Source organism: Parasteatoda tepidariorum, chromosome 8, assembly GCF_982258835.1.
Source record: "Parasteatoda tepidariorum strain Cologne lab strain chromosome 8, Ptep-v5.0, whole genome shotgun sequence".
Taxonomy (NCBI): Eukaryota; Metazoa; Arthropoda; class Arachnida; order Araneae; family Theridiidae; genus Parasteatoda; species Parasteatoda tepidariorum.
This window is the reverse complement of record NC_141762.1, coordinates 37,056,802-37,128,890: the sequence shown is the minus strand read 5'-3', so window position 1 is coordinate 37,128,890 and position 72,089 is coordinate 37,056,802. Positions and strand designations below refer to the sequence as shown.

Below are 72,089 nucleotides of genomic sequence, written 5' to 3'. Positions count from 1 at the left end.
CATTATTTTCTCTTTGAGTAAAGACAGTTTCAAATTTATAAAATTAATAAATTCTTTAAACCCTTTTATTTGAATATGGGATTATTTAACAAAATATGAGTATTGAACCAAATTATTGAACCTATTCCTCATTCAATAATTAATTCAGTAGCATGGAAAATATTTCTATGAATCTTGTTACGACCTAAACTTGAAGTTAGTAAACTATAAATTTATTTTTTAATCATAAAAATCTACTACATGCGCAATTCATATTGTCTTATTTTATATTGGATTTTAATACATTATACACTAATTTACTAATTTTTTAAAATTAAAGAATTTATAAATGAAGAATTAAATGATATTACTATAACTCTTTTTGCTTCCTATGAATAATTAACTGTTTTACGAACTACAAACAAATATTGAAACAATAGTTCTTAAAGCAATATAATTTTAAACAAATATTGAATTAAAATATAGTTATTAAAAATGTCTTAAAATTAAATAACTATAGAAAATTAAAAACAAGAAACAAATACATTGAGGTTTCATTTTTATGAAATTTTTTTTTTCCAAAGTGTAAGTTCTAGGTGTTAAAATGTTACAGTATATTCAAGAAAGTTTTTTTAAGCATTGTTAAGTCTTCAGTCTTTTAACAGTGAAGAAGTTCGTTTTTATGAAAATCACTTTTTGAAGATTAGAATTGTCTGAATGGCATCGGAAACACTTTGAAAAACTGATCGTTCTTTATCAAAAACTATGCTTCTGGGCAGAGTAAGATGAATGAAATCAGTGGTAAATGTCAAGTTTAAAAATTCAGTCAAACTTTTGGAAAATGTTGCAACTTTTCATTCTTTAAGATGTTTTCTTTAAAAAAGTTGTTAGTCGATTTTTCATCAATCAAATAAGAAGTCTATTTTTTAAACAAATTCAAATTTAATGCGTTTATATTTTTGAGATTCTGTATTTATTTTCATATTTTATATTTTAAAATTTGATTGAAATGATGAATGTTTTTAAAATTTTAAAAAAAATTTTGATTTTCAGTTTGAAATAAAATAAGTCATTTTATTATAGTTTTTAATAAAATAACGAGATATTATTTTAAGAAAGGTTTGCTTTATTAAAGAAACGATAAAAGAAATCGCATATTTTTAAAAATTACTATACGAGCTTAAGAGAAAATCATAGGGGGGTAGTGTGGTTTATGAAATTTGTTTATCTTTTATTCTTTCTTTTTTTTCTTCAAAAAAAGGACAAAAAATCAGAAGAAAGGTAATGCTGTGTCTCTTTCATTATATCAGCCGGGGTTCGATCCCGACGATGGCTGATCGATACGAATTCCGCATCCAGTTTTCACCGACCACAGTGCTGACGTGAAATATCCTCAGTGGTTGACGGATCATGGGTGAGAGTCCCTTGCCGTTAGGCTTACCGTGGGAGGTTCTCGTGATCTTCCTCTTCATGTAACACCAATGCGGATTAGTTCCATCAAAAAGTCCACTACGAAGGCAAATTTATCCCAATACTTGATCCAAGAGTTTCCTTGTCTTCTGGATTGAGTTCAAAATTACAAGGCTACGGAGGTGAACATTAGGAGTCGTAAACCCAACAATTGGGTCGGCTGTTCAGCAACGGTTATAAAATAGAATAAAATGTTAAAATTTGTAACACGTCGTCTCACAATTTTTGATAGATCTATTATTGTTAGATAAAACTATCCATCCTAACATTTTTCCATTTTTTTTTGGCATTTTAAACTATATTGACTGTTTTAGTTAATTGATAATTTTCTCTTGATTTTATCCACTTTTGAATTTCTTTTGTTTAACTATGTACCAATTTATCAAAATATATTTCTAGTATGACCTTATAATTCCATTTATTAATATTAAAGTGCTAATGTGTATAATCTTCATGGGCATGCTTGCTTTATTTCAGTTTTCAAGTGAAGTCTGTTAGCTTTTACAGCGATTGTATTCTTTTATTCCCACTGACATACACAGACGATAAACAAAATATTAATAACAAGAAAAAGTCGTTTGGTTTCCTAGCAGCCATCCAGAGTTGGAGTTATTATATTTACAAGACGATGGGCAGACGATTTAAAACAATTATTTAAACTAACTGTCCATTGATGTCGCAACATCAATGCGACAAAGTCCATATATATGCACAAACTTTAACATTAAAGAACAAAAATAGTTATAGTTGACGTTGTAGTAAAAATTATAGTGTATTTGTTTGGTTCCGGGTCATGCTGCATCTTGGGTAACGAAACAACAGATCTTGAGGCTAAGTCAACGAATAATAAATATATCAAGCAACACTCTTACCTACATCAATATCAAAAATGCTATTGATGATAAACAGTATTTACATTAGCAAAATAATTGGGGAAATGAAATAAGCAATAAATTGCACGATATTAAAACTTCCATAGAGCCTTAGAAAAGTTGGTTGAAGGCATGAAGTAATATTAAATTGCTTGCGAATCAGGCTCGAATAACACTTGCACATCTTTTATTAAAGGAACCTGCACACGAATGTTCTTCAATGTAGGGAATTGTCCACTATTAAGCGTATTTTTACCATTTGTGTAACAAATTACAGCCCAGTGAACGCCATTTTGATTTCTTTAATCCAATATTGATTTTATTAATATGGGATGATCTTCACAATAGCATTTTCAAATACTTCAGGGACATTGGTTATTACAAATTAATTTTAGCTTTAATTCATATCAGAATACTTTCTTTTAAACCAAGTTGTAGGTGCGGTATGGTCACAAGTGGCTCTTGCGCCACGAACTTATTATTACGAACTTATTCTTAACGAACTAATTATTTCACACTTGGTTATATCGATACCGCCATTTTGACAAGCAGAGTTTACCAAAAATGTTAAGAATTCTAGCTTTTTATGTACAGGGCTATAGAGTAAGTAATGGTAGACTTCTATGGAAATTTCGAGAATCATTTTCCACCTACATTTTGTCTAAACCTTCCATTCTAATGCCCTCTTCCTGAAAAACTTCTTAAAATGGAAAGAGAGAAATATGTTCGTAGAAAATGAATGTTCCGAATGGATTCCTCTTCTACCAAATTTGGTCATTTTGAGTTTCCTTTATTGAAATTCGGCGCAAAAGATTTAAAAGTTCTTTCGAAAAGGTCACATTGAATGATATTGTATATATCTTGGATGTAGGCTTATTTTGGATGATACCTTTCGAAATTGTAAATAAGATTTGATATTTTTTATATATATTAATTATGTGTCCTACTGATAGTTTAGAATCTGTTGAATTTATTTTCCTTAAAATATACTTGTATAGAAAATTTATTTTTAAAATGATAAGCTTAGCTACTATTAAATTTGATTTCTGAAATTGCTTATCGTATTAAAATTTTTTATCCGATTATATACACTTTTGAATGTATCACGTTTTATCTATTTTATGTATTTCTAAAATGTGTATTATGCAAATTTAAGGCACTTTATATTTTGATTTGCTTTAAAACAAATCATTTGGCTTCATGCTTGCATTTTGTCAATAAACTTTACATTCACCTCAAAAAATAGTACCTCAGTTTAGCTTACCACAATAAAATACCTTAATTCCAAATCAGATGCAAAGGTAAATTACTTATCAGAAAATTACGCTTGCAAAATGCATGAAAAACATTAAAATAGGTATATAATTTCAAAGAAATGTATTTAAAATAGGTAAAAATTATTAATATGGTAAAAATATAATTACGGAGTTATAAACAATTAAGCAAGAAAACAATAATATACAATTCAAAATATCAAATTATTTTCAAATTTGCATATAAAAATGCGAAGTTATCAGGTGAGTTTCATCCAAGCAAAAATAGTTTTTGGCAGAGTTAAGCTAGGATTTCGATTGAATGGAATGACATACATGCACACACACACAAAAAAAAAAACGAATAAGCTTTACTGTGCCAATTGTAAAATGCACCTATTTTATATACGTACATACTGAAAGTATATAAATATACATAAAAATATAAATTGAAGAAATTAACAAAATTAGGGAAGATTACTGGGGTACCTTGGTATCTTACTTTAGGAAAATTACTGAAGAGAATTAAGATTCGAAAGTTTTCGCTTAAAATATACTCCAGTAGCTTAATACTTTTTGTTGTTGTTGTTGTCGTGCCTATGCATACAGTGCTAGTGCAAAGATGAGAGTCCTCCAAAAGTCTTGATAACAAGATTTGCAAGTTTTGGAGCCCGATGGCCGTGGATAATTTCTATGGGGGGAGCTCCAAGTTGAGAGAGGGAGCCGATAATGGCCTGGCATTTTAATACCTTTTAAACTGCATTAAAGCATCGTAGCATATTATTATTCGTACTTTGCTGTATTAAATCCTATATACAATTCATGCCACTGTTCGACTTGCTAAAGTGCTGAAATTTCAATTAGACTTTTAAGTTGAGTTTTTTAAGTTTCCTGGACAGTACTTATGGAATTTCTTGGTACTTGCTGCAAACCACGCTTTCTGATTGGCTAGGAAGCTGAAATTTTTGCGCTTTTTGAGGTTGGCAATACTTTGATTTAATGACTTACTACTTAAAAAAAAATTTATTCCCTAATAGTTTATTTAATTCCTTGCCATCGGGCTAACCATGCGAGGTTTTCCTCTCTATGTAAAGTAAGTGTGGGTTAGTTCCATCAAAAAGTCCTCCACAAAGGCTAGTTTGTCCCAAGGCTTTCCAGGAGTTTTCTTGTCTTCTGAGTTGGATTCAAAATTACAAAGCTGTAGAGTTAAACATTGATAGACGCTAACTTAGAATTCGGCCGGCTGCTTAACGCCAGTTATAAAAGAGCATTATTTGCACAACTTTTCATCACTTTTCCTTGAGCATAAAATTTGCGTAATAATTATATACTTTACAGAAATAGTGTAGGGTTTTATATTTTGAAAAAAAAGTAAATTCCCTGTATTAGATAACAAACTTTGTGAAATTTTTAAACCGAAGTTTGCAGCTCTTATTATTAAAACTGTTAAATATTATCTTTTTAAATTCTGATCTTAAGATTACATTTAAAATTAAGTTTTTTAAAATAATGTTTCTTTCTTTATAGTTTAAATAAAAATGCATACTTCTCTCCCCACTTAACTTTTTTTTATATGAAAAAAAAGTTAGAGTATTACTTTTTTATTTTATTTCTTTTTGTGTGACAAGTTAATCTGGTTGAAATAGGAAATGTGAGATACTTTTCTTCTTTCTATTTATTACTTGGAGCAGCTTCGAAATAAAAAAAAAACTGCGTTTGGTAGAATTTTTAATTAAATATTTTTGAAAAGATTCTCTTACTTTATTATATACCTAATCACAAATTACAGTTAAATGTGAGATTGGTATAAGACCTCATTTAGAGAGTTTTTTTCTCTTTTTTTTGTAATTTAAATTATACTTTTAAATAATACTTTTAAACTGAGAAAGTAGTAAGATTCCATTTCTAGTTTTAATTAACCATTCTACAATTCAACTTTTAACGGAAGTTGATCAATCATTACTTACAATTTACTAGGATTAATTTTTTATTCTTATTAATAACTAGTCAGCCAGCTGGTCTGTCTTTTTAATTAAGTATATTTTCAATTATTTCGAGATATATAATCATACAGTAAAAAATAGAAACAATGTGTAAGAATTAGCTTATTGCTCAAGTGATAGTGGATTTAATTTTTGCCTCTCACATGGTCGCACGGCAAAATCTTGGGCTTTTTGAGGAATTTTTCAGACATTACTAAAATGGGTAACGTAGTAAATTTGTTATTAAAATATAACAGCACACATAAACATTTTAAACAAAACAAATATGTTAATTAGCTCATTGGAGCCTTTTATGATTAATAAAAGAAATTAGCAACTTTGTTGAAAAAACTGCTAATGATCCAAAAATTGCATTGATCTAATTCTTAAATGAGTGTTAGTAATTAAAACGTTCTATTGTGAGCCAATATTCGAAAGGATTTATTTACTCGTTAAAACAAAACGAACTATAACCATTATAAATTTCTTGAAGTTAAAAGAATAAATAGATCTGAAACATAGCAAAATGTAAGCAAAAATACCTTTAAAATTTATTTAGCTTAATGATGCTGTTTAAGAACTTAAATATAGCATAACCAAGTAAATGAGTACTTACATTAAAAATTAAAAAGAAAGTTTTTACATTTATTTGACGAGTTTAAGCGGTAATAAAAACGGAATTTAGCTTGCCAACCAGTTTTATTTACTTTTCTAATCCTAGACCAAGGATTTCTGCTATTAAGAATTATTTTTCTTAGTCTTAAGACCCAACAGTTGAGACTTAACTGATCTAATTCTTAAATGCTTGTACTCGATTATATAATTTATGTACCTTTAGAACATACACCCTCTATTGGTTCCCAGCCTTTTCCTATTATAAATTTGGATTGTTTTTATAAATTTTGGTATTATTAAAAGCTTAATAATATAGTTAAAGAACTAAAAATTTTGTTCAAAAAATATGTCAAAAATAATTTGCTATTGTCAACAAAAGTTTTAGCATTCTAGTTAAATAAGTTTAATCGTCTTGAAATGATTATATAAATGATTCTCACAAATGCAGATTTTTCACTGTCAGCCTCATTAACCTAAAGATTCTAATAACTTGAAGGGAGATCCATTGAAGAAAAGTAGTCAGCACCTTTCAAACAATCTAAGACGTCATTAACTCTGGTCAAATGAGTAGACGTCTTTTTTTCGTTACCTTGTTTAATTTGAGATAATCAGCACAAAAGCATAAACTTTCATCTTTTTTCTTTACTAACACTACTGGTGAAGATCATGAACAAGAGCAGAGTCTTGAATGATGTTCTTCGAAAGCATCATGTCTACCTACTCTTGAATGTTCCGTCTCTCAGATGAGGCTACTCGTACAGTCATTGACTGATTGGGGCACTGTCACCTGTATTTATGCTATGTTTCACATATTTGCTTTTCTGGCGTGTTTGTTAGACAAGCACGTTCTTGCACTTAATTAATACATTTGTTAAACTTTCTCTTTGTTTTTGAGTCAAGTCTGGTGCCGACATGCAATCCAAACATTTACCCACTTGGAGTTAACGTAGAACATTGATACTACATCTTTACCTGACAGAATCATGAACCTACGTTCTTTAAATAGTAAAATTGGATGGAAGTGCTCCAATTTCTTTATTATGTGTAAAATATCAATACACATAGATAAATATTAAAAGTTTGGATAATTGTTCTATAAAATGAATTAATTTCATCAACACAAGAAGAGATTAAAGAGATAAACAATTACTTATTTTTCCTGCATTCAAATTTTCGAAAATGTTTGATATCAGCCAATAGTTTTAATTACTTTTCTTAAAGCAGAGTGACACAGAAGAAAAATATCTCCATATTTCAAGAAGAATGGGAATGTCTTTGAAATAATGTTGCTATAATTCAAATAGACGGGGTTAAATTATTCGGAAGTTCTTTAAACGTCTTTGATAATTGGGCATTTCATTGACTATGGAGTTCATAGATCTTTAAGTTTTATTCGAATGCAAACTTTTGTCTCGGTTAGTTAATTGGTAAACGTTCTCTAAAGAAAACTAAAAGTGAAATTTTTAAAGAAAATGTATATATTTGCAGCAGAATTTAAATAAAAAAATGGATGCTTAAAATAAACAAAAATATCTTCGTTACGGGTGAAACTCCGAGTAAGCTTTTGTCAAGCTGAGAAAATTACTGCATTAGATTAAATGCAACGAACCGTTTGAAATGAAGAGGAATCACAACAGAAAATAAAAGAAATCATGGAATGACTTCAGTTTCTGCCAAGAGCTGAAATTTCCGGTCTTGGATCATAACCGAGAGCACTAACTCTTGTGCCATCCCATCATATAGATCAAACTTCTAAAAATATACAAAAATTTATAACATTAATTTTTCACAGTGCCGGGATAGCCTGGTCGGTAGGGCGCATGTGCCCATGTCTGAGAGTTCGTAGAATTGAATCCCGTTAGCCGAAGACTCCCCGTTTCTTTACGTTAAATCTGTCTCGACGTTAAATCTGTCGAGTCGCAAAAGTCCTCTATGTTCCCATTACAAATCAATATCTCTGGGGGTCTGGGGGTACTGGATTGGAGATCGATCGTTCTCTGATTCAGGTCAAAATTACGATCTGTGGATGAATGAATGGATGTATGAATGAGTCCGCCCTATAATCGGATGTGACGTATGGTGTAGCGGAAGTCAAATTCTTGGCCATAGATGGCGCCACTGGAAAAACAAGAACAATCGCACCCCGTCTGCCTAAACAGGCATACGTCAACAACAACTATACGCAGATATGTTTTACATTTAATTTCCTATTTTATTCTAAACTTAAACAAAAGGAATTGCACAAAGTTCAATCGAGAACTTCGTGTGATCAGAAATGTTTTCTTTAGTGCGTGTCATTCAAATCAAAAATTTTGATTTTTACACTAAAGAAAAATATTGCCTTCTTAATTTTTACATATTTTAATTTTATGCAACTTGTTATTCTTGTAAATTTACTGTAGCTTGTTACATGCTATTCGCTGTAAAAATGTTTTAGGAAACATAAATGTGCTCTTAAATAATATCAATAATATTAATATCATTTATATAGTAAAATATTTTTTAAGTATAATAAAATCTTATTCAATCTACCAAAAATAATTTTTCAATGATATTTGTAAAAAATTTAAAAAGTCATCTATTATAAAAGGCATACAATTTAAACTGTACCAGAGTAGTTTTTATTTGTTTGGTTTACAAACAATACTTGGTAAACTTAAAATAGTGGTTTTAATGTTCAAGAGCTTTAGGAAGTTTAAAATTGTTAATTTACTTAATGAAGTTAAATTTGAATAAAAATTACTAAATACATTTTAAAACTCAATGCTTTTATTTATTATCCAAGAATATTAGTTAAAAATACTTTTAAAATGCATGCTCGAAATTTATGCTTAATAATAACCTACTTATTTAAATATAGTTTGTTTTAAATTTCATTCCTATAATTTTCGTCGCTTGTTTGAAATATTATTCCTATGTTTCTGTATAACATTTTTTAACGTTAATGACTTTTCGGGTATGTGCAAGCTTCCGAATTCGCTAAAATATGAAATTAGTAGAATAATAATTATTGGCAGAATTATAATTATATCAAACTAGTACAATTAGTACAACAGTTAAGACCAGTTTTTATTTTCTTTAAAGACTGTTACACTTGGCTTAAAACTAATATGGGAAATAAATCTTTTTAAAAATGCAAGAACTGATTCAGTATTGATTTACATATAAATAAATAACTATATAATAATCTAAGGAATAAATTACAGAGAAACGGTATCAATATATTGAGTAAGTGCTACAATGACATGTAACGGATGAAGTTAAAAAAAGATCCTACCAGCGTGCTCAAAATCTCTTCAGTTTGAGTAGGTGCAATGATTGTTTTCATGCGGTCAGTTATTTTTAAAACAATTTGAGTTTATTCGCCTATTCTCGGGTCTGACTGTTCGGCTAATATCCATGGGCTAAGCTAAAAAGTATATTATGTAACTGGCTGAATACATGTTTTCCAAACGGGGTGAAAAAATAAACATGGATTAATTAATACTGAACAACACTAAAAAATCGTCCACAAAACTGGAAAACAAATACCGCCACAAATAACAAAGCTAAAATATTTATTTATTAATTTTTTCCCTCCTCAGTGACTTTACGCTATTAGATTAAGTAAATATGTACTTAGTAGTTCATCCCATCAAAATAAAGATTACCTGCATTCATCATAATCTAGAATAATGCTGCTTCTGTAGGCAACTTTCACAATGAAGCTACTTTCGCCAATACTTGTATCTTTGATGATCGGTTAAAAAATTGAACAGGAAAATGTACAGTATTGGTGCAAGTGTAATAGGTTCCAAGTTAAATCATAAAATACTTTGTAGCTATATAAGAGTATATTTGGTATTGATTAAAATTGCACCAATTACCATGATGCTAGTAGTGCCCATTGCCAAAACTAACTGTGCATTATTGGCGTCAATAATATTGAGGCGACAATTTTCGATTCCCCATAACGAAGAAGTAAATTTCCTGATATAAATTTGCTTTATAATACTGAGCTACATTTTTTAGTTCAATTAGCGTCTATCTCCAAAATTAAGCATTGATGCCAATAACAATATGGGGACATTTTTACGGTCTTTCGAGACTAGATGTTCAATATGCCTAATACCGGTAAATTCTGCGTCAAGAATGTATCGCAGGTATTTCAGGCGTTTTTCCTAAGTGAGTGGCTGTTTATCAAAATACAACTCTGGTTTATAGTTCTAAAGATATTTTTTTCGTGTAAAAAATTAATGGATTTTATTGGATTAAAGGTCAGTTTACAAACCCAGAGAGAGCTGTATTGCTTTTTGAATAATAAACATGTAGTCTAATTGATAGATGTTGCAGAAAATCCGCATTCCAGACTAAGGAATTTCCTTTGATTTTGAGAAGATTATGTAATTTATTGATACTATCCAGACTTTGTCTAAGGCTTTAGACAATTCTAATAAAGCGTTACGGCGTGCAGTGTTTTTATTCGTTAGGTACGGTAAATTCATTGATTAACGTGAGCGTAGTAACATAGGCGGGCTACGTCTTCAAATCAGTATTTCTTACCTAATCTGTAACCACGTGTTTATTTTTTATTATTATTAAAACATATTTAAACATAATTCTATAGCTTTTGAAACATATTTCTAAAAAACTAAAGAATTTAAAATCAGCGGGAAAAAATAAGTTATGTACTGAAAAATAATTTTAATGAAGAAAAAGTACTAAATCGTTTATGAGAAAGTAAAAAATAGCCATACTATTATTGACGTGAATGATGTTTGATTAATTTAGATAAAAGCTACTAAGTGGAATAAAAAATAATCTGCCTACTAAAGAAAAAAAATAGTGAAGAAATGATACTAATTCATTTAGAAGAAGATTAGTATATCACCATACTATCATCATTTTCAGCATCACCATTTGTCAACAGTAGCAAAATATTGTTGAAAAATTCCATCCTTGAGTGAATCCTCTTGTTTATGTGTAGCTTCGTTCTTTCTGTCATAATTTTCTTGTTAAGGTTACTGTTCACTATTCCTGATATTGTGTAAAGTATATTGCGCTCAGCTTACTTACATTAACTACTGCATTTAAAAAATGACCTTTATTCAAAAAATATCACCTTAGTTTTTTTTATTGAAGTCTCTTTATGTAAGATTGAATTTTTTCGAATTGAAATTTTACGAAATACTTATGTAACCACACGTATCTAATAAATTTTATTTAATTAAAAAATAATAAATCAGAAAAAACCATTTATTACTTAGTTTTAAAAATACATAATTTTTATAATGCTTAATTTTAGTTATATTTCAAAATAAAGTTCATTCAACAGTCTAGACGTAATAATGGAAGAAGAATTATAATAATAATTTACTTTTTGATTTCTTAAAATTATATCGTACATTTTTATAAGTAAATGATATCTATGTTCAAGTAGCTTTATCATAAACACATTAATTTTGATATAGTGATTATGTGCAAAACATCTTAAATATAAATATTAAATCTTACACATTTTTATTGTTTGTTGCAATTTTTTTTTTACTATCAATAATATCCAAATTTCTATAATATGAAAAGATATTTACACAATATGTAAAGTAAAAAAAAGGTAATTGTTTTCCCTCAAAGATATATTATGAAAGCAAAATTGTTAAAAACGTCAAAAATTACATATTGAACTATATAAAAATAGTGGCTGGGTGGGACAGTTGGTTTGACGTCTCCCTTCTGAGCCCAAGTCTGCGGGTTCGATCCCCGGCCCAGACTCCGGATTTTCGGGATGCGAAAAATCTTCAGCTGCCATGTCGTATGATTATGCGGCCTGTAAAACATCCCTGGAGTGCCTTATTGGCTCTTGGCATTTCCGGCAAATTAAATTCCTAGTGCACTTTAGCATCCAAATAGAGTCTCGGTGCTGCCATCTAGTGTGGCAGAAACTAGACGTCCAAATTAACATGACCAACGGTATCTCACCCATTGTGGTGGTCCTGAAAGAGTGGATACCACCTCTGGAGAACGCACTTGGTCTGCTCATCGGCAAGACCGATTGTGCAACTCATTGGAAATTAAAAAAAAAAAAAAACTATCTAAAAACCATTTCCGTAGAGTTCCTAATCATCAAAAAATGAATTTACATGATTTATTTATTTTACCATGAAACTTCAAAGCAAAGAAGAATACAATTATTTGACAATCAGAACAATGACACATTTTTTTAAAAGTTTTGTAAACGTAATTTTTTTGTACAAAGTAAGACACAAAACTTTTTTAGCGAAATTCCCTTTTTTACATAAATATTTTTTAACTTATGTAAAAATATACAGCTTGTAAAATATAAATTCAGAGTTTTGTAAAATCTAAAGTAAAAATAAAAACTAACATTAATACAACAAATTTTTCCCAATGCAAAAGCAAGACTGCACAGCCGAAAATGTTTAAGATGCATTAGGGAGCAAAAAAATATTAGGAATGAATTCCGAAATCCTCATTTAATTGCATTCTTGTTTTTTTTTTTTTTTTTTTTCAAAATTAGGCCAGACGGTGATTGCGAATTAATACTGATGAGGAACTTGTCGACGAGAATAATATAAAACAAATCATCGTTGTCCATTGACTCACCGAGGAAGCATTTTTTAACCACTGCACAGTGTACACAGATTTATACACAGGTTTATACACAGATTAATACACAGATTTATTGTAGAGTCTGGCAGATATGATGCCTGTTTGGACCGTCTGTCTTTACAGAAAACATGCAACTCCGGTTTTTTGAATAATCAGTAAACACAATAACTGATTTATAAATGTCCTAATCCCCATTTTTCTTTCTGTTGCTTTTTTCCCTCTCAATTTTTTCTTCATTCATTCGCTCGTTATATTAAAAATGGATCACAGAAAATCGCAATATTAAATGAACCGTTAAATATTCTTTACAATAGTTTTTATTTCAAAACTAAGAATGCTGTTTTTATTTAATTTTTATTTTAAAAAGCATTCAATTAAAATGTATGTTATTTATCTTATGCGACAATAAAATTTAAAAATATTTGTTTTGTGCGAAAAGAAATTATATATATAAAAAGAAAGTAAATGAAAGAATGAAATGAAAATTCTCAAATTCTTTTCAATGTTAAAAAATAAAGTGTAAGCTAGGTCTAAAGTTAAAAATTTTTCATTCAAATAAAACAAAGTTTAAATCAGTTTTTCAGTTTTGTAAGATTAAATAAAATGCCTTTGTAACAAAAGTGTTTTTTATGAGACAACAAGGATTATATATTAATGAATATTTTTAAAAAACATTTATTTTTCAGTCAGTTAAAAAATCACATGAAATGCAACAGATGTTGATTTGTTCATAAAAAATTCAAAGATTAATTTACGCAGTGTTGAATAATTATCAGTTTTTTAATATGAGAGGGAATTCTAATTACATTGATTTTTTTTTCCTATTTTATATGCAAGTTCTGACAAAATCTTTTATACAAATGCCGACATAGACAACAAAATATCCAAATGGACCAGATTTTATTAGATTGCTAGCTGTTGTGATAGATTTTAAAATTTTAAAGTCTGTTGTACAAATGTGCTAGACACGGTTGTAGCTCTCGCGGCACCAACAGTGTTCAGCAAATTGAGCTAATACAAATTTTTTCATTTTATGCTCTTTTTCGATACTGTTCTCAGTCTTTGATGTCTTTTTGGTTATTCAGCTTTAAAGAATCAACACATTTGTCAATCCTTTCCAATTAATTTTTTTAATTGCTCATATTACTTAAATTTTTTTCTAATTAATTTATGTCGTAAGGACTAGAATTTTCAGGGTATCGTGAAGTAAGGTTTCTTTACTTTCTTGCATAATTACTGTTTTTTCTCGTTTGTTTAATTACCTAGTCTCTCTAATTACAATAATTTTGGTAAAAGGGCTTCAAAAGTTCGCTGTAATTCAATAATATGTGCCCAAGCATAGTTGTATAATAAAATACAATAGGGCTGTGGAGAAATGTCATAGCCTATGGAAAGATTTCATATTCGACTATAACACACCATAGTTTTATTGCAAAAATTTGCTAAAAAAATACCCTTATGCGGTTTTACCTATGGCTAAAGTTTACTATATACACTTTTGACACATATGTATGGCAAAAATTTGTCATACGTAGATGGAAAATATCCGTCATATGCATATGGTAAAAATACGTTTTGAGTAAAAGTGTATAGTAAAATTTCAGCACGGGCGAAATCCCATAGGAATGTTCTATTGTAAATTTTATGACCAACATATGGCAAAAATGTGATCAGAGCAGTCACGGACTTTCACCTATTAAGTTAATGCATACAATTTTGTCGACAGCACAGGCTGCATGATAATTTAATCAATAACACTGATATGCCTGTTTTAGAGGAAACCAAATTTTTTCGAGTAACTTTTGATACGATGACACTTGTCTCTGATGTTAAAAAATTTCGGAAGAGCGATGAAAAACCGTTCTATGAAATACGCATTGAGGTGCAAGTCTATCAGAAATTTTATACAGTCGTGTACTGATTGCATTGCTTTTGATTCTCACTTAAAAAGGTTGAATGCAATGCGTCATACTGCCATACGCATATGTAGCGGAGCATTTCGTACTTCTCCAGTGGAAATGCCTTTCGATATGCGACGACACAAGCAGCTTTCTTTTACGTATTACTTATTCATCCATATAACATCCTCTTCTGCTTGAAATTCTTCTAATAAATTTGCAGTAGTTATATGATATTCGATCATAACATGTTCACCCTTTTAAAGCTCTCATTCACTCCCTAATTCAATATCTGCGATTCGCCGACACAGTCGGTCGTTTTATTGCTTATATCACCCTGAACCATTTAACAATCTCATTTTCAAACTCCATTTGATGCACACAGTAAAACTCACGCGGTACTTATTTTATTTCAACACATTTTAATTGCTCATCGTCACCTGTATTCTCATTATATTGTGATTTTTTCAGACGGCTCAACATTTCCCAAGTAAGTAGGCTGTGGTATAACGATTGCCAATGCAAAGTATCGTTACAAAATTTCTGATATTTGTTCCGTCTTCACAGTTGAAGCCGCTGCTCTTTTTTGACTCTCATGGCCTAAACAAAAATATTCCATATATAATATTCAGACATTATGAGAGTTAAACCAGCTGAGGCCTACGTGTGGGACATACTCGGCTGACTCATCTACATTTGCTGTTCGAAGAATCTCCTCCTCTGTGCGATACTTGAGACGTTTTATTTTCAATTCATCATATTTTAATCACTTGAAAATGTTTTAATCAACATCGCCTTACCTTTTTCGCAAGCACATACTTCTTACCACTTTAGTAAATTTACCATGAAGTTTTATTGATTTTAATGTATTCAACTTTACGACATTGTTTTAGAATTTTCACTCTCTTATCTGATTTTATACACGTGCTTTAATTTACCTTTTAATCTGTTTTTACAACAGTGTGTTTGGCGCAGCATGTCCTTTTTAGGACCTTGTGCCACTAAACCTTACATTCCATTCAATTTACACCAGCTGAGAAATTTAGAAATTTAAAAAATTAAAATTATCTTATTTTATGTTTTCTTTAGTATATGATATTTTATCTCAATAAGAATAGATTCCATTTTGTTGGATTCCAAGCCATGTAGGAACCAATAGGAAATGATATATTCCATACAGCTGGATTATCTGCTACTGCTCCATAGCTATGTCTATACCTTTTTTATACTTAAAGGTACATATTCGGCACTTTATAAAATTTCTATGGCAACAAGAGTAGGATAACCAAATTAGTAACGAATTGTAAGCTATTAAATATAGTTTGAATTACTTGAGCATGGTAGAGCAGACATGTCTTGTCACAAACAGCAGTGTTGATGAAGTTATCTCGACTTCGAAATGGTCATACTCGATTGATTCACTTTCATATGCTCATTGGTGAACCTCCTCCAATGCAACACTTGTAACATTTTACTCACAATTCGTCACATTATAATCGTTTGCCTATGTTTCAACCAATATCATCTAACCTCTTTTGGTAGCTCTATTTTATGTATAAAAGATTTGTTGAATGAAGCCCATCATCCTATCATCTCTATATTTCTTCGAGCTATTGATATTCAATATTGTATCTAATTGTTCTTGCCTAATTTTATTCACTTTGTTTCTTATTATTATTTACCGACCAATTTAACCTATTTCATGTAATATTGACATATATATGCTTTTATCTGATTTATTCACTTTATCATGATTCACTACGTACCTTTTCAACATTCTTATGTATTTTAATAACATAAATTTTATGCATTTTAACTTTTTAATTTGTTTTTTAAAACAGTTTGTTTCGTGCAGAATGTTCTCTTTTGAGGACCTTATGCTATTGAACTCTACATTTAATACAATTCAATTGTTTCACTACGTACATATGAGAACGACCAAGTTGCTAAAAATGAATATAGTTAATATATAAAATTACATAAATAAAAATTTTTAAATATATTCTACTTTTTCATATTTTTATGTTTCTAAGAATAGGGAAAAAGATTACTGAACATACTTTCTAAAGAGTTCATTTATTAACTAAACTTTTTTTGGTTTTCTTACTGTGCTAAGTATGAAGAATACCCATAGTTTGTAAAATGTGTAAGTTTCAAATAGAAAAAATAAAAAAAGAGAAAGAGAAAGGTAAATAGCATGAGAAAGAAAAATATTTTATACTAACATGCTTTAAAACCCCTTTTTTAAATAAAAATTAATGTTGAATTTGTATTTCATTATGCTTCAGGAATTTTTACAGATAATTTTTCCCCATTTACGTTTAAAACAAGAAACTAAATTGAAAAGATATTTTTAAACATTGAATCTAGAACAAATTTTCTTAATATATTAATAGCAAAATTTACCAATATGTTTTAAAATATGAAAGTGTAAGTTATAACAGAAATAGATTATCAAATAAAGTACTTGTATACTAAATACGATTAACGTTTCACACACTTTTTATTTAATAAATTAATAAATTTAATAAATTAATTTTATGTTTAATTATATTTAATTAAATTTTAATTCATTCCTTTATTTAATACATTTCATATGGAATTTATTTCATTGAAACTGCATTTATGCTTCATAAAGTGTTATATGAAATTTACCTTTCCATTTAGGTTTAAAAAATTTAGACACAAATCAAAAGATTTCGATATATCTTAACTATTTATTTCATTCTACGTAAAAAATACCGTATTACGTAATATAGCTTTATCATATTTGCGAAAAAAAATTATTCTTAATGTCTTTTAAATTTAAAAAGGAACTTTTTCAGTTTTCGGTTATAATTGGAATCGTTTAAAGATGGATTATTTCATCATCAAATCGCTCTTCCTTTTCTAAAAACAAAAAACTGTTTTTGTGGAATAATTTTCTTAGATAAAAAAAAAGGATCATGAAGTTAAAAAAAAATATCGGATATAATGTCAAAACAAAGTTCTGTCTTTTTCTTTAGATTTATTCGGAGATTTTCTTGAAAATCCATTCTGCCTTCAAATGCCCCAAAGTAATCACTGACAATCGAAAGAAAACCCAACACCATGGTATTAAGAAAACAAAGGTTTTCTCTTTATTTTCTTTCACTTGTTACTGTCGCTATCACTTTCGTACCTTTTTTTTTTATTTTTATACTAGATATACTTTGTCACTTGAATTTTTATTAAAAAAGTAATACTTAAGGTGAGTTCTACTAAAAGTGATTTTAGAAAAAAATGCATTTTTTTTTTAAGTTACTTTCGTCAATGTTAGTACAAATTAATTTTCCTTTCAAGTAAATAATGTTGACTTAAATAAAATTACTTAATTATTTAATTAATTTAATTTAAGTCAACCTTATTTATATATATATTTATATATATATTTTTATATATTTTATCTATCTATCTATATATATATATATATATATATATATATATATATATATATATATATATATATATATATATATATATATATATATATATATATATATATATATATATATATATATATATATATATATATATATATATATATATATATATATATATATATATATATATATATATATATATATATATATATATATATATATATATATATATATATATATATATATATATATATATATATATATATATATGGTGTCTATAAAAGAACTCCGGGGTTTTGAGGCAAAATATTTTAATGAAATAAAAAACATACATACATGTTTTATACATGACTGAAAAGCTTACATTTTCAAGTTTTTTTTTACACTTAGTAAAGTTCTATATGATCCCCGCCCCGTTAGTGGCACGACAGACGTCTAAACGGTATTCTACCTCCTCCCATGTCCTGGCGAGCATGTGTGGGGGGACGGTTGCCACACAATTGACTATTCGTTCCCTGAGATGTTGAATATCACGAATTTTCTCTGCACTTTGTACGGTAACTAAAGACTTCGTTTCTATGAGCCAAATAGCACATTGAGCCTTTTGTTGCGGAGTAGCCATCATTTCAAATTTCGCGACGTCATTTCAAGGTCAACACCCTGCAGCGTCGCCAACAGTTGATACAAACATTCCCAATTGGTATGAGTAAAACTTTTTGAGCTACTCTTTTCAGAGAAATCGACTAAATTTTGCTATCTTTAATAGTTAGTGAGATATGAATTTTTAAAACCCCGGAGTTCTTTTATAGACACCCTGTATATATATATATGTTCAAAATGAAGAAGAAAACAAAGAAAAATAATAGACAAATGAAAGAAAAGGGGGGAAATAATAAGTGAAAGAATAACAAACAACAGTTTAAAAAAAAAAAGAAAAAAAAAGTTGAAATTTTACTTAAAAAACCGGGAAAAAACCGGAAAAAAAAGATATAATCTTTTTTTCAGCCCACACGATTATATCCGAAAAACAGAGTGATTTCTGATATTGTATCAATAAAGCCGAAGCTAAATATATTAATACAATAGTGTGAGGAGCACTCAAAAATCTCATTATATCTTTTTTTTCCCGGTTTTTTCCCGGTTTTTTAAATAAAATTTCACCTTTTTTTTTTTTTAAACTGTTGTTTGTTATTCTCTTACTTATTATTTCCTCCCTTTTTTTTCATTTGTCTATTATTTTTCTTTGTTTTCTTCTTCATTTTGAACATATCTAATGAGTTCTGTTTACTTGCAGCTTAAGCGCATTAAATGGGACTTATTGTTTTTCTTAACTTTCTTCGTGTTTTCTTGTATTTATTTATTATATATATATATATATATATATATATATATATATATATATATATATATATATATATATATATATATATATAAATGTGTGTGTGTACTTAAACATAAGGACTCGGTGATAACAATATATATGTAGACATAATGTATTAAGATGTATGTAATCAAACCATGTAATGATCCTTATTATTTCATATTATTAAATTTATGAAATAATTTATGAGTTCAAGGGCGCCGGCAGGGGGGTGCAAGGAGGTGCACTTGCACCCCCTGGCTTTTTTTAAACAATTAAAGAGATACAGAAAAACAATTTTGTTATAAATTTTTTTTTATTAAAAATATTTTTATTCAAAAACTAATAATTAAGTAATTATTGTTGCATAACAATTGAAAAATTGCTTAATCAAACAATAATTGTAATCGTCTTGTCAGCTGTCCAAATCCGTTTATAACTTTTTTAATGAATTCTGAGTCATCTTTGATTCTTTTCTTAATGCACATTGAGGATGCACAAATTACTTAATTTCTGGTGAGACATTGTAGACCGATTCCATGTTTTGATGCGTCGCATTGTACTAAAAGTGCGTTCAATAGTGCAAGTAGTAGCTGGAAGAGTTAGGCCAATTTTGATTCCTGAGAAATGTATCGTGAAAAAAATCAACACATGAAAGTATATGTAATAACAAAACAAAATGTAATAACAGAATATCTGGGGTTTTTTTCTTGGAGGGGGGGTTAGTTTGTTAGAGGGTTGCACCCCCTTTTGCATTATTCTGCCGGCTCCCTTGTATGAGTTACTGCTGAGAAAGTAAATTCACAATTGATTTTATTAGATTCTTGAGTATTGGACTAAGAACAGGCGTAAATATGAAAATGCACATTCTTTTCAGCAGCAATACTTGCACAACTCATAATTCAACTTGAAGGTAATCTTCGCTTAAGCAAACTTAAGCATTTCTATGCTGTTTCCTTAGCAATGAAAATTTTAAACCCACTTATTTCGAAACATATTTTTTTTTAGTTTTGCCACTATTGTAACCCATGAGCGATTTAATTTAAAAAAAGTTTATATTTTATAAATAACTAACTTTAAATTTGTGTGATTCGCTTTGTCTAGATAAAAAGTTTTGAAAGAAATGCTCAACTCATTCACAGTTTATTTCAAAAACGTATTATTTTTGTTGAATTCAGTTGAATATAATTTTACAGCTACTAATATTTGAAGGCCAACAAGTACTTTAGTGAATGATTGAATTCAATATCAAATGAAAAATTTGTTTCATACAGTTCCGAAATAATGACAAAAAAGTTTTGGAAGTTTTAAATGCATCAAAAATAATTCACTACACAACTATCACTAGGGTCATTAGTCATATATAAAAAAGTATTTCATCTTAATCATTGATTTCTTACATTTTTGAAAATGTAAGTTATAAACTGATGTTTTAGTTATATTAAAAACAAAATATAGTAATATAAAGATAATGATAGTAAATGGTTTTCATACTCGTATTTAGCATCCCAAATTTTTTAGGGATCATGTTAAATCCAAAAAGGCAAAACTATGAGTGATGCATATTTAATAAAAAAACGGTGAAAAAAAAGAAAAATATAACTAACCCATTTTTGTCTAGTCACAAAACAAAACAGCCGTACGTCTAGCCGTGTAACAAAATGGTACTACACATATTTTTTTATATTTTATTTTATAACAGGAATAAAACAGCTGACTCGATTCTAGGTTAACGACTACCAATGTACAACTCCGTAGTCTTGTAATTTTGAACCCAATCCAAAAGACAAGAGAGGCTCCTGGATCAAGTATAGGGAAAAAATATGCTTTGTCGAAAACGAATGGACATTTGAAACTTTCTTATGAATTATTCTTATTAATATGCTTATTTGTATTTTATTAGTATGATAATAGTATTATTTATAGCGTCTGTGATTTTGCGAGTTGTCCTCCTGTTCCTTTAATGTGTAGTTTTAGATTTGAGCTCGCCCGTTAATGTTCAATTAAAGTAGTTTTAAATTTTTAGCCATTTTAGTCATTTAATTTTGGATATCTTTATAGTTTGTCTTTTAGAAGGCAGTTCATACCAGGTGAACCCAGAAGGAGAAGCAAGGTAAGCCTTTTTGCTTAGATTCGATTTGCGCAAAAATTTAAAATTAGCAGCTTTCGTGGAAGACTCTCTTATAGGAACTAACCCACAATTAGCGTTACACGAAGAGTAAAACCGCAAAAACCACGTTTAGCTGTATATTCTAACCCATGATCCGTCTACCACTTAGGATATTTTGCGTCAGCACTGTGGCCGGTGTGAGGCGGGAGCAAAATTCGTATCAACTAGTCACCCCTGGGATTCGAACCTGAATCACTTGATTTTAAATGACTCGATCCCATGCGCCACCGAGAGACTCACATATTGTTTTTTATAATCATCGTTAAACAGCCGACCCCATTTTCGAGTTCATGACAATCAATGTTCAACTCTGTAGCCTTGTAGCTATGAATTCAATCCAAAAGACAAGAGAATTCCTGGATCAAGTATTGAGAGAAAGTTTGCCTTCATGGCGATCTTTTGAGGGAGGCATTTGCGTTACATGAAGATTAAAACCATAAAAACCTCATACGGATAGCCGGATGGCGAGGAGACTCTAACTCATGAACCATTTGCCACTGAGGTTATATTGCTGCACCACTTTGGTCGGTGCGAGCAGGGTGCGGATATTTTTTGCACTAAACTGATATTTATCTGTGTCACCTATCACTTTTAGCTTTAAAAATTAACTATATATGTTATATTAATAATTTATGTTTATTATATACGTTTTAAAGTTAATTATATTAAAAGGCTTATGATATATTTATATAAAAGTCACGTCGGTTAAAACGAATATATCATTAGCCTGCCAAAATAGATAGAACTATCTTATTTCTTCAAAATAAATCATAGCAATTAAGCACTGGTACTCTTTAAAAAAATTTGCATATCCTTATATAATGACGATAGGCACGAATGGGTTAAGACATTTTTCTAATCATAGAATCATCGGTATTTATCTAAAAAAAAGGCACAAAGAGATCACATTTAGCCAAGCAGTTTTACAGTTGCTAAATGATTTGATTGTTACATTCTTTAAACGGCCACTTTATTATTACCACCCTCTCACTTTGTTTTTCAATATTTTCCTCTTAAAAGGGCTCCCAGAAGTTAGCAAAAATAATTTAAGAGTCAATAAAACTAAAGTTATAAATTTAACTAACTCATAAAATAAGTTTCTTGTATTAATAAATTTATCGTAAAACATTCCTGATCACCTCATACATTCGCTAATTTAGATACATAATAATTTTTAGATATACTGGATAAAAATAAATATTTTCTTAAATAATTAATTTATCACCAGTTGACAATCATTCTAACACTTTTATACTTATTACAAATTGTATATACTGTACTTTACTGTATTTATGATTTTAGCCACTCAAACTGATATCGCTTCACCTATTTCATACAATTTTATAATATTGACAGCTGATTTTATTCACATTTGAATGTCATGTACTATTTAATTTTTATGTGTCTTATGAAAATAAAAATATTAGATGTATTTTATATTTGTATCTAAATTTTTATTACAGTTTAGTGCAGTATGCACTTATTTGGACTTTATGCTATTAGACACTATAAAATTTATAATTTACCTCCAATTGAATATTTTTGGCCTTGCTTTAATACATAATACAGCCTTTATTGTTCTTAACATAAGTGTTGGATTCAGACCTGCCAACTCTCTACTCTTTGGTGAAAATTTCTTCTTGCAGTAGGTAAGTCTATGTTTTAATGGATTTTTTTTTACTTTGCAAATTTAATTTAAAATTATTTTCCACACCACTGCACGCAAATGATTTAAAAGTTTATGTGATATGACGCTTTCTTCCAGTAACTCTCGTGGTGCGTGGTGAAGCTCTTAAAATGTTAGAAAAATTATCAAAAATTCTATAAGCTTTAATTTTTAATTGTATACATCTCCTTAAAAGTTTTTGCAAAAAATGCGCTCAGTAATTTCAAAACTATTTTGCAATCAGTTCTCTTGATTGGATAATTTCTTGTCGCCTGGCTTCAATGCTTGAAGAATAGTCCCATTCATTAAAGTGAAACTGCTTGCTTACATATCTAAATGTTGGAAAGTATTTAATGAAAATCAATTTGCGTTTCAAAACTTGTTGTTGTAGATCCAACATTTATATTTGATCCCAAACCATAAAATCCTATATAAAATTCTAGGTTTCACAAGGCATTTTCAGTTATATTCAATAAATGAGTAATGAATATAACAAATGAGTCAGTATTCTTAGTAGTAGGCGAATCATGAGTTAGTATCTCCTTGCCATCGGGCTTACAACGGGAGGTTGTCTTGATGTAAAGCAGAGGCGGGTTAAATCCATCAAAAAGTCCTCTACGAAGGTTTGCCAATGTTTGATCAAGGAATTCCCTTGTCTTCTAGATTTAGTTTAATTTTACGAGGCTACTAGATTGGACATTGGCAGGCGTAAACTCAGAATTAGATCAGCTGTTCAACGATGGATGTAAAATAAAATGAGTTAAAGGATTCAGATCTGGTGACAGTGGAGCCTAATGCAACAACGTAAAACCTCAATCATTTTCTCCAACCCATTCTTCACCATACTAGTAGCATGGCAGGATCTGATCTGCAGTTTATCTCTAGCGTTCAAAATCTGTTTAATAACACCAATTACTTAATGCTAAATTCTTGAGTTTCTCTCATACATATGAATTGCTCATGAACTCATTATACTCAAGAATTTACCATTCTTATTTCATTCTAGTCCCACAGCATCATTACTATGACTCAATAGCTTATTTGAACAAAACTGACAAAGGGTCATACTATAATCGCCTGATAGTAAAACCGAAATACTTATATGTCAACTTTATATAGACCGATCACAAAATCGAACTATGTTAAAATCTATGTCTGCTAATAAAAACAAAAAGGAAACAAACTAAGAAAGAGAAAAGGTCATAGAAACCTCATAAAGGAAATTAAAAGAAAAAGTTACATCTTCGAAAGATTATTAAAGTACATTTGTTTTAAATATTAAGAACTGGTAACTAAAATATAAAAAAAATTGCTTAAAACTACATTACCTATATATAAGTTTTTCACACACTTCCAAATTGAAAGTAAACTTATATAAGTTTTCCAGAGATGTTAAGTTTTGTACAAATATTGAATATCAATGGAATAAATTTCGTCAAAAATGTACAGAAGAAAAGTTCCGTGATGAATGGTTTATCTCAAAACAGAAAGATGAATTACTTTCTTATACTCGCTTTTTGAATCAATGTTCTTCGAGAGAAGAATGTGAGAAAGAATTTTTTTTTGACAAGAATTATTTTGTTTGTCCAGCGTTGGGAACTTCTTTCTCAAGTTGTCAAAGTTACTTTGCGATATTTTTTAACTTTCTTTGCGTCGGAAAGCTTTAAAGTATTATAGAGTTTATTTAATTTGGAAAATCGATCTGAAAGAGTATCAAAGGATGTTAAAATGTTAATGAATTTTTTTAAAAAACTGAATTTTATACTTCTTATATTTTTAATAATATTTTTTAGAAAGTAATATGAGGGAGAAAATTGACTAGAAAGTACTATACTAAACTTGGATCATGTCACATTTTATCATTTTTATTTTAACATTAAAAAAAAATAATATTGATTTTCCAAGTGTAAAATAGGAAGCTAAATAAGCAGCTCATATAACAGTAAAAAACAATGCATAATGTTCAAATTTTGTAAAGTGAGTAAAATTCAATTTAAAAGCTTTATAATTTTATTATTTTTATTATTTTTAGTAATTAAACAGTTTTATAATTAATCAAAAAAGTTAGGTTTTTTGATACACTGTAAAATATGCTGCTTTAAATTATGCAAACTACTACCAAATGTCTCAAAACCAAGTGTTCTCTACTACTGAGTGTACCAAAAATTTAAAAAAATACCATAAAGAAAGCAGAAAGAGACAGGCATGCCCAGTTTATAACCGTGTTCTGTGTAGGAAGCAAGTTTTCTCCCCATTTTTTAAAATGCGTTCAAAAATTTGTTAATAGATGTCGTTGTGCAGTGATAAAAACTATAAGAATATTTTCTAAGTAACTGTTAGCAGCTCCTGACATAGTCTGTAGACAAAATCATTAGCGAGCAATCTTTCAGTTATTTCAGGCGGAATATTTTAATAAATATTGCCTAAATTTTTTCTGTCATCCACGCCATCTATAGAGGGTATTAGTAACAAAATTTGAAACTATGTGAGAACACATTATCTTATTTGTAGAGTATCAAGTAGTACATTTCTGTTACATTCGTTTTTCATTTTTTATTTATTCGATCTTTTAAAACTTTTAAATCAATCTTTATTCGATCTTTTATATTTAAAATTAAACTCATAAAAAAATACTAAAAGTAACTTCGAATACCATGGCGCGTCTTTCAATAAACGTAGATATCAACTCGGCTATTTATTGCATTATCAAACGAAAATAAAACTACACATAGACTTTGTCGTTCGTAAATTAGTATCGTAGTATATTTATTGAATCTAGCCGCTTGGTTTGGTGCAGCTTTGAAGTTAAATCCAATATAAAATTCAATTCGTACTATATTTAGGATAGCAAGAGAATAGATAGCGTGATAACGGATCCTTTGGCAGAAAAAGACTTTTTTTTATTTTTAAATTTATTTTCTTGATTAGCTTCAGCAAGACGAAATTGAACTACGTGACAACGAGCTTTTGGGAGATTTTATTTGTATAAGAAAACTTGTAACAGCTCCACCGAATGGCCTATGGAGATTGCTATTGAATGAGCTAAATAATTTATTATAATGTACTAGAGAAAAAAAATAGAAATTTCAAGAATGTGAAACATTTTTTTTAATAAAAATATTTATAAATAAACACAATTTTATAGAGATTCTATCTTTTATCTGGCAATAAATGATTGTTGAACAGGTAAGCCAGTTCTTTTTCGCTCTTTGTAATTTCTGGTAGATTTTTCAGAGATTTTGGTTGATATTAAGCTACAATTACTGTAGGAATCGTTATAATTTGTACTGATACGTAGACATATTGATATATAAAATAGAAACCTAGTAGAGTGAACAAAAACAATGAACCACCTTAAATAACTTTTGATTTAACGATCGGATCTTTACTTTCTAGAACTCAATCTTAATGTTTCGAGAGGGTGACCTTAAATATGCTAATTAACTAGTGTAAACGATATTTTACGTTCTCAAATCAGACTCAAAAACGTATTTTTTAGTTTTAATTAATTTCTAATTAAAATTATAAATGGTTTATTCACAATGACGATGTTAGCATCAAACTTTGAATTATTCATTCATGCATGAATGAAGTTAAAATCTCAAGAACATCAAAAAGAGAAATAGAACATCACATTATAATAAAGAAATAAATAAACTGATGTGCTATACGTAATGAAGTTTATTAGAGTTTCTGTAACCGAAAAACCATTTTCTTACTTTCGAAAAAGTTTGAAAAGTTCATTTAAATTGAGATTCGATACTAGAACAGCATTATTGATTAACTGATCAATCTAACTCATTATCCTGAATCAGTGAAGCTCAATGTCGTAATTTTACAATATTGATGTATTTAAAGCATCGACCTTGAGTTATTTTAAGGCTAAAGTTTATGTGGGTAAAACGATGAGGGTATAAAGAAGCGATCTATTTTCTCAATACTGTATTTTTTTTGTAAATTTCTCATAAAGCTATCAAAAGGGTATATTTTAGACACCTCTGCTATAAAAATTCATCTTCCTGTACAGAAAAAATATGGTTCCACACGTTGCAACTTTTTTCTTTTTTTTTCTTATTCGTTTACGTTTATATGCTAGATTTAGTTTCTCATTATTATGTATTTGGTGTGATTCACCGCTCTCAAATTTTACTAAATAATGTACAAGTAAATTCCATTAAAACTTTTATTTATTTTCTGTCAAAGCTATCTGGATAAATATTAAGATTGATTCTTCTTTCAATTGAAAAAGCAGAGAACAGTAACATGTCCGTTATCTTTTTACGATGAGCTCTGTTGAATAAAAACTGATTATGAAATGAAGCCGGATTGTGAAAAGTGCTCTTTATTCGTCAAAATGTTTCAGCGGTTTTAAACGTTGAATAACGGACCAAATTCTGAGTTTACAACTATCGATGTTCAACTTAAAAGCTTTATAATTTTCGAATCCATCCCAGAAAACAGGGGAACTCCTAGATCAAGCATTTGGACAAACTACCCTTTGTGGAGAGCCTTTTGGTGAAAGTAATCCGCATTTGCGTTACATGAAAGAGGAAAACCATGAAAACCTTCCGCTGTTAGCCAGTCAACAAGGGGATTCATATCCATTATCTGAAATCTACCGCTGAGAATAATTTCAACACCGTGGTTGGTGCAGGCTGAAAGTAGAATTCGTATTAACCAGCCAATGCTGGGATTCGAACCTGCGTCACCTCTTTGAAGCGCGAGTGCTCTGTCTCCTGCGCTACCTCTGCAATGCTATTGAAATTTTTATGTAGTTAGATGTTGTTTTTTTAAAATTTTTAATCCATTTCATATTTACCATGCATTTAAAAATATCTTCATAAGGCGAAATAATGAAATAAATTATTTAAGTTTTGTATTTTTAATAAGGTCCTTTTGGGAATTAATTACAAACTTCAGGTAAAAAGATGCAAACATAGATCACATTCATAAAAAAGTTAGCAGTTTGCTAATCTAAAAAATCTAATTATTATTTTTAATTAAATTATGATTTTAATATGGGTAGAAAGCTGACGTTTATTGAAACTTCTTGGATAAAAAAATCTAAATTGAGACAAAAGTAAAGTTTTCTTTTTCATTTACTCAAAAGAAAAGAAAAACAAATTGAGGAAAATGGTAGTTTTAAAACATTTAAATAAATAATTCAAAGCGTTCATGTTTATTGATAAAAAAAATCCAGATGCAATTCAAATGTGCCCTGTCACGCAAATAATGATAAAAAAAATTTTTTTTTTGTAAAAGTATTCTTCTAAGAAGAATTTTTAAAAAATGAGACGCATATTCATATTTTTAAGTCTTTTTTTTTACTCAAATCAGCAGAGAATGATATATTGCACAAAAGAAAAGGAAAACAAAATAATTTGTTTAGAATTCCCCATCTGTTTATTTTATTTTATAAAAGTGATGATTTGAAAGGGAGAAATTGATACAAATTAAACATAATTAGTTATATTGAATTGCACTCAATGAAAAATTTTCCACTTCAAGTACTTAAGGAATTCATAGTTTTGGTTTTATTTTTTCTCTCATAATTTATTTATGTTAATTAAAAAAACTAGAATGCAATGTAGCTTTTGAGAGATATCAAACAAGGTGTTTTTTAATCACTAAAAAAAATCTCTTTTCATGAGTAATGAGCATTTAAATACATATTAAAAATTCCTTTGTAATAAAGCTAAAAGTACTTTTAATGCATTATACTGTTAAAAATGTATTTCACAATTATGTATTGCAATTTATATATTCATGCTTTAAATACTATGCACTCATATAGTATTTAAATATTTATTGAAAACGTAGTATTTTTAAAATTCGATTTCTCAGAAACTATTCGTCCGATTACGATCAAATTTTGTTCTTCGTCATTTAAATTTACGTTCTTTAAAATTATGTAAAATTTGTGCAATTTACAATTTAAATTATGTCGACTATTATTGACTAAAATAATTAATACAATATTTACTTGAAGTTCTAATTTTAATAAGTAATTCTAGGTTTTATTAAACTTCATTATATGATATTACAGTTAAATCTAAATGGAAAATTATGATTCTTCGTAAGAATTGGATCAAATTTGCACCCTATTATGATTCAAAGTATCGATATTATTATTCGTTTTTGAATTGATTTTTTCAGAAAACATTTTTTCAAGCAAATTTTTTTTTATTGCTAAGTATTTTGTTAGTTAGCTCCTAAATTATTTTAACCGCAATTTTATAAAAAATGATTTTTCAAAATTAAATCAATTTAAAGAAATATTTAATAAAGTTTGATTGCAATATGTTTGAAGGTTGCTCTTTGAGCATATGATATTACTGTAAAATTCTTTAAAAGAAAATCTTAGCTCTTATAAAATTTTAAGTCTAAGTAAAATAATGAACCTAATATTTAACTAAATTATTTTATTGAATGCGCTACAGGGCAAATACTCCTATCCATTTCTAGTGCTTATTTTACGCTATGAATTACCTTCTTACTGTAAAGTAGTTATTATTACTATTATTTATTGTCTTGATAAACGAAATTATTTAAAAGAATAGTAATAGTTATAAAAAATTAATGAGAAAGACGAGAAATGCAAATTATTTATAAAGTCATAAAATAAAAGAAAACTTAAGAAAATGCGCGATTGTTAAAAAAAAAACTCAGTTTCGTTCACTTATTGCCAAGTGCTTGTTCTCAATATTTTGGTTGTAAGTTTTCCTCTTATTTCCATTTCTTTCATTTGCCCAGTTCACATTTCTATCTTCTCAATTTAAGATGCAATAAGATTTAACAAATTTGATTAATTAGGACTTAACATACTCATAAATAATTTTACAAATTTTAATGAATTTAGCTTCTTTCCTGCGCAAATTTTTCGTTGTAGACAGTAAATGAAATGTGAAAATAAAAATTTACCGGTGTCGCAAGCTACGCTAAGAGAGTTGAAAATCATGAAAAATGCATGCGTTTACCGCTGATACTTTCGTATCGTCAGACATTAGAGCATACATGGCATATTTTAGTACATCCGGAAATAGTATTTATGCCATTGCAGACTGTGCAATGACTTCCAGTAAGTACCACTTCAAACATTTTTTGTTATAATTTATTAAATAAATATCTTTTGTAATTATCAAGACTAGGAGGCTTCGCCCCCTGCTCGCTGGCGCTCACCATCCCCCGGAACTGCTTTCACAGTTCATTTCGGATTGCTTCGCAATCCAATGCTCGCTTTGCTCGCTCATTGGATACGTTCTAAACGTCTAGTTTTTGTATACTTTTTTGAATACTGAAGTTCCGAAAACTTTTCACTGTAGAAAATTCTAAACCTGTACATTTCAATATTAATTTGAAATTGAAAACAGTTCACATATTTTTCTTAATAAACTTATTCCAAATTTCAGTTGTTGAGAAAAGTAACTGTTGTAGGTTTTGCTTTAAAGTCTTTCCCACCAGAGGGCTAAAGCCATGTGTTGTAAAACAATGTGAAATAGTAGTCAGCCACTGAAGGCCGGATGTAAAGCATCGGCTTTGATGAACATAATTTTGTATTTTTAATTCTCTGAAGGGCGCCACCTTAATAATATGGAATTTGTAAAATAAATGTATATATTTTTGATTGTTGATGAAGCCCATCATTTTGTGTTTTCATCAGTGTTCAGAAGTAGAACAACTATAAGTTTTTTATTTTATCACAAAAAAATAAAATGTATAAAAAGCAAAGAGAAGAGTTAGAAAATGACTATAGTCATAGAAGAAGTTGAAATTATAATATAGTATTTGTCAGTTAAAATAAAACATTTTGTTTAAGTTATTGCTAGCAATTCAAATTTCTCTGAGGCAATTCTAAAGTAGTATTGTTAAGGTAGTATTGTTAAGTTGAAACACAATATTTTTAGTTTTGATGTCAACAATACAATTCAATTTTTCAAAAAAACGATTGTTTCCATTGTTAAGTTCAATGGCAACAATTCAAATTTTTCTGAGGCAACTCTTAACCTCTAAATATTAATTTTTTTATGAACGCGTTTCTAAATGTCAGTATTCAACCACAAAACAACTTAAAGTCCTCAAATTTAGCATGAAGTTGTAAAATGTAATGAAAGAGGGTCATAGCAATAATGAAAGTAGAAGTAAAGATAGTACTGAAAAATTAAAACAATATTTTTAATCAATGAGCCAAGTTCTTCAAGAAGCAGTTGTAGAAGTAGGTTGTTTATTTAAAACTTTTTATAGAATTTCTTTAAGAACACAATTGTTAATTTGGGCATTTGGCGATACAACACTTTTAGAATTGAAGGATTTGTTACGTCAAGCGCTTAGGTATCATAATTTTGATCTAGATGCGCTTCTATGTCATTTTGATTTATGTTGCAAAGTTAACTTTCGAAAAATTCTATGGCTGGCAACAGCATTTTTATTTTTTAAGTTGTTTATTTTTATTTCTTTTAGAATTAGTTATTTTTTTAGCGAAATGTTTTTTAACCTAACAGAATTCTTTGCCGACTGTTTTATCTATGAATGAAGAAAATAAAGTAAATATTTAACTGTTGTGAAAAGAATCTTATTTAGTTGTACAAAGTACTTCAGCCAAAATTTGGGAGCCACGTAAGAGAATTATATATATTAGATCAGAAACACATCATTAAAAGTCAGAATGCTTTGGTGTTTTCAAAATAAAGCAAACGTTGCCACCGGCGGAAAAGAAATACAGCCAAAATTTGGGAGCCACGTAAGAGAATTATATATAATAGATTGTAGCGTCTTATTAGATTGTAGCAAGATTGTAGTTATCTAGCGTGATGGCATCGAAAGCTGTTTTTTGCGATTTTTCCTTTTTCAACAAAGTTTGCGATCCCATGTTCTGTAGAAAGTTTCTTCTTCAGGTCTTTTATCCTCCCTCTGAATTTGCTGGTCGAGTTTTGGAGCACCACGTATATTAAGGGTGGTCATTACGCACCATTCTATATAAAAAATATCTTTCTCTTGATAAAATTGGGTTGATTGATTGATTTGAATGTAGGGTTTAATGGCACCAAGATGCTGCGCCAAACAATATGGCATAACAGTTTAAAAGCCAAGGTCAAACTTTTATTGTACAGTTATTACGGATAAAATGTTAAATGTTAAGTTTATAAAGTAAAAGATACAAATAAAACACATAAAAAGGTATGAATACAGTATAAAATACAGTGAGTATGATAAAATTGGGAAATTAAGTTTGAATAAAAAATATTTTTAAAGTTTTTAGTATTATAAATGTAACAGGGTATTTCAAAACAGTTTTTTTTTTAATAATAAGAGGCTTAAAACTTCAATATTTTCCACGTAAGAACAGAATATTTTGGTTTCAAATTATATTTTAGCTTTAAGTTAGAACTTTCTGTTAACATGTTATTCGAAACGAAATGGACAGTTACCTGATGGATTTTAAGAAAAAAATCCCATTTAAACTTGATAGAAAAAAGCTTAACCTTAAAAGCAAAGAATGTGTGACTCAATGAGAAAAAAGTAAATGAGAAGTAATTTTGCGTATTACGCACCTTGTACTGATAGAAAATGGTTCTTATCGCATGTTTTTTCCTTATTATTCTTTAAAAATTTTCTTATGAAGATTTATGTCGGGCAACACGACGCAATTTCTTTCTCACTCCTTTTTACTTCTATACTTTTGATTGATACCTTCTCGTGTGAGAGTTTAATAAATAATAAATCTTGTGAAGAAAAGATGAATATTTTACGAAAATGAATAATAGTGAATATTTAAAACAAAAAAAGCTGAAAAAATCATTAAAAAGAATTTAAATTTGCAATAGCTTTCGTACGAATGGAAATTTCCAAAAAAAAAAAATCCTTAAAATTATAATACAAAATCGTCCGATCACCTTATTAAATTTCAACTCCGTAGTTACTTTTCAATGGACAGAAGATCGACGCTTATAGTTTTTTTTCTACAAGATTAACAGTTAGCTCTCGAACTAACAATCGAATCGGATTTTTTTTTACATTCCATCAAACTCCTTGTACACTTTTTACACACCTCCACAATTTAAAGTTTTGAGCAGCAAAGCAAAAAATAAATAAAAATTTTAATATTTTTATAACAAATTAGAATTTTGAAAAAAAATGACCCTTTAATATGACAAATTTCAACTGTGTAGTTGCATTTCTACAGCCTGTAGTGTGGCCCATATGGTATTTTTTCCAACAAGTTTAACATTAACAATTCTCGAGCAAATTATAAAGTGTTTTATGCCATCATAATTGTGGCAAACATTTCTACACATTTTTGTTATTTTTAAGTTTCAAAATTCTTCTGGTTTTTGCGCAATAAAACATAATGTAGCATTTAGTTGAACATCCAAAGCAACGGTGTTGGTGCTGGCAGCGGCCTTTTTTTAGTATATATATATATATATATATATATATATATATATATATATATATATATATATATATATATATATATATGAACAAAGTACGGAATGATCTTAAATATTATTACAATATCGTATGTTAAGTTAAGTTAAGTATACATAATTTTGAAACATAGCTCCGTATTGAAAGAACTTAAAAATACAACCACTTAAAGTTGTTTTATGTCTTAAGCAACTAAAGTGCGCAGTAAGAAGTTATTTTTATGAACTGAGAGTTCTTACAATTCCCTTCAAGGAATGTGTACTGCATTTTAAAACTAAATATAACAGCGCCAAAAGTGTGTTGACTTCTAATTAAGTTCCATACGATTCAAAGTGCCTTACTTGATAAATGTTAATAGTCATTTTGAGTTTAGTAACTTTCAGATAAATTCTTTAGAAATATTGAGTCTAATAGGTATACATTTTGTCATTTACTAAAGCAAAAAATAAAATATTTCAAGCGATTAATAGATTTTTTACAATTGTCTGGATCATAAATTTCATTGTATGGATGTTTAATCTCTTCGAGATGCATGTATAGATGTAGTTTAATTATTATTTAAGCACTATATGACAGTAAATTTAAAAAAGTGACTAACAATGCAGGAAAATACTAAGTTAAAAAATAATTGTTTCTACATAGAGAAAAAAGCATGTTAAAATATACCAGAATATGATAAATTAAGAGAGTTTCTGTTACTGTAGGTCTTGTACTACTAAAACCTACATTCAATCCAATCCAAGCCTTACTGTAGGAACTCCAAAAACCACATTAATTATTACTGAAACGGTAAATATTACTGGTAATGATTTTGGAAAAATTAGCTATAAAATATGGTTTTATTATGTAAGATAAAATTTTATTAATGAAGAAAAATTTGGTAATTTTATGGCGCAATTGTTCAGTCAAAATTACTTTTCAGTTTTGTATTTGTTTGAAATGTGGGATAATAAGATTCATTTTTTTTGAAAATCAGAATTTTCGGTTAACCGTTATCATACGTACGGAAAAAATGCCAAGTGAATTGTTTATATACCGTATATTTTGATTTAGCAACCAGAATTATGTTTTTTTTTTACAAGAAGTATTCTTTTTTCTTGCTCAAAGGAAATTATTAATTATGACCATATTTGAATAGTCTATAGAAATTGAATAGTAATATTAATATATTGCCCAAATCATGGTAAATCATTGGTAGCCTTTCAAGACAACGGGTAATATAGGGATATAGCGCAGGTGTGTTTATTTCGCATATATCACAAAACCAATATTTCCTGCCAAATTATATTATGCGAGTAAATACATAAAATGGTGTTATAAGTTTCGCATTAGTGCATTTGCGCATTTGCAATTTATTTTTCCACAAATGGCAGCTGGATATATCCAGTCTTAGAGGAGGATCGTGTCAATAAATTTAACGTTAATGCGCGAAATATAAAATATAATTTTAAAAAAATTAAACACGAAAGTTATGTTTTTATGCTTTTTATGACTGTCACTCATTGAAATACTGCTATAGGGTAAACCAACTAGTAAAGGAACACTACCCAGTGAAGAAACATTTCATATATATTGAATAAGAATTTGAATGTTTTTCTTTAGATTGATTGGTAAGAATAGCTTACTGCCAAACAATGGGAAGTCATCTAGCAATGTTTTTGATTACCTGGCCAAGCAGACTACTCTTGAAAATTTTTTGAATTTGTAATTATCTCTGGAACACCTTGTTTCTTTGAAAAAATTATAAGGTGAGTGTTTGTATTTCAACGCTTGAAGTGGAATTAATTGCATGTAATAGTTTTATTTTTCTCACTGTGAAAATAAAAATTCAAAATATAGTTATTGAAGCTACGTTTTATTTTTTTAAGCATCATAGCATTATAAAGTACTTAGATAAGGGGGTGTTCATTCACTGGATCACCAAACGATGAAAACCAGTGAAGGAACAAGTGTTCCCTTACTGTTTTTTTTTCTAAGCTAATGAAAATAAAAGATAAACTTTAATTTTCTTGTACTTTTAGTGATGTTCCGCATCAAAAGTATGTTAAAAATACGAAAAACAACTTCTAACCAGTGAAGGAACAAGCATGTTCTTTTACTGGGCATTGATTTCCCAGTGAATGAACAGTATGTGTTAATATGTTGACACTTTAATTTTCAATTCATGATTACAAAAAAAAGTTAACATTTTCCAAGTATTTATATGTTATAATTTCAAGAATAGGCTTGTTTTTAAATATTTGTATGACTTATAAATTCATAAAGAGCATTAAAAAATAACCAAAATTAAGTGTTCCTTCACTGGATGTTCATTCACTTATAAGAGCTGTTCCTTCACTTGGTCTTCTTACTACTTGTTATTTGAACCTCCAAAACTTTAAAACAATATTATATAAGTTCTCTACAATTTTTTTACATAATTTGCAATTAGTAACAAATATGTTGACACTGTCATTTAACTAAAATTACGAATTTTGAAATTAATATGATTTTTTAAAAGGCAAGAGAAGCTTAAATGTTCCTTCACTGGTTAGTTTACCCTATATTTTGTATTGAATTTGTGTAACTTTTCCCCCAAGAATGTAATGACACTAAATATGTGCAATACATTTTATGTTTGAGCTCTAAATATTTCACAAATAAAAGTAGTCGCCATATGATGTAGTACCTAGATAAATTTTAACTTCATAAAAATTGCCGTAAAATCTATTTTTTGGGACATAAATATTGCATGAATAGCTATCTTATGAATTGATTCAACTCAAATATTTTCCTTGAATGTTACGATTTCTAAATTGGTGTTACATATTTTGCATTTGAGCTGAGAGTGTTTCATAAATGGTCATAGAATAATAATTACGTTATGCAGCTAATTTCTTAAATATTTAGTGCAGAGAGGACACTGGTGTCCTTTTTATATATTTTTTCTGATAATTTAATTACAAGCAAAAAAATATTTGGGGTAAATTTTTTTAATAATAAAAAACAGTTCAATACTTACTGCAAAATCCGTTAAATTATCAGAATTATATGCGTATTAAAATATAAAATCCAAAAAAAGTAGTGTAAAATGTAGTTCATTCATCTTCAAACCTTTTTCAATAATTAATTTTTTGAATTAAAGAAATTTTAATGATGAATACTTGTTTGCGGCTAAATAACCGCAAATAAGATAAGATTTGAAAAATTATGATTTGGAAGTGTTTGGAAAATTTTACAATTTTACAACAAAAAAAAGACGCATGTGCTTCATGCTGCATTTCATTACCAAAAATTATTGAAATGATAAATATAATATTTTCCCCTTGTTTTGACCTAAATAAACACAAAATAATAAAAAACCATACAAAAAATACGTTTATTAAAAATTCTGTGTCGTAAGACTATTGTTACAGGGAATAAGTTAAATATTAATGACGGAATTTTGCGTTGAAAATCCTATATTTATGAGACATAAATATTTTTTACAAGTTCTGATCCTTAAAATGGTGCTTGATTACACAGAAATTTTCTCAAAAAACGGTTAAATAACAATTTATTTAATTGTAATTTTACCATATTCAAACAAAGCAATCAAATTATAACACTCAGATTCTTGCACCTGGGTACATGTTATAACTGAATGGGCAAATCAGTCAATCTCATTAGAAACAGAAGGGGGATTTAAATCCTGGAGTTAACATCACCTTTCTTTCCTCTATTCCTTTCAATATATGAAGAGTTTCTAAAGTCTTGCAGACACTAATTTATTGGTAATCTTGCACAATTAGAATGCGATATTCTTATTCACGCGTGGATGGCTGCTTGACGCATAATAGTTAGGCATTTTCAATATCTTGCAATCGATCGCATCAATAAATGAACTAGTTAAGCCTCATTCCACGGTTTATTTGACAAAACACAACGCAACCACAACTAACTCCAATGTCCGTTACCTAACGAAGAGTCTAGCTCAGAAATCCAGTTAATTTTTTTATGGTTTTGGAACCATACTAGTAGCGAATGATTGCAAAACCGTAAAGGCACAAAAATGTTCAGATAACTGAAATCTTTACGTTAATTGCATGAACTAACTGCTGCTGCTTTTTTTCTGTAATTTTGGAATGGAAATGCTCTAGCAATGTATGACTGAATGGTGAAATGTTAGGTTTTAGAGAAAGAAACGTGGTAATATTTTTAACGCTTCATTCTTTTTTTTAAAATCGTTTGAAAATTTAATAATTAAGAAAACAACTAAAGCTCCTTCATAATACTGATAAATATAATTCAACCAGGTCTAAATCTCACTTAGATAAATCTTAAAAGTCATACTCGCCTTCAATGAGATTTTTAATCAACTTCGCGAATTATAAAAGTTTATGTCTAACCAATTCTGATGATTTTCAGTTAATTCAAGTTTTTTCGTAAACTCAAGTATTTAACTTTTTTTTAAATAATGGCTTATGTAAAAGTACATATTGTATCATAATATCAAATAAATAAATAAATAAAATAGGTCATTTTTCTAATATAGCATTTATCAAAGCTCGATTACTTGTTTATATGTCATTTTTTTTCAAAAACTTAGATATTTATTTCTAAGGATCACTTATCAAGTTTTTCTTCCGAGATATTTTTTCTTATAGTCTTATTCATAGAATTCTTTTTCTACAAGTTTCTGATATTTCTCTCCACATTTTTTTCGACATTAAACCTTTAGAAGAAGAATTTTTATTACGGGTTACTTCTTTGCGTTCTTTCTAGTAAGAATATAGTTTTTTTTAACACAAAGCAAGTTTCTTTTTAAATTTATCAAAATTGTATTTTTATTTATGAAAATTGTATATGGTGTTTTTTAATATAATGAAAAATCTGGTACCTGAATGCATTTTTTAATGACATTTTCCTTCTTTCCATTTGAAAGTTACGCTAAACCATTCAATGCAAACGATTCTCACATTACTTACTTTTTTTTCTTGAACAAAACTCACAGAACTGCACCTCTCCCCCACAAACCAGAAACTATTTTCACAGTTCTTTTAGATTGCTTCGCAATTGATGCAATTTGAGCTTGCTTCACTCACTCATTGGATACTTAACTATTTTAGTTCAGATTTGCGTGTTTATTGGTAGTCTTTTTAAAAGTATTCAACATATACATCAACGAGCTAGATTTAAATGCATTTCTATGCAATTTAAGAGTAATATTTGTACACAACTGTCAAATTTTATCAGCAAAATTATGAATTTCAGTGTTGAGAGACATAGCAGTTTAAAGTCCTCTTTTTTTGCACAAAATGTAAAAAAAATTGAAGAAAAATTGTAAAAACAGGAAAAAAGAGCAAAGTAACAAATTTGCAAAACATGGAGGTAGTGTAACAGATTTGAAAAAAATAGATTGAATCGATAAACAGCATATTTCTGGCCAATATCTATTGATAAAACGCGTCTCTCTCCTATGTTAATTACACTGGGAAATAAATTGTTGTTGCATTTATTCAAATACTTGATCTTGCCTAATTCAAGTGTGGAAATTTCAAATTTGAAATAAGTCTTACTTCTAAAGCGGCAGAATTTATTGAAAATGGCATTTTTAGTCTTTTTTTTTGTCGAAATGTACAAGTTTAAAAACGTTATAATAGGTGTTTGCGTAAATGTTGCGACAAACTCTCAGGGGAGTTAGGGCACATCTTCTGGATTTAAATTGCCCAGGAACCCTTGCACAGAAATTTCGTCATACGCCACTTGGGGCGCTTATTAATTATGACCTGCTCACAAGACACTAAGAAACAGTGCGTAATAGGGAATCACTGTTAGTGGCGTTCCGCGTATGGGTGTTCCAATGCAATTTTAGCACAGATGATGTGCCCTAACTACCCAAGAAGCTTGTCGCCAAACTTATGCGACCCTCTGTTTCTTGTAACGTGCGTCCAACTAGAACACAATAAAAGTGTTAATCGTTAAAAAAAATCAGCAGCTCAGTGAGAAATTGATTGTAAATTTGGAATAAGTGCTAGAAAGTATCCAAGATCTACTAAAGAAACTCGTGCAATCGAAACAATTTGTTCTCCAAAGCTATTAATCAGCATTTAAACTAAAATATTGTTATAAAATATTGTGCTATCTACCTAAATTAATAAACAGAGTTAAAACACAACTACAGTAATACAGTACTACAACTACGGAAACATTTACAGACAGCTGGATTTTTCCATCAACTTATTCTTAATGCCCAGTGATTCAATTAGCCTAAAACATATACAGTTGAACAATCATATCTTTATTTCCAAACTTTAGTACTTATCCAAGGCAACAGTCCAAATAATTTATGCGTTTTAGTCCAAAGTGTCTAAAACATTTTATTCTTAAAATTAAAATCTAAGTATTTAATGTTAAGTAATGCTAAGTAAAGAAGTTCATAAGGAGTTGTTTCTTTAAGAATTAAGTGGTTAGGCTCATCAAACTCAACAAAAGACTGAGACCGGATACTTTAAAAATATATAATAAAGATATCTCTGTTTAAATTTATAAACAAAATACAATGGAAAAATAATTGCAAATCGTGTGTAGGTTTAAGAAAAAATATAAAGAAAAAATAAAAATATAAAGTAGGTAAAAGAATAAAATATTAAGAGTTTTTTTTCTCTCTTTTTTACTATTATTAATAGATTACATAGTTCTAAAAATAAAAAATAAAAACTCTATGCGTTTAGTTGTTATTTGCGAACTATAAATTCAGATGAAGATACGATATATGGTGAAAGCGATAGATATCTACGTTAGAATGACTTAACCCAAGCATTTTAATGAAAAAGGAAAGTAGAAATATGTCTTATATGGCACCATTAGTGAAGCTAACCTTTCTAGATTATGCCAGCGATACGCTATAACTAATTTCTATTACATTGTTAGAAATTTCTCTGTGAAAATGGCTAAATATCAGTTTATTTAATTGTTATCTTAATATATTCAACTGGAACAGTCAAATAACTATAAAAAAAGTTGATATTTAATCTGTTATGTGTGAAAAATAAAGGTTTATTTTTCACATCACATTTTCACATCTTGGAATTAATATTAAGGGTAAAAGAGAAACAATTTTTAATTTAAAGTCAGAGGGAAAGATCTATAATAAAGGCAAAATATATTAATTAAGATGTTAAGCTTTTCTTGAAAAATAACAACTATCTGTATACACTGATCATCAGATATTTCATTAATCTTTGTTCCGTGTCAAAAGTTTAAGAAACCATAACTCAAAACTGAAATGATGCGGGGGATATTATCATCATTAATTCTTCAAACCTCTTCAAAAGTTGTTCGCAAAACATGTCTGCCCAAATTAATATTTCTTAAACTATGGTTTGAAAAGCCATGTGTTTTATCTTAATTTAAGGTTTAAATATTATGTTGATCAAAAACAATTTATTTATTTTTTTCTTACAAATGCATCTTCTATAAACGTATTCTTAGTTTCTTGAATGATTGCACATCACTTAAGTAAATAAAGTAATGTGTTATATCAGGATAATTAGTGTGATGTAATTACATATTTCCTAACTTTTCAAATTTCTTTAATTTCCTAAATTTAAGGTTTTTTAATCGTTCTTAACCCTGGTTATAGTTAAAGTAAACCAATTTATTTACTTTTTATCATATTTTTTAGAAAAAGCGAATATAAATTCTTTTATTCTCTTCTTAACAATCAAAGCAGCGGATAACTTTTCAGTTACAGGGTTATGTTAAATTCTCATTGTCTTTTTGATGATAGTGCTGTAGCCAGATTATTTAAAGTTTAATATTATTAACGCGATGTCGGCTTCGGTTTTTGGCTATATTATCTACTGATAATGCGCCAACATTGGATCGCTTTCCATGTTAATAACCCTCCGTTAAATCTATTCATGCTCTCGTAATTAAAAATTCTTGGCCCCCTGAGGGGGTTTACCTTCTTTAGGTAAACACAGGGAGTCACGCCCCGGGGTACCCTAGTGATCTGTCCTCCCTTCGTTTTCCTCTCCCTTTACTCCTACTTTCCCCTTTCACTTCCCCCTTGTCGTGGTTGCCAAATTTACTGGTGAGGGCTTGTCATCTGTGTTTGATTACCACTCTGTTGTGTTGGACATAGATGGGAAGAGACCACCCGCGTGTTTGCCGTGCGTGGAGACCCGTGTCCCTGGAAAACGGGATCCTGGCAGTTGAGGGGCATCCTGGTACCCCAATACACTGCTTTGGCCCGTGCTTCAGGTAAACGGGAGGTGCATATTGGCCTGTATGCGTCAACCGGCTAGCCACGAACGTCACCTGTTGGCTAGGGTCAAGTCCGGAGTCACTTACTGGGCACCTCGTTAAGGGTGGAGGCTGCTTCAGGGGTGACTCGCGGACGTATAGCTACTGGTTAGCATCGGTGTTAAGTGACGATTATTTGTTACTTGCATCCCCTTAGTAGGACTCCGTGGTGGGTGATGCCGCTGGTAGTAGAACTGTTTTTATTTTCTATGGCTGAAGTTAGTACGGTGTTGAGTTCCGCACACCAATGCAAAAACAGCGGAACAACTCTTACACCGCATGTATACGCTCGTTATTTCATAATAACATTGACGAATCCTGTCATACCAAGCACTTCATTTTCTAAAGTTTCACCATTCTTAATACACAAAGCTCTTCTCTCCGCACTGGGAGAAGTAGCCTCTGTGAAAAAACTACGTTCTGGCGACCTCTTAGTGCAGACGACATCTGAAAAACAAGCCACTGCGCTATCTAATTCTACAGCTATCTGTTCCTTTCAGATAACTGTCACCCCACACAAATCGTTGAATACCTGTCGTGGAGTAATCTCCCAATCAGAATTCATAGAAGACGAAGAAAATACAATCTTAGAAAACCTGCAAGACCAGCATGTTGTTGAGGTTCGTAGGATTAAGATTCGAAGGAATGGACAACTCATTCCAACGAAACATCTTATCCTTACGTTTGCCTCTCCAACGTTACCATCTGCTGTTAAAATTGCGTGGTATAATTGCCCAGTTAGACCCTATATCCCAAATCCTTTGAGGTGCTTTCAGTGCCAAAGGTTTGGGCACTCAAAAGCATCTTGCCGTGGTACACCTGTTTGTGCTCGCTGCTCTACTCCAGGCCATTCAGACACTTCTTGTGAGTTACAACCCCTTTGTATTAACTGCAAGGGAGCTCATGAAGCTTACTAAAGGAGTTGTCCCAGATGGTCAGAGGAGAAAGAAATTCAATCAGTTAAAGTAATGCAGAACCTAACCTTTAGTGAAGCCCGTCGAATCGTTACCGCCCGTACACCCCGTCCGGGCGTTTCGTATTCTACGGTTACTAAGACTTCATATTGTACTATAGGTACTCAAACTGATTCCCCGGCACAAACATCTTCTAAAAATAAGCAGATTAAACCACCAACTCCAAAACCTAACTTTAACTTTACCGCAGCATCAACATCTAATAGGACCACCTCACCTCCACCTAGTAAAACATCTAAAATAGACAATTCCGAAAAGGCCCGACCTTTTCCAAAACAAATACCTTTAAAACAATTACCCCCAAGTCAAAAGCCTGGCTATTCCAGGAAGAAAAAAGATGCAAAGTACGTTCAATATACCAATCAATCCACTTCTTCTGCTTTACAGAAGATGGATTGTGAGGTAGAATTGTCTTTGCATCCTTCTGACGACGAATGCCTACTCGATTGACCTCTGGATAATGACGTTAACTTTCAATCATCTTTTCTTATTCCATAATGTCCATATGTTTCATATCATGGAACTGTCGCGGTTTGCGAAATAAGGTCTCTGATGTCAAGGACATTATTTCAAAATATCAACCTGCATGCATTGCCTTGCAGGAGACACATTTAACGTCATCCAATGCTTTTAAACTGCGCAACTATTCTTGCTATCGACAGGATTTTAATGATGGAAATCAACCTCATGGCGGCGTAGCAATTTTAACTTCATCAGCTTTTCCATCAACTCACCTTTCATTATCAACCTCATTACAGGCTACCATAGTTCAAATTCACATCAATGTTCTCATTACAGTCTGCTCTGTCTATCTACCCCCTCATGCATCCATTTCTCAAACAGATTTGAACTCACTGATACTTCAATTACCTTCGCCTTTTATTTTGCTCGGAGATTTTAATGGTCATAGTGAATTATGGGGTAGTTCCGCCTCCAATGACCGGGGGCGCAGAATTGAACAACTCATCCATGACCATAATCTTTGTTTGCTTAATAAAGATGAAGAAACTTACTTTCATTCACCTACTCAAACCTTTCATTCAATTGATCTAGCAGTATGTTCACCTGCTATCTTACCTTTTATAAACTTCACTGTGAGTGATAATCTTCACAACAGTGACCATTTTCCTCTCATTGTTTCATATTTTACTTCTGTTCCCATGAGTTCACGACCATCAACTTTCATATTTCATCGCGCTAACTGGCCTCTATTTACAATGCTTGCTCAGATTACGGAGGATATGATAACTCGCAATACTATAGATGATGCTATTAATAATATAACGTCTGTAATTCTCCAAGCGGCAGAAGAAAGTATTCCTAAGTCGTCAAGTTCGCTTCCTCGCCACCGCAAGCCGTGGTGGAATAAGGAATGCGCAGCTGCCTACAAAGAGCAGAGACGCTTGTGGAACATCTTCCGCCGATATCCTAATACTGTTAACCTTTTGGCCTTTAAACGGGCAAAAGCTATAGCACGAAAGATCAGACGCAAAAGTCAAAGAGAATCTTGGTCCCGTTATGTCTCGTCTATAACATCTTCGACATCTCCCAGACAAGTCTGGTCGAGAGTTAAGAGAGCTAATGGCATATATCGCGAATTTCGACTTCCGATATTTAAGAAAAACGATACCATGTATTCTTCTCCTGCAGACGTTTGTAATATGCTTGGTGATGCATTTGCTGCTGTCTCTTGTCCAGAGAGTTACAGCCCAGCATTTCAACACCATAAGCAGACCGTCGAAAGGAATAATATAAACTTTGCATCGCGTCGTCTCTGCCAATATAACAGTGAATTTAGTTTTGCCGAATTACAGAGAGCCCTATATCGAAATAAAAACACAAGCCCTGGTTTTGATGGTATTACATATCACATGCTCCGCCACTTAGATCGGACGTCTTTGTCAAACGTCCTTGTTCTATTCAACAGAATATGGACGGAACAAACGTACCCATCTGTCTGGCGTGAAGCAATTGTAATACCTGTTCTAAAACCAGGTAAAGATGCTAACGATCCAGTCAACTATCGCCCGATAGCCTTGACCAGCTGCCTTGGTAAAACATTTGAGCGGATGGTTAACTCTCGACTTGTGTATTACATTGAAAAAAAGCGTGTCATACCAGATTTTCAAAGTGGCTTCCGTAAGGGCCGGTCAACTTTAGACAATATTATTGAACTGGAATCCAGAATTCGTAACGCTTTTGTCCGGCGGAATCATCTTGTCTCTGTCTTTTTTGATATTGAGAAAGCATACGATCGGACTTGGCGTTATGGAATTCTCCAGACAATGTTTGACATTGGACTCCGGGGTCATTTGCCAATTTTCATCAAAAATTTCTTGCTGAGGCGCTATTTTCGTGTTCAACTTGGATCAACATTTTCTGATCTTTACGTTCAAGCGGAAGGCGTCCCACAAGGCAGCGTTTTAAGTGTCACATTATTCATCATGCATATTTCACCAGTTTTAAACTTCTTGCCCCCTACTGTCTCTGGCTCTCTCTATGTCGATGATCTACACATCTCGTGTTCAGGATCCGACATGAGAGTCATCGAGCGACAACTACAATTAGCTGTGAACAAGATCTTAGACTGGTGTGATCAGAATGGTCACACTCTTTCGCCATCTAAAAGTTGCTGTATCCATTTCTGCCGTAAACGCTCGATTCATAATGACCCTGACATCTCCATTCGAAACATTAATATACCAGTCGTGCCACACACGAAATTTTTAGGAGTCATTTTCGACAATAAACTAACTTTTATACCTCATATCAGGCTATTACGTAAACAATGCGAACAGAAACTGAACATTTTGCGTGTACTGTGTAATACATTTTGGGGAGCTGATCGCCTAGCCCTGCTACGCATATATCAAGCTCTGATACTTTCACGCCTTGACTATGCATGTGCAGTTTATGGCTCTGCAACCGCCTCCAATCTACGTATCTTAGATACCGTACACAATTCAGCTCTTCGCATTTGTTCGGGAGCTTTTCGTACATCTCCCGTTGAAAGTTTATACGTTGTCTGCAATCAGATACCATTAGATTTACATTGCATGAAGCTATCTCTCAGTTATTACTTTCGTATCATGTCCTCTAGATATCATCCACTAAAGAATTATGTAATTTCATCAAGCTTGGAGAGATTATATGCAGCTAGATCTTCTCACGTCCGTCCATTTCATGCTCGCATGCGTTTACTCATTCAAACTTTTGACATTTGCAAATCACCATCGCAATCAGTCGATCATCTTCTCATACCTCCATGGAACATTATACCGTATCAATTTTATTCCCCTTTTATGATGTATAATAAATCTAATGTTGCACCTATTATCTACCAGCAACTGTTCATTTCTCATCGTCACCAATATTCAGAGTATGTACCTGTGTTTACTGACGGATCAAAATCTGCGGGTTATGTAGGCTGTGGCGTCATTATCGCTGATGATACCTATAGCTACAGAATCCCAAGTATTTGCTCCGTCTTTACTGCTGAAGCTGCTGCCATCCTCTTGGCACTGCGGCTGATTTCCACTCGTTCTAGAAGGAAGTATTGCATATACTCCGACAGTATGAGTGTTTTGAGGCAGTTGGAAAATTTTAACAGTGATACTCATCCGATTTTATGTTTTATTAATCACTTGTTGATAACCCTTCACAAAAATAGATTTCATATTTTATTCTGTTGGGTGCCGAGTGACGTCGGTATTCCAGGGAACAACTTGGCTGATTCGGCTGCAAAATCTGCTACCTCTGTTTTAACTCTATCTATACCTTTCTCGGACACAAAAACTTATATTCAACAGTTCATCACATCTGTTTGGCAACAACAATGGGATCTAAAAATTTATAACAAGTTACACTCAATAAAAACAGATTTGAACCCTTATCCTGTATTGAGTCTGCGGCATGCAGATGTAAAGTTAAACCGTCTCCGAATTGGCCACACTAGACTGACCCACCTACATTTGTTATTTGGGGAACCTTCTCCCCAATGCAACACCTGTAAAGTTTTACTCACTATTCATCATATTTTAATCATCTGCCCATGTTTTAACCGTCATCGTCTAACCTTTTTTGGTAGTTCTATTTTAACTCTGCGGGATTTGTTAGGTGACTCGCATCATCCTAACATTTTTGCGTTTCTACGCGCAATTGGTCTTTTATACGGTATATAACTGTTTTATCCTATTCACAATTTTATCTGATTTTATTCAGCTTTAAATGCAACTGTTTTATAATACTTTACTACATTTACATTTTAACTGATTTTACTCACTTTTGAATACCTCTGTCACGTTGTATGTAGTTTTATAAATTCCGTGTGACTTTTAATGAGGAAAATTTCTAATATACATTTACCTTTACTTTAAAACCGTTTGTTTGGCGCAGCATGTCCTTCTTTGGACTTTGTGCCATTAAACCCTACATTCAATCAATCAATCAATCATAAAAATTCTTGGCGATAATAGTTTACCGACCGTTAATAGTTTTGCAAAAATTGTCACATAAAAATGAATCTAATATTCTCTATGAATGGAGATGCTGCATATTTTGTTTTGTTGATATGGTCATATTTATTCCTTTTAAAAATGTTCCCTAAATAAGGAAAATTTGTTTGCTATAAGTCTGAGGTAATCCTTCTTTCGACACAAACGCTAATGTACAAGGAATCACCACTACTGCAACCATGCCTCTATAATTATACTACATGATTTCTTTTTTTGTTATTCTTTGATAACTGACAGATTATTAAAAATAGACTATGGGGATTACACGGAAAGTGAGTGAGATAAGATAAGAACCCTGCAATTTACTTACTAAAAATTATTATATATTGTCCACTAAACTTATTAAGAACATATAAATACATTATTAGAATATTTAAACTTCAAATGTCAAACTGAGCATGCTTCTCCCGAACACATCCTGGACTGTTTGGGACTTTCCGGAGAGGACATATATTTATCCCACCTTCTGGTCTTCGATTTTCTTAGGATCAATGGTTCGGTGGACTTTGTCTGACTTCGTCAAGCATTGGAGGATAAGCCACAACAGCAACAAATTTTTCTCAAAACGATAAAAGATGTAGCATACTTTCATCTTAGCTGTTATTAAAATAAGATTTAATTAGATTAATTCAATCTATATTTCAAAATCCAGGTTCATATACGAGTAAAGTAGTATAAAATAAGTACAGTTTAAGATAAATACATTTAGGGGCAAAATAATTTTCTTATATTCATTTGTCACTGCACCTTCTTTTCAATGCACTTACGAACTTCATTTATACGAAAACTCGTATTGACTTATCATCGAGAGAAAACATTTCATACGGAGTCTAAATCGGAAATGAGAAGAAAAGAACTGATAGTAAAACTTCTTCGTTTGTTGTATGTTTTCAGAAAGAATGAAATATCTGTAACTTAATTATCCGTACATATAAAGTAAGATATTTATGATGATTTTTATTAATGATTTCGTGATTTTTAAAAGGTTTGGTATTTCTTTCAATGTAAATTTCTTTGCGCGAGTTTTTCTCCTCAAGAAATAGCTTTTTCATTTTCACTTTGGTTTTGCTGCTACTTTATTCATATGTACAATATACAAATTATAAAGTACTTATTATTTGATTAGCAGACTGAATGGGATAGAGAAATTGGTGATAAATTGTATGAAATTAAACCATCAATGACTTTTTTTAAAAGAATTAAAAATTACAGGAAAATTGAAGTACTAATAAACAGATTACGAATTGTCCATATACGATTGGCTCATAAACACCTTCTACTAAGTGAGCCAATACCTGCTTGCCACTTGCAAAAAAAACATTAAACAAATCACAAAAGAGTTTATTAAATTAAAAATTGAGCAACGTATGTATTTTAATTGTGATTTACCTAATTTATTTGCCTTACTTGGTGAAATTGTACACCGAAATCCTAATGACATCTTAAAGTACCCTGAATTCTCCTTTTTAATATGAATGATGGTCTTATATTTACCAAGTGTTTAGCACAGAATAGCCTTTTTTTGGCTCTTGCCCAAGGAAGCAGAAAACTAACTTACTTATTACACTTATCTGTTACATAAAATAACAATTTTCAGAATGAATTGCCGAACCGACTTTATAAGCAGCACTTGCTGCTTGTCACAATCTGTTGTCTTCTGTCTAAGAGTATTTTTATAAAAATACAAAATATTTATTTTGAATCATCTGAAATTGTGAGCTTCGCAATATAATTTTAACGTATTAACAATTTTTGCGGATCACAGTTATTAAAATTTAAATTAGTTTTGCAGGTTTTGAATTCGATAAGTACTCTGATTTCCTTGAAGTTCTTATGCGTTTAAACTCAGCAAGATATTTATAAATGGAATTATTATTTTACTAAATAAGTTTATACAATTGAATATAGAATTATTTGTAGTTAAAACAGCTAGGATGAAAAAGTTGGGTTGAAAATTATATTATTTTTGTAATTTTTTCTACAATTAGTAATTCTTGTAAGATATAAGATCATTTTGAATTTATCTTTGGGCATATATATTTCTAACAATTTCAGAAATGTCGAGTAATTATTTTCGGGAAATGGGTGAAGTTGTGCCATGATGCGACATATGTTTCAAATTAGTTTATTTCGGAAATGGTTGAGAATAAGTGACAATTACTTTTATCTGCTACCGATAGTCATCATGATACGTTAAAGGAATATTATAATAATTTGTTAAGGACCCCAAAGACAAACATTTTATTACATTTTCATAAATATAACTACAATTTACTCCGGTTTTGCTTCTTTTAGATTTAAATAAAGTGTATAAAATGGATCTTGAATGGTTTCTTAAAGTTGTAATTAGTTCCGCTTTTAACCCATAAATGCATTGATTGTTATTTTTAAAAAATATTATTTGAAATCAACCGGGAAATGAATGCAGTTATGGGACATTTATAAGAACATAATATTTTTTCTTAATTTTCAAAATAAAGATGTATTTTTATCATAATGAACATTCCGTCAATGAGTTATAAAAATCAATTGCATGCAATAATTAATATTTCAAACATATTTTTTTCCTTTATCTAATAACTTTCAAATATAATTGCTTTTTTTTATCGCTTTCAAGCATAATATTAATACGTAACACTTGCCGAAATAAAACTGTACTCAGATGATAAGTCGAAAATGAAAATTGTCACAGATAAAGAAATGAACAGTCAAAAATTCTAGTTGTTTTTGGAAACTATTAAATAGCTTTGATAAAATCAGAAAAAAAAGATATGCAAAGGTTTCTACTTAAAGAGATGTGACGTTTTAATCATAGAATACAGAGCTATATAGCTATTCATTTAAGGTTTGATTAAAGTTGAAGGCTCCAAAATTTTAAACTTTATTTTCAATTATTAATATGTTCTATTGATTTGATCCCAAATGTTTAGAATTCCTTTTAATCTTTCTAAAGAGGTGTTTGAAATTATTTTATAATTAACTTTAATACATGATTTGAATGATCGATTTTATTGCGTAGTGTGGTATTTTGTATAATTTGAACTAGTGGTGTTGTACTCTATTTGGTAGATATAAACTCTTTTACCTAGGATGTTCAAATAGATTAAAACTATCTAAACATTAACTCTAAAACTAAGTTCTGGTTTTTTCGGAACTTTTAGCTGCAAGCTTTTCTGCATCGAAAACCAGGTTTCCCCTTTACTATTCAATGTCAGAATAGTGCATAGCAGTGAAATTGCACTATTTCACCTAGAGACTCAATGATCGGAGGGTTAAAAGACAATGTGATTTCACAGCAGAGAGAACACTAGAAGATATAAATTACATGCTTTTTCTCAGTAGTACTTGTGGATAAAATTTCTTAAAGATATGGGTTTGTGTGATTATGGATTTTTATTCAATTACTTGTGGCTACAATATATTAAGTATAAATCCATATTTACAAAACTTTTTTGGTATATTAAAATAATTCTATAACCAAATATATTAGTTAATTTCCTGAGCCATGTGTGGGACAAAACCATGGAATCAGCCCATAACACGACTTTGATCTATTTTATTCACATATAGCTAATCATTATTCAATAAAGTGTTCAAAACTTTAAAATGTAAACGTTTTAAAAGGTAATTTGGACCTCGTGTCTTTAAGACTTGCATTCAGATCAGTTCCAGTAAAATCATTGTAATTCAAATTGGAGAACATTGCAGCGTAGCAATCGCAATTGATAGTCCTATTTCGAGTAAAAAGAATAAAAGCTATGATAAGGTTAGTTGTTAAAAACATCAAACTACGTTTAAAATGCTATGCAAAATCTGTCACTATACACGGAGAAAAAAAATTCTGGTAAAATTGACTTACTGTATGTTAAGGATATTTTTGTTTAAAAAAAAAAACATTATTCTGGTTAATAAAATCGAAATATACGTTATTTAAAGCATTCATTTGGTAATTTTTCCGTTCATATGGTTACAGTTTACCGGAAACACTAGTTTTTAAAATTATAGCTCCTAATACCACACATTTAGCAAAAAATACAAAATTGAAAAGAAAATTTAACCAAGTAAATGGTTTTCATGCCATGCTCGAAGGTATCATAATAAAATTACCAAATTTTATCATGTATTTTAAAATAATATTTTATTGTTAAATTTACAAAAATCCTCAACAAAGCACTTCGGTAGAAATTACCAAGCTTTTTAGTGTCAGATAGAACCAGAAACTCGACAAATTTTATCATTCTATATGTTTTGATCCTACTTTTGTTTTCAGTGTAATAAGCTATCAAGTCAAGCAATATTGTGCAAGCATTTTATGACCTCAGCATGAGTATAAGTTAAAAAAATAACATCCTATAAATTTTATACCACATTAGTAATGTGACTAGTTGAATTATAATATAGTACTAATTTGTGGAAATATTATAAAAGTTAAAAGTTGAATATCACATTGCAGTGCTATGCGTTATAATTGTAGATAAAATACACAATACCACTAAAAATAACCACTTCATAAACTAATCAACAATTTTAACTTGTTTGAGATACCTAAAAAAGCAATTTTTCTTAGTTATACGTCATCAAATCAGTACGAGTACTTTCTGAAAAGTTACACAAAAACATAATTAAAAAAATCAAATCAAAATATTTGTTTCCACAATTTAAGCCAATTTTATTTTCTCAATAGCAGACTGAAATTTTTTTCATGAATTTAGTATAAAATGCATAACTATGATAAATGTATGAATATTCCATGACAAAAGATATTACAAAAATTCTTTAGTTTTTGGAAATGAAACCTTAGATAGCTTTGTGGCTTTAAAAATAAATCTCGCATTGAAGAAGCAATTTCTGCCGGTGGAACTTTGATGGCATGAAATTAAAGTACAGAAATTTATTTCTCTTCTTGCTTTCTCAGTTCAGATGGGAAAAAAAGATTTTTGGATTCCTTTTTTAATGTGAAATAATATTTCATTGCATGTATAGGATTATGAGTTCTAGTTCGATTTTCAACTTACTAAGTTTTTGGTAATATATTAACCAGTATTCAGCATGTGTTGAAATGATCACTTAGCATAAAATTACTAGTTTAGATTGCACACTTTTCGTCTTGGAGATAATTTGAGAACTTGAAGAAATATAATGACTAGCCACAGAGAGTTCTTTTTCATGAAATCACATACAAAAACGAACTTTTTCTGAATAAACATACCTTCTTTGACAGATTTTGATTCTTGATCTTCTAAATATAAGGGTAGACGCTGTCTTGAGATTATGGTTCTAATAGTTAAGTTAGAAGCGCGTACAAAATTTTGGAACATTTTCACCATATATTTAAACGTATTTCGCCTTATTTTTTCAAATTTTTAAACAAATTAAAAGTCTTTTGTGCACACTTATTAGATTTTTTTATCTTAAATTAAGTTCAAGAAAAAAATTTTTTTCTCCAGATTTAATATTTTTTTATTATTTATTTTAATATAGGATGAAAAATTTTACCTCGTAACTTTTACCTAAATTCTAAAGGACGAAATACAAAAATAAAATTAAAAGAAAATCAGTGGAATATTTCTTGAGAAATGAAAATTTAAATAATAGTTTAATTTTGAAACTTCATTCCTCAACTATGCTGTCAATTTTACTCAAAATTCTTATCTTGTCCTTTAAAATTACATAATTTATAATGAAATAAAAATTTGCACATCCTACAGTCCAAAACTTTTTAAGTTTCATCAAATGAAGTAAATTAATATTAATAAATAGTTTTAAAAAGTTATACATGGAAGCAAGGAAAAACGCGCTAAAAGTGAAACTATCATTTAACTATCTAATCTCTTGATCTCCAGACTAAATTATTATGGTCATAGTTTCCAGATTGCAGCTGCTTCCATTAATATTTTGAGAGTAAAAAATTCTATTCCTTCAAGAACAAAAAAGAATGTTTATGCAGAATAAGTTCGTTTTTGTGTCTGATTTCCTTACTTACATATCTTTATCTATATTTACTATTATATTTCAGCTAAATATCTTTAGCTCAAATATAGTAGTAAATTTAATTAGTTTATGCTTCAAACAATTCAGGCGTTGTCTTAAAGCGTAAAATCCATTCTTTAAATCAAAAGTTATTATGGTGTTCCATTTTCTTCATATTCCAACAATGTAAATCTGAAATAATGTATTGCTTCATCCATACTTTAAAAACTCATATTCTATTGAGAACTTATAAAACCAGAACACTATGTATTAGTTTACAAATCTTTTAAATTCATATTTAAATAATTTCCTTCTTAATATTGCCCTTAAATGTATAAAATACCAGCAAATGAAATCAACATCATTTTTAAACGGAGCTCTTTAATTCAAACGAATTCCATTTTATATAGGTATAATGCAGTTTATGTATTTTATAAGTGTTTCCTTCTTAAATTAATGTGGTAAAATTTAACTTTCAAACATTATGATTATTCTTAATATTCTCCATTTCAGTGAAAAAAAATTTCCCTCACAAAATGACTTATAAAATATTTTTACTGTTGAAGTTTTTCTACTGATAATAGTTACTCAGAATTGACGTGTTAATGAGTCTAACGTTTCAAGTAAAGTTTTTTTTATATTTTATTTTCCTTACGAATAAGAAAAAAGGAACAAAGTAAAAGAAGTTTCTGTTTATTATTAAGTATTGGAGTATTTATTATTGACTTTTTGGCAAGAAAAAATACATATAGAAAAAAAGTCTTATAAATCAAGATTTGTAATAACCTAGTTTCTAGCTTATGACTTTCTGCTTAATTAAATGTTTGTGATGGAAATTTTAAAGCATTTACTATCAAAAAATTAGGTATCAAAATATAATTTCAGTTGATCATAATAAATTATGGTCGTTTTTGAAGAAGACATGAAAGTAAAAACTCAAGAATTAAATTATTTGTCTTGGATCAATAATGGGAACCAGAAAAATGTCGTTTTTATCGCTTTAAAATATTTAATAGATAAATGGATACATTAGAAATACTTTTTTCATTTGTAAATTAATTTTAAAGTACATAAGAATAAAATAAAAATTACAAGAAAGAGCTTTGATACAAATTTGTTTAAATTTGATTTATATGAGAATAAAAGATCTTATTTTTTATTTTACAATTGACGTTGAAATCCGAAGCTTAATTGGGTTTACGACTATCAATGTCTAACTCCGTTGCTTATAATTTTGAACTTAACCCAGATGACAAGGAAAGTCCTGAATCAAGCAATGGGACAAAGTAGCTTTCGTGAAGGGTTTTTTAATCAAACTAACCCACATTTGCGTTACGTGGAGAGGAAAATCACGGAAACCTTCCACAGTTAGTTAGAATGAGGGGTTTCTGCCACTGATGCTATTTTACGCCAGTACTGTGGTCGGTGCAAGTTGGAAGTGGAATTCGAACTAACCAGCTAGTGTTAGGATTCAAATCTGGGTTACCTCATTGGGATGTGAATGCCCCATCCCTTGAGCCACCGTGACTCAATAAACTATTTCAATGAAGGAGATAAGTTCAGTTTTACAAATTAATTTTTGGCCTGAAACTTAACACAAATCTTGAAATAAAAAAACATAAAAATTTTAAATAAATATTGTGATAATTTAAAAATTATAATGTTCCAAGTAATTTCAAAATCATGTTATGTAATTGTATTCCTATTATAGTAATTTGTCAAAAATATTATAGGTTCCATATACAATTTATGCAGGTAGATTTACCATATTGTCCTGATATTCAGTCAAACTTCATTATTTCATAATTATCTATAAAATACGTATATGTTTCTTAATATGTAACTGTTACTTGAAAAGAAACAGCTGCTTTGGGATAATTCATGACGGAGTCTGTGAAATCTAAAGTAGTTTCTGAATATATCGAGAAGCTGTATCCCTTGCTCGCCTTGCTTACCCATCCTCTCAGTTGCATCGCGATCATTTTTTGTTTCTCGATGAAGACCAGATTGCTATTAAATATTATTCAAGGAAAAGATCCCAAAATTTTTGTGTTTCAACACTTAACGGTCCTGAAGTACACTGTAAAAAATTTCGAGCTATGCGGCACCAAATATTGGTATTCATTTGCTGGCTACATAAAGTCGTGCTCAGTTTTACTATATATTGGTGCTTTCACTAGTTCCAAACAACGAGAGAAGGTTGCACCAAAAATCGGAATTTTGAAAGAGCCTAAAAGCGGCGAAAGGTTGCACCAAAAATAAGTGTTTTGAAGGGAACTAAAAAGCGAGGAAGGTTGCACCATTATTAAATATTTTTAAAGCGGCGAAAAGCAGATAAAGTTAACATCATTAATAAATATTTATTGAAAAAAGAGGATATAATTTAAATCAAATTAATAAAACTATTTTTATTTTAGATGTGTTATGTAATATTAATATATATATATATATATATATATATATATATATATATATATATATATATATATATATATATATATATATATATATATATATATATATATATACTAAATAGTACATCTAAGATAAAAATAGCTTCTTGAATTTTTATATATTTAAATAATTAAATTATAATTTGATTTAAATTATCTTCTCTTTTTTTATAAATATTTATTAATGATGCTAACTTTATCTGCTTTTTGGCGCTTTAAAAATATTTTCGTTCATATGAAAACTTTTTCTTTCTTCAAAGTGATATATGTAAAATTTAATCATTTTTTACATTTCATTTAAAGCACGAACCGATGCTATAGAGTTAATACCGCATGTAAATAAAAAGAATTTTAATTTTAGGCTGAATCAAATTCTTATTACTATGTATTTTGAAATTATTTTATTATTTAAAAATGAAAATATTACTTTCACAAGTAAAAATTTATATAAAAAAGTAGACGAATATTGTATTGGTCAACCCCCAATCTCTAATTAAGGAAACATTCCAATATTAATTACATTGGAGTATGGAAATATTAAATTTGAAGTAAATTAAGAAATGTAAAAATAATGAAAAAACTTGGAAATATTAGCAAAAAATATACAGATCAATATTTAAACATAATTTATTCATTTACAATCACTTTGATATTTGTATACATAGACAGAATGTAATAATTTTTAAGCAAAATCTTAAAATTTAAATATATTATACTTTTTATACATATCACAGCATTCATTAAAAAAAAATACAAAATATTCACTCAGAAATATGATCGATAGTATGTTTTTGTTACTAAGAGAGTGCATTCAATTCAAACTTATTTTACATTTACAGTAATTTAAAATAAAAATTATGTTATGCCTCAATGTTTAGAGTTTTGAAACTTGGGATCATCTGAAAATAATTTTCTATATTTTAATAAGATACTAAATTTCTTGGCATATTCTGCCTCATCTGAATTAAAATCTACAATATAGCTAAATTACTTTTTTACAAGCATAATTTACTACTTGATAAAAAGAGTAAAATTTCCCACAGTTTGAAAAAAAATACTGTAATTTTTTTTTATAAATTAGTAAATGATGGTGAGTATTTGAGAAAAAACAATATTTTTATTACATATTCATGATTATAGATTTTCTGGTGTTATTACTTTAACTATATCACATTTTTCAGTTGATTGTAAAAAACACAGCAAGTTTTAAAAAGATTACACACAAATAAAATTTTGGAGCCTATTTACAAAAGAATAATTGTTTTTCCAAGCACAGGTTCTTCATTCTCAAAACTTGAAACTATACACATTCCTTGTTGGTACGCTGTTCTTGAAACTAGCACTTTTCAAGTGTGAAAAAACTGTTTATAACCTTCTGGAATTCTGGTGATTTTGGCAGAATCAATTGGTTCGGCACTGGGTATAACAATATTTTTTCCTGTGTCTCTTTCTCAATTAAAATCATTGAAGTTGTTGGTATCTTTATGCTAATGAAAGAAGATTAAAAATAATGTAATTTATGCTAATAAAATGTACAGAAGAAACAAAATTTGAATCCTTACTTTTTTAAAACATAGAAAGATAAATCAAAGAAAGTCATATTTTAATTACTATTTTCAAAATACAATATAAAGAAAATTGAGAAATTGCAGTTCTCGTGTAAAAAAATTGTAAAACATTTCACTACCTTAAAAAACAAAAATTTCGAGACCAACTATTTATACAGGGGGGGGGGGGGATTTTTATCTTAAGCCTCCTTTTACCCACAAAGATTCCGAAAAGGAATGAAAGATATTGATATTTTAAAATATTATTATAATTATTTTTGTTAAAATGCGCTAAATTACCAAAATAGAATTTCTCCACTTGAGAAATTGTGAATTGAATTTTATGCAGAGCGGCACAGTAAAAAATTTACTGAAGGAACTGTAAACAGTTAAAATAATAAATGAACAAATTGATCATCACTTGTATAGATAAAAGAGTTCGTGTTGAGTCTAAGAGGGTGGAATCTGGCTGACGATTAACACACAAGCAGTAGTCATGTGGATAGTATTAAAACTCCACATGTATACTGTTTGTGAGGGTTGCCTTTTTAACTAAAGGTCTTTTGTTTCATAGAAGCACATATATTTCAGAATAAAAAAATTTCACTTTTGTAATTAAAATGAAACTTTTCAAAAAAAAAAATTATTTAAAAAAACAAAAACAACTGTAAATATTATAAAGAATACGCATGACATTTTTGAGGATCAATGAAAACGTTCAATTTCATGGTTATATTATCCTTCCCCTCACCCGCAAAACACAAATGTGGGCTAAATTAATATATTTAAAGCAACAAAAAATAAAATAAATAAGTAAAAATTAAAAAAACATCGAAAAATAAGTATCTAAAGCAGAGTATCTATGAGTATCAAAGTATTTTTTATATGTATTTAATAAAAAAGATATATTTATTATCTTTTTAAATACAATACTTTGTTTAATTGAAAAAAATTTTCTCTTAGTTAAAAAATATTAATAATAAAATACATTTTAAGAAAAAATTCTAATAAGAAATCAGTTAATTTCTAAATGTTCTAAAACAAATCTTATTCTTGTCGGTGTTTTGTTCTAAATTTCAGTAAGGTATTATTGGCGAATTAAAAAAAAATATCGCTTTGTTTTCTTTAGCGCCAATATTGCCCACTAAGTTTTTCTCCTACCTCGTGCGCTCAGAGAACGTAAAGAGAAATCTAGTTTCCATGACAACGGTTAGTATTAATTTGAGGTGAATAATTCGCATTGAAAATTTTACAACAGAAGCACTTTAGAATGTATAGACCAAAATTCGTGTAATTATGTGACATTACAAACGAAAAAGAGCAAAATAGAACATGAAAATCAAAACAAAAGCAGAGATATTGATAAAAAGTTTTAATCCTAACAGAAAGCACATACGAATTTTTTTGATCGGTAGAATGAAATAAAAACACGAACCTAGAAAATTTTCACCGGCAGTGAATTTGGCGGAAAGCTATGCTCCTTTAGCCAAATAAACTGTAAATGCACTTTCTGTGCACATAAAATCGTTATATCTCCTTATTTACTGAAAAAGAGCTAATATAGATTTTAAAATATTTAATTATTCATACAACGAAACAGTTTCCTATAAGAAATTTGAAGCTAGCACTTTCGGAACAGACAACAAAACTTTTAAAGTTGATATTAAAGAAATGAACTGTAATTAATGCAAATAATTAAGAAAAGTTTACTTACCTTCAAAAGAAATGGACAATTTCAAAGACAACTTGCATGAGATGATATCAAGATTCAACAACAAAGTCGTCCATCTTGTCAACAACTACGTAATAAGTCATCGGTCACGTGCCTGTCATAGTACGAAAGTTTGGTGCAATCGATTGCGCCATAAACGCATTTCTTGATCATATTTTCCAATTTATGGTGCAACCTAGATAAAATAATTTTTGATTTATCCTATTTATGGTGCAATTAGCAAACTTTGCACCAAGTATTGGATAAACATTAACCGAGATTTTTTACAGTGTATTTCAAGTTCACTTCCTACTAGGTAAAATTATAATGATTAATTATAACAATTAATTGCAACAATTAGTTACAATTAAACCAATTTTAAATGTGACTACACTAAGTGCCATCAAAACAATAAAATGCTTTTAACCATTATATTCATGGTAATGGAACCAATATGTTAAAGTGCCATAGAACTTTTAAGTCGACATCGGTCCGCTAAGTGTTAATAAAGATTTGGTTCCCAGTTCTGTTAGAATAAACTTTAAATGTAATAATTTCGCTCGGTTACTTTTGTAACTTACTCTTATTTGATTTTTGGTTAGTATAAAAGCTCGTTAAAATGTTTTCGTTAAAGATTTGTTAATCTTCAGTGAATTAACTTAATTGTTAATAACTGCTTCATAATTTCAAGCAATTATTTTATATTCATTACTTTAATTGCACGAGTGTACTGTACCCTATCTGAAATAAAATTTTTATTATAAAAAACTAGGAGGCTTCGCCCCCTGCTCGTTCGGTCTCGCCAACCCCCGGAACTTCTTTCGCAGTTCATTTCGGATTGCTTCGCAATCCAATGCTTACTTTGCTCGCTCATTGGATACGTTCTTAACGTCTAGCTTTTGTATACATTTTTGAATACTGAACTTCCGAAAACTTTTCACTGTAGAAAAATTCTAAACCTGTACATTTCAATATTAATTTGAAATTACAAACAGTTCACATATTTTTCTCAATCACACTATTCTAAATTTCAGTTGTTGAGAAAAGTAACTGTTGTAAGTTTTGTTTTAAAGTCTTTCCCACCAGAGTGTTAAAGCCATGTGTTGTGAAACAATATGAAATAGTAGTCTGAATAGTAGAGAGAGAGAGAATTTCTTTAAAAACACAATTGTTAATTTGGGCATTTGGCGATACAACACTTATAGAATTGAAGAATTTGTTACGTCAAGCGCTCAGGTATCTTAAATTTGATCTAGTTGCGCTTCTATGTCATTTTGATTTATGTTGCTAAGTTAACTTTCAAAAAATTCTATGGCTGGCAACACCATTTTTATTTTTTAAGTTGTTTAGTTTTATTTCTTTCTGAATTCGTTCTTTTTTTAGCGAAATGTTTTTTTTACCTAACAGAATTCTTTGCCGATTGTTTTCTCTATAAATGAAGAAAATAAAATAAATATTTAAGTGTTGTGAAAGGAATCTTATTTAGCTGTACAAAGTACTTCAGCCAAAATTTGGGAGCCACGTAAGAGAATTATATATATTAGATCAGAAACACATCATTAAAAGGCAGAATGCTTTGGTGTTTTCAAAACGTAAACAAAACAAAGCAAACGTTGCCACCGACGGAAAAGAAATACAGCCAAAATTTGGGAGCCACGTAAGAGAATTATATATAATAGATTATATTTACTCTGTTTTTACCATTAGTGTTTTAAAACAGCTGTAAAACAATAACTATCTTTATAATAAAATGTTACATAATAGGGAAATACAACGTGATTGCTTTAGATTAAAGGAACAAGTACTTTTAAACCTTCAATTAAAAAAAATAATCTAAACAAAAAAATGTTAAAAGCGGATGATAAAATAAACGTTTTTATTATATTCCGTTACGCAAGGGAAGAAAAGTATTTACCGATATAACTATTATTTATTTTAGGCTGAGGACAGGGGAAGATCTAGATCTTCTTTGTTTTTTAACCATATCAATTAAATACTTTGGGGAAAAAAAGAACATCATTGAAATGTCACAAATCTGAACTGAAAAAGATGGTTCTACAGATTATTAAAACTTGTTTGATTGCCGTAGAAAACAAAGAGAAGTTGAAAAACGGTAATTAGACGAGTCTTAATTTGGTAATTAATTCAGTTTTTTCCTAAAGTACCATATAAATAGGCTTGTTTAGCGTTAAAATGAATGTCTTTAGTGCTCAATATTACGAAGAAATAAGTACAAGTAATACAAACAGAAATTTTATTATTGAAAAAGTGACAACTGGATAAAAACTATTTTAAGAATAAAATTTTCCCTATGTGTCCCATAGATTACCAGACATCATCTCGTATTTTTTTGACAGATCTATTTTACGTATAAAAGGATATTTGGAAGAAACTCATCATTTTGCTTCGCTACCCCTATCTATTGATATTTTAACGCGTATTTAGCAGTTTGATAGCATTTATAGTTTTTTTTCCTGATTGTATTCACTTTAAAATGTATGTTTTTGTGTAACGTTTTCATCATTTTTAGGAAGATGAATTTCTAGTCTGCGTTTAACGTTCTTACATGATTTCAAACTTTTTATTTAGTAGGGGAGAGTTGGATAAAACGGGATACCATTATTGTTTTTATTTACTACGGAATATCTGTTAAGGAAAACCATACAATATTTTTTTGGTAGTTACAACAACATTTATTGAAGCTCACAAAAAACATATTTTAAACTAATTTTAATGACTGTGAAATAGAAAAAAAATCCAAACTCTTACATATCCCGTTTTAGCATACCTGGGTTGGATAAAACGGGATAGGGTTTACAATGTTTAGTTTTTTGCATATATATAAATATAAAATTATAAATAATGCAAATATATAAGTAATATAGTTTATATATGAAAAAGATCAAGTCTTCATCAGAGAAATACATTACAATTAGTTCTAAAGAAAGATGTGAAATCCTAGAGTCGAAAATAAAATGCTTAATAATGAACGTTAATAAACAAATTTTGCATTACTATATAAAGAGACTAAATTTTTCAAAAATATATATAGCTAATATAAATACGTTGTTTAAAAAGCCTAGACCTACATTAATATATGGCTATTTTAAAATGTAATAATCTAACAAATAAATAGGTGGATAAAACGGGACATAAAAAACTCTATCCCGTTTTATCCAACTCACAAGTGTTCCGTTTTATCCGACTCCGACACTTTTTGAAACAAACATGGCTGCTGCCTAAATGTGAAAAGAAAATTAAATAGACTGCACATAAAAATATTGGCAAATAAATGGTTAATTAAATTTAATACTTACCGGAATTTTATTCCCATGCATGTAGGCAGTACAATGTAAAAAACAAGGCACGTAAATGTAGAAAATAGCAAAAAAATAGAGTAAAAAAGTTCTGAGACCTACAACTTTCTATCAAATAGTGATCTCGAGGCGGGACGCACCGAGAATGATATGATCACGGTCGAATAACGCGTTTCTGTCTTTGTCCACTCGATAGCTGTAATAGTCTGGTGCCTAGGCGACGTTTCCCGTTTTGTCCGACTATCCCGTTTTATCCAACTCTCCCCTACTGTATTTTATTTATTTATTTTTCAAATTTTTTTCATATCACCGACGTTAAACAATCAATCTGTATCAAATTCGCAGTTATATGCGTTAGACTTCGAAATTTTATTTTAAATACACTCAGGAAAGGGAACTCGTAGATCAAGTATTCAGGGCAAGGAGAATGTTTTTGATGAAACTGATCCGTATTTGCGTTACATGGATTGTATTAACTACGAAAACCTCCTACGTTAGACAAGAGGTTTCTAACCTTTGATCCGCCAACCATTCAGGATATTTTACGTCAGCATTGCAATTTGTGGACCAGTAGTAGGATACGAATCGACATGCTATCACCGAGATTCGAACCTAGATCACCTGATCTCCTCTCTACTCTTCAAGCCATTCTAATACTTCTTGGACTGTGATCTTTTTTGGACATTATGCTATTAAAACTGATGTTCAATTCGATTTTTCAATTACCATAAACTTGGTTGTTTTTAGTAAATGTTAATAATCAAATAATTTTATTATACATTAATTTTTATTTCTTATTATTTACGATAGCACTTTTAACGATCATTTGAATTTCCTAATTATTCAACTTTTCATTGTTTTCTTAAAATAAATTAAACTTCCTTCCTTTATTATACTTAGAATTAATTACATTATTGATTTTTCTGTTACAGGAAGTTATCGAATTTAAATTAATATGCTTAAATGCGGGAAATAGTAGAAACTATTTAAATTAATAAAAGATTTGGACCTGCAAGCTCTCATTTTTGGAGACAATTAAATCACTTTTCTGTCGAAGATTAACAATGTCATCGATTAGAATTGCTTAGCTATTGTAATGGAGAAATCTCTTGTTTTGTTTTGAATTATCAGCTTTAACGTTTTCCCTTTAATATTAGTGTATTAAGTTTGAAAATATTAATAATTTGTCCATTACTAATTTGGTTTTTGGTATCTAATAACTTCTGGAAAAATTTAAACAATTTATTGCAAATTTTAAAAAAAATGAAAGAATTCCCGTAAAAGTCTTTTGTGGTCAATAGGAGGCATGGAGTTTAGAGCTTTACATTTCTTTTTTGACCTACGGTATGATAGTGATAATGTTGTCAACATAAGGAACTGCTTTTACTTCCTAGATGAGCTGGTATCCATGCATCTGAAACTGAGTGGATTTCAATAAGTCGTCCAAATACCTTCCTAATGACAGTCTAATGCCTTAACCCAGTGCTTTCCAAACTTTTTGTACCTGCGCCCCCCTCTTTGGAAAAAAAATTTGTTGTGCCCCCCTTAATTTTTCTAACAATCCAATTTCATAAACACTCATCTGATATTGTAATTTATTTAATGGGCTACAAAATAATATACAATATTATGTATAAAAATACTATTTTAAGAAATAATAATATAATGTAATAAAAACAAATCTTACAAAAGTACAAAAAATAGAATTCAACATTAATACAACATTATTAAAATTTAATGTGAAGGGTGAGCTTGTTTTTCAGCACAAATTTTGTCAAACCGTGGTATCATTGAAGATATCGCGGTTCTCAGTTCCTTTTCAATCTTTAAGCAGGATCGATACTTTGTCTTTAAGACAGCTACTGCAGAAAACCTAGTTTCACATAAGTAAGATGTTACAAAGGGCAATAAAATTTCTAAAGCTTTATTTGTTAAAGTAGGAAACTCGTCCTTTACTCGTAACCAAAACGTGACAATATTATTTTCGTGTTGAAACATCTGCTTTAATGTGCTGTCACTAGATAAGTCAATTATCATTTCCTGCTCTGCTGTCGTAAGGCCAAAATCATCATATTTTTCAATCACAAACGGGTTTCTAATCCATTCATAGTTGGACATGTCAAGATCTTTAAAGTAAAACGAGAATTGCTCCCTTAAACTGGTCAAGTGTTTATTAATAAGAACTTTACTTTCTTCTATTTCATCTGCAAGACAGGTAATTTTAAAAGTGGGAAACATGTCAAAGTTATTATTTTTCAAACTTATTATCCACAGTTCCAATTTTCTCATAAATGCAGTAACCTCGTCTTTCTGGACAAAAGCATGAATTTGAGGCCCTTGCATTGATTTATTTAAAGTACTGAGTCTTTGAAAAATATCCACTAAATACGCAAGTTTTACAAGGAATTTCGTGTCATAAAACAAGTTTGCTTCATCTCTATTATTATCAGTAAGGAATATGGCGATCTCTTCTTTTAGCTCAAACACCCTTTGAAGTACTTGGGAACGAGAAAGCCAACGTGCCTCACAATAATATAGAAGTGGTGTATATTCTGAACCCATGTCATTACACAATTTTGCGAAAAGCCTTCCTCTTAATGGGCTATTTTTGATAAAATTTACAACTCTTATAATAACTTGAAATACTGTTAGTAAATCTTCACCCATATCTCTTGAAACAAGTGATTGTCTATGAATCATGCAATGCGTCCAACTTGCCCGAGGAGCCACCTTCCGAACTAGTGCCTGTAGACCAGCGTTTTTTCCTGCCATAGATGGAGCTCCATCTGTGCATAGTCCAACACAGTTCTCCCACAGAATGTTATATTCATTGAAAAATTTATCAATCATATTAAAAACTTCACTTGCTGTAGTATTGCCTTCAATAGGCTTACAGAATAACATGTCTTCTCTAACATCAGTTTCCACAACATATCTTACATATGTAATCAAGTGTGCATCCTTAAGAACATCTGTAGCCTCATCTACTTGCAACGCGAAAGAAGATAGTTTTACTTTTTCTATTAATTGATCGCAAAGATCTTCAGATATATCGGATATTCGTCTTCCCACCGTATTATCTGCAAGTGGAATGATTTTAAGTTGATCAGCATATGATTCACCTAGCATCGTAGCTACCATGTCAATAGCTGCAGGTAGCACTAAAGTTTCTCCTATTACATGGGGTTTTTTTGCATTTAGAAATTCTATAAGAAACCTTATAAGACGCAAGCAATGCTTTTTGTGTAACAGACATGGTCTTTGAAAACATTTCTTTTTGTTTATTTAAATTCTCCAATTTTCTTTGGAAAAATTCTATTGTCTTTCCAACGTGATCTGCATGTACGTTTTCGAGATGCCGTTTTAATTTATTTAGTTTCATGCTGTCTGAGGCCAAAGTATTCAGACACAGCAAACACATTGGTCGTTCTTGGCCATTAATGACTTTACATGTAAATCCAAATGATAAGTACATTGGATCATATTTTCTACATTTAGGTTTACTATTTTGCGAAGATGTTCCGCTATTTTCGTTACCTCTTCTTTTGCCGTCTGCTTCTGCTTCATTCAATTTTCTTTTCAACCCAGTTACGTATTTATCCATCTAAAAGGGTTATTATTTTAAATCAAATAAAAATACTTTATAACAGTTTTGAAATTTACCTCAATATTAATTTAGAAGTGTACCAAAGCGAGTTTGTAGAGTTTGTAGACAATCTGCGTGGAAACGGTCGAGTTTAACCAACGTTTCTTAACGAAATGCCACGTGTCTGCTCTCGTCTGGGCACACGCATCCAGTTATAGTCGCGTCGTCCGAGTTTGAAAAACCCCGCAGTCGCGTGCAATTGATGATAGTTCCACACCAGATGTAATGAGCGCTAACGTCGTCGAATTAACGACGGCCTTGGCTCATAAGCCTTGTCGGGGCCTGCTGCCTGCTTCTGTTTACTGAAGTTTGGCGGGAGTAACCCCGAGAATACCCGGGATGATCCCGAATGCTTGTCTAGTGTTTCCTCGCGCTCGGCTCCAAACGGGAAAGCAAGATGTTTTCGTTACAGCAAGAGTATGGATGGATTTTTTAGCATTTATACCCGAGAAATTCGCGGCGAGGATTGTGGATTACGTATAACCGTCTTTCTGATTAATTTTTTTGACACCTATTCGACTTTTTTGGTTTGTATTCGAAAATAATATTTTGGAATCAGCTGCGTGCCCCCCCTGCAACAGTCTCGCGCCCCCCTAGGGGGGCGCGCCCCACAGTTTGGAACACACTGCCTTAACCACTGATCAATTGTGCCTCCTTTAGGGTGTTTACCTTCTGTAGGAAGACACAAGGAGTCACGAACCCGCGGTTCTCTAGGGATCTGATCACTCCCCTCCATTCACACCTCTTTCCCCCTTCTCTTCTACCTTGTCGTCATTGCCAAATTTACTGCAAAAGGCTTTTCGTCTGTGTTTGATTAACATCATTTTGTACTGGACCCTGATGGAAAGAAACCTCTCGTGTGTTTACGTGAATGGAGATCCGTCTCCCTTGAAAATGGGATCTTTCTAGTTAAGGGACATCCTGGTACCCCGTACTTCAGGTGAACGAGAGATGCTGTTTGTCCTAAGTGAGCCAACCGGCTAGTCACGAACACATATTGTTGGCTACGGTTAAACTCGGGGTCACTTACTCCGCACCTCATTTACCGTTTAGGCTGCTTCAGGGAAAACTCCCGAACCTGTAGCTATTGGTCATCATCGATGTTCAAGTTACAGGTGCGTATCAGCTGCTCTAATAGCAGAAAATAGTACAGTATTTAGTTCCGCACACTAATGCAAAAGTAGCAGAGCACCCTTAACCTGTATAAACGCGTTCTCGTTTGCAATAATTGTCACTCCACAACACAACTCTCTGAATACCTTTCCTAATGTAATAATTGTGTAATTCATTGATGTTACAGAAGAAATAAACGAATAAAGAATCAGCATGTTGGTATTTGTAGGATTAATAATGAAAGGAATAAGTTGCCACCTAATTCATGGAAATATCTTCTAGGTTGACACACTGACTTTACCATCCACTGTCATACTCGCATGGTATAATTTTCTTGTCCGAAACTATATTGTAAACCCTTAAATGTTTTTGGCGTCAAAGTATCGGATATTAGAAAGCATTCTGCTGAGAGATATATGTTTGTACTCACTTCTTTACTGTTGTCCACTTTGACATTTCTTGTGAGTTGCCAATGTGCGAATGTGCTCGTGCAGCTTACTCCAGCAGGTGTACAAAAAGATAATTGGAGAAAGAAATTCAATTTGTTAAAGTTGCCCGCTGGAGAGTTACGGCTCGTACTCTCCGTTCGGGTGTACCTATACCACCGCAGCTAAGACTTCGTATTGCTAAGTAAGTATACAAATATATACTATACCATCATCTAACACACAGAACACCAATCAGAAATATCAATTTAAATTTCATTTCACCATCCACTTTTCGCGAACCTGTTTCCACATCTTAACCTCCAAAATCCTCCCGAATATCATCCCCAGAAAAGTCTGGCAAAAACTGGTACCAACACCTTCGTCTAACCAAGAAGAAAGAGGATCCAAAGTTCACTCAATCTGTCCACCAATCAGCTTCTAATGTTTTGAAGAGTATAGGTGCTGAAATAACACTACATCCATCCGAGGGCTAATTGATTTTCATCGAACTACCCGTGTAAATCGCAACTAATTCAAAATATAAAACAAAAATTAAAAGGTAAAGACAATTTTCATGGGATTGAGCTTTCGCCTTCCAAAGAGGTGAACCGAGTTTGAATCCCAGCAATAGCTGGTCAATTCGATTTCCACACCCGGCTTACACTGACCACAGTGCTGACGTAAAATATCCTCAGTGGTACACGGATCAAGGGTAGAGTCCTCTTGCCTTCAGCATAACCATGGGTGATTATCGTGGTTTTCCTTCCCATGTAATGCAAATGCTGGCTAGTTTCATCAAAAAAGTCTTCCATGAATGCAAATTTCTCCCAATACTTGCTCCAAGAGTTCTTTTAGCTTCTGGATTTGGTTCAAATTTACAAGGCTACAGAGTTGAACATTAGTAGCAGCAAACCCTAAATGGGGTCAACTGTTCAACGACGGTTGTAAAATAATAGCTGTTGGAATCGCCGCAGTGTGTGAAATAAAATCTAGCCTCATAAATAAAGTTTTTAAATGTAATCTTAGTTATTAAATAAAAATGAACTTTGAAAGCTAATGGAAATTAATATTGTATCTTAGAGCTGTGCCGTGGATTTTATACTAACTTAACTTACTAGATATTAAAACTGTTTTTAAAAAAATATTTTCCTATGTGCTTTGCGCATAATTTTTTAGCAAGAAGCCAAATAAATGAACTGGACTGAAGTAACATATCGTATTGTGTATGATTCTTTTTGTTCATTCAGATTGTTCATGTGAAATAACAATTTAACTATGCAAACATTATATACCTCCTTATTATGCCTCTTTAAAGCATTTTATGTACAGTCTTTAAGATTAACTCTTATTACGATTTCTAAAATAAATTTTTATTACCATCAACACAAACAATTTCGGAAAATTACGTTACCTAAAAAGGCTTATTCGAGTAATGGTTATTTTTACAATCCTTTAATCGTGCATTTTCCAGTAACGAGTGAAATGAGTAAGAGTTAAAATGCAAAAAAAGAAGAAAAAAATGTTTATTCAAAATAAAGCGGAAGAAAATTGTCATAATGATTTGAAAAATCATAACAGGAAGCTGAATATTTTTTTCCATCAAAAAGCTTCTGACATTTAGATTTTTTTACCCATTAGACTAAAATTATTTTACAAAAAAAATTTAAAGAAAAATGTTTATCGTTCTTATTTATTGAATGTTTGTCCAATTTAAAGCTCAGATGTCACTGCTAATGGCTTACTTTATTTTCGAAAAAATTTTTTGAAGAAATGTACCGAGTAAAAAAAAAGATATTTGAAAATAATGATCAAAAATTTTTGATTCCTAGCTTAGCGTACGATTCATTTCAAGAAAGAAGAGTTTATTTTTTGTCACAAGACGAAACTATTGACGCTCAGAAATTTAAGAACAAATGTTTGACCTTCTATTCTCGATTTAGTTTCCAAACAAAATAAGTTAAACTGTCTTTAAAAGATAAATGATGTCTTAAGTCCAATTAATCTTATAACTGCTTTGTTGCAGTGCCTGACACATTTTTTCTTGATAATTTAAACAATTCGCAAATGATTATTCTTGGTACTTTTTGTTACAACATCAAGATAACGAATAGCTGCTCAATCTTAATAATAATACTTGGTTTAGAAGAAAAATATGAAAATAGTTCTTCCTATTTACTTAATAAAAATTTTTGTTATATGAAACATGTTGTAAATTCTAAACTTTCTGTAACTTAGGGAGTTTGCCAAGAGCTTCAAAATTTTACATTCTGCGATATCTGTTTCGATTACCGCAAACGGTAAAATTCCCTTTCGTGGAATCCTTCTCTCAGTTGGAATCTTTAATTTCGAAGTTTGATTTTTTGTTGTTATTTTAATTTTATTGTCATTACAGTGAGTGTAAATTTATTATTATTTCAATGATATCAAATAGCTGGTTGGCAGGGTGCTGGACTCACGTTTGTGAGGACGGGGGTTCGAATCCAGCCGGTCGAAGATTCCCCGTGTAGTAAATGGTGGCTGGTGCTTGTTAAATCTGTTGGGTCACAAAGTCCTCCATACTCCCATAGCAAATCAATACCTCTGAGAGTACTGAATTAGAGATTGGTCGCTCTCTGGTCCAGGTCAAAATTACGATCTGTGGATGAATGAATGAATGTATCAATGGCTCAGCCCTATAAGCGGGTGTGACGTATAGATGAGGCAGAAGTTGAATCGTTGGTCAAATTCTATTACTCCGATCTTGGCCATCGATGGCGCCACTGAAAAACAAAAACAATCGCACCTCCTCTGTATTAATGGCCAGCGACAACAGCAAACAACGATGTCAAATTGGTATGATGAATTAAATTTTAATGTCAATAATGATCATTCATAGAATAATCGTCTTCACTGCTGCGGTTGCTATACTTACCTAATTTGCACTTCCTTTATTATAACGATTCCTTAGTGAATAATGATTTTTATTATTATTGTTTTATGCATTTAAAATGTTAGAGGCAGTATTAGAGTGATTGAATACATGTTATTTAAGGGAATTTTATTTTATACTGGTTTAAAAAATTATCATTAGCAATTTTTGAGCTTTACTTATTTTCATAAATACGAACAACTCAATCACATTTCTTCTTTTTTATTCTGTTTGTAATGGTTGGTTATGACATGGATAGTAATTGCAGCTTAGTTTTCCAAGTTACTTATTATAGCTATTCCTATATATATACATATTTATCACGAATCAGGAAAACTGGTGAAAAAATGTAGCTTCTAAAAAAATTGACCAATCGTAAGTAGTGGATATTATATTTGACTATTAGATAGTAATGTCTTATATTCTAGCTAAATTGTAACTGACATACATTAATTTTAGCTTGTGAGTGGCTATTACTCCGATCTTCGGTAAAATGTATCTACCACTACTCTGTCAACTTTTGACAACAGCGCCACTTTGCAGAAACTAATCGGACCATGAGTTAGATTTGGAAGCAGTTGTGGCGTAACTACCACTAAGATTATTAAATACCACTTCTCTACTATATAAGACATATTAACTTGACATCGTCATACCCTGCAACTGCTACGGAATTTCCGTAGTTTCAGAAATCTTCTTTTCAGACGGTAGCAAAATTAATGTCTTAATATTTTAAAAAAATTAATTTTAGCGTAACTTGTCCACTATTACTTATAAAAGTGCAGGCCATATCGCTAGATTCTTAAGTTCTGATAAAAGTTTTATGAGAGATCCATTTGCTTTAAAAATTTCTACTTTGGTTCGCTACCACTAGAAAGAATTATTTTCAAAATCCTCATAAGTTGGAGGGTATGCATCGTATTGAGGTACCTGTGCTAGATGAAGGTTGACATGGTACTATGCACACTCTCTTCCCCATAGTTACGTAATTAAAATAATTACTAGAGTCTGTCCTGCTAACCTGTAACTGTTCCTAACTGTCCTGTTAACCTACAGTGTTGGTATTTACCATACGTTTTTTTTTTTTTCAGTTATCACAATTTAGAGAACTCTAATTCCTCATATGAAGAAAAACGTGACTCCACAACAATTGCGGCTACCATGAATATCAGAGCAAAGAATTAAATCAGAAAAGTCATGTGAACAGAATCCACTCTGTGACTGGTTGAAAATCGACACAATAACAAAATGAATTTTATTGAACCGACTGATCGGTGTAATAGACATAAGGGATAAAATGTATTATTTGATAAAACTAAGGCTCCTGATAAAACCATTAGAAAATGATGTAAACGAAAGGCGGTAGCTTTAAAAATGGTATGCCACAAGTTTCGAAATAACTCCCTAGCAACAAATTTAACTTTAAAAAATTACTGTTTATTTGGCATATAAACAGTCCGTATATAATAAAGTTTTGCATACAACAGACTGAATAGTTATAATCAATGTCAGAAAAGTAAGAAATAAATAAAAAATATGA

At 30.2% G+C, this 72,089-nt stretch overlaps 2 protein-coding genes and 1 long non-coding RNA gene across 3 annotated transcripts; 1 reads left to right on the top strand and 2 right to left on the bottom strand.

Annotated features, from left to right (window-relative positions):
• Positions 1 to 42,177: 42,177 nt before the first annotated feature.
• On the top strand, positions 42,178 to 42,885 carry LOC147806069 (uncharacterized). The gene has a single exon (XM_087149526.1). It carries the CDS (start codon positions 42,178 to 42,180, stop codon positions 42,883 to 42,885), a length of 708 nt encoding a protein of 235 aa, XP_087005652.1.
• Positions 42,886 to 57,279: 14,394 nt separating this feature from the next.
• On the bottom strand, positions 57,280 to 59,281 carry LOC147806068 (uncharacterized). The gene is made up of 2 exons (XR_015428704.1): positions 59,141 to 59,281; positions 57,280 to 57,366 (listed from the first exon to the last, which is right to left on the bottom strand). It is a non-coding gene; the product is annotated as an uncharacterized LOC147806068 (long non-coding RNA).
• Positions 59,282 to 64,188: 4,907 nt separating this feature from the next.
• On the bottom strand, positions 64,189 to 65,595 carry LOC122270117 (SCAN domain-containing protein 3-like). Its single transcript, XM_043046343.3, has one exon. It carries the CDS (start codon positions 65,593 to 65,595, stop codon positions 64,189 to 64,191), a length of 1,407 nt encoding a protein of 468 aa, XP_042902277.3.
• Between the last annotated feature and the right edge of the window lie 6,494 nt (positions 65,596 to 72,089).

Coding starts and splice junctions, on each gene's coding strand:
- LOC147806069 (XM_087149526.1), top strand. CDS start 42,178: ATGGCTGAAGTTAGTACGGTGTTGAGTTCCGCACACCAATGCAAAAAC.
- LOC122270117 (XM_043046343.3), bottom strand. CDS start 65,595: ATGGTAGCTACGATGCTAGGTGAATCATATGCTGATCAACTTAAAATC.